Raw genomic sequence first — 72089 nt, 5'->3', positions numbered from 1 at the left:
CAGAGGACCCTACCCAGAAAAAAATTTTTTCCATCCCTACTGCCTTCTGAGGCTTTGCCTCCTTTATTCAAGTCCATAGATAGTCATAGATAGTCACAGGGCCTACTGCTCCCGGATGGAGCTGATAGAAGTCTTCTCAAAGACAATTTTCATTACAGAGCTCAAACATGACAAGCCCTCCCCTGCTGGATAAGTGAGTCCACTGTTTTCTTGCTAAATTGAGGTCTGTTGAAGGGAACCTGGAAAATGAAACTGGCAGAGGGATTGAGGAGATAGGGAGTGGAAAACAAATTTTTGACAGCTTTTTTCTTTAATTTTCAAATTTTCAGCTAAGCTGAATTTGATGAACTAAATGAACTACCTTTTCCTAAGATACATTGAGAAAGGTGAATAGTGAGGAGGACTTGTTTAATAATAAGATCTGATGTCTGTAACCTTTCATCTAATTTCAAAGGCTCATTAAACTGGTTAATCCTGTACCTAAACTACTGCAGTAGTCTGGATTTCAATTTTGGAGAAGGCCATAAGCATCTATCTTTCTTTTGTAAAGAGGTAGAAGTTCAACTTCCTGGAGCCTAATATCTATGAAGCAGTGGTCTTTTTGCTACCTATGGAAAACTACAAACACACACACACACACACACACACACACACACACACACGGCTGGAAGTTTTTCATAGTGGGCAGGAGGAAGATTCTATCTTCCCTAAATTCCTCAGTCTGCTATGTGTCTGAGTTGTCTCTTCTATAACAAGCAGAAATAAATCTGATGGTTGAATAATTAGGATGGTCTAACAGTAGAACTCAGCTACTTAGTTCCCTGGAAAAGAATAGTCTTTTTCTTTCCCTAACAATATCTGCATCTTCAGGTGGTTTTAGGAGAACCCTGCATATAATCAGGAGAAAAGAAGAAGGCAGGAGAGAAAAGGGGACAATTGTGAGACAGATTGTACAGCTGGTCACACTGGTACCCAGAAAGAAGATAAAGATTATCTTCATTTTCACAAATGATTTCTGAGACACTGCCCAGATGCAAGCCCTTCAGTTTTGAAGACACTCACTTATCACTCCTCATACAAAAAACAGGAAACACCTTCCACTCTCATTTGACTCTTTTCCCTGGTGTTAGTAGGAGGAGACCTCTAATCAGGGTCTCGGGACTCTGGAGAATGCCCATTGTTTCAAATGTCCTTGTACAGCCACAAGTGTATAAGAACATTTCTTCTTGCTGATTGAACTCAGTCTTCCAAGGACGATGAGGGAGACATAGGAACACACATACACACACACACACACACACACACACACACACGAGTGAAAGAGAGAGAGAGAGAGAGAGAGAGAGAGAGGGAGGGAGGGAGGGAGAGAGAGAGGGAGAGACTGGCTGGGTTGGACCAAGGCTAAGGCTGGGGTGGAGCTAGAACTGATGTTGTAACACCCAACAAAGTTGACTGGGACCACAGACTGGACCACAGTGAAAAAAATACTCCATTCGTTTTTCAGCTCTACTTTACTTCCCTTAATGCTTAAACCCTAGTCCCAAACGTTAAAATACTCTTGGTTATGGCAAAGAAGAACAAGAGAATAATGGTAAGACCTCCTTCCATTTGGGAAAAAATAGTTCTCCTCATTTCAGTTACATGGAAGAGAGATTCAAAAGAGAGAGAGAGAGAGAGAGAATAAAATGCATGTTCTGACTATAATCTCTGTATCAACTATCAATGAGACCAAATATACTGAAGAGGAAGAAAAACATCAGTAGAAATGGAGAAACCTCTTTCCTCCTGGTTGTACTCTGACTCTTCTTGCTTTAACAGTATATCTTTTCACTCTTATGTGGATCCTGAGAAACTTACCAGAAGACCATGGGTGAGGGGAAGGAAAAAAAAAGTTAGAGAGGGAGGGAGCCAAAACATAAGAGACTCTTAAAAACTGAGAACAAACTGAGGGTTGATGGGGGGTGGGAGGGAGGTGAGGGTGGGTGAGGTGTATTGAGGAGGGCTTCTTTTGGGATGAGCACTAGGTGTTGTATGGAAACCAATTTGACAATAAATTTCATATTAAAAAAAACACAGTACAGCGGAAGCGTGCTGGGCCCATAAAAAAACACAGTATATGAGAGAATGCCTCATCCATAAATTATACTGTGATTCCCTCTAGTGAACTGGGCCAATCAGTGGTTTGAAAGTGACTAGAAGTGGTAGTGTCCTTCTCTTTAGGGATGTGATATGAGGGGAAATTAAAGAGCCACACATGAGAGAAAATATTCTGGATATAACCATGACATGGTATTATGTAGAGGAAAACGGGAAAATTGAAGGGACAAGAACAGTGGAAAAAATGTGTCTGAATGTTCAGGATACAATTTAAAGTGGACAGAACACATACTGTTTCAAATATCACAGCCTCAAAAGCAGTGTGAAATAGTGGAAAAAGTACAGACTTTAGAGTGAAAAGGACTTCTGGTTCTGAATGTGTGCTAAACATATTCCATTTTACTTTGTCTGCTAATCATACACACACACACACACACACACACACACACAGAGCCTAGAAAAAAACACATAAGCCATTTGTAAAGGACTCTGAAAGGTACATAAAAGGACTGGTTAGTGGGCTTTGGAGTTGAGTAAGGACTAAGTGCCACTCCTGGTTGAAGCCTATGGGTAGGGTTATGACTTCTACTCCATCCCTGAATTAACTAGATGGTATTCTTCCCCCTGCCCAGTCAGAACCATGGACAGTGTAGGTTGGAGTCTTGTCATTTGGGTAACACACAAGTTGAGTAGATGAGAATGGCACTTCATGGACTTTAAACACTAAATTTGACATTCAAGTCTTAAAAAGGAACCAGGACATGAGTTCTGAACCTAAACAGGTTGACTATCTACTTGCTATGCACTGCATGTTTGTGCCAACCTCAAATTTGTATGTTGAAACCCTAACCCCTAATTTAGTGGTATTAGGAGATGGAGCCTTTGGAAGATTGGGATGAGATGAGGTCATGAGGGTGGAGTCCTTATGAATGGGATTAGCGCCTTAAAGAGTCAGGAGAGATCTTCTTCCTCTCTCTGTTCTCTGCCATGTCGAAGTTGGCAGTCTGCAACCTGGAAGAGGATTCCCATCAGAACCTGATCATGGTGGCACCCTGATCTCAGATGTCCAACCTCCAGAACTGTAAGATATATATTTCTGTTGTTTATAAGCACACCAGTTTATGATATTTAGTTATGGCAGCCTAAGCTAAGACCCTGCTAAAATAGATGATTAGATAGGAACTAGAGTCTTATAATATTAAAAACATCTGTGACCAGGTCGAAATTTTTCATTATGCCAAGAAACAGAAAAGATATAAACTTCTGAGAAATCAACAGACACCAATACCAAGATGACACAGATATTGGAATTGCCATACAAGGATTTAAAGACCACTAAAATAAAGATGTTCCAGTGAGCAATTACAAACACCCTTGAAACAATAACAATAAATCTCCACAAATAAATAGTAAACATAAATAAGAATCAAATGAAATTTTAGTTTCAAAAAATAAAATAACCTGAATAGAGTAAAAAAACTGGAATAGAGTTTGAGGGAATTGGAAACGTCTAAAATATCGCTCATGCACGTGGCTAGAATTTGGGTTGGGGAGACTCAAATGAGTGAAACCTGGGACTCTTTTGGCTTCTCCATGAGATGTCTCCAGCTTGACAGTTTCAGAGCAAATGTACTTTGTATGTGTAATCTCAGGACTCTAGAGCTGTTTGTCTCAAGGAAGACAGGTGAAAGCTGCCTTATCATTTATGATTTAGCCTCAGAAGTCATGCCACATACATCTGCTGTCTTCCCAGGCAAACTCAAATTCAAGGTGGGAGGGATTATAAACTCCTTTTCTGGAAAGGAATGTTGACAAAAATTTGTAATAGAAGCATATGAATTGGGATATAATGGGGTGATCACTTTGGAAAACACAATCTGCCACCATGTTCTTTGTCTAATATTGTAAATCATGGATTGGCAAACTACCGTTGACAGACCAGTCTGGCCCCCTGCCTGTTTTTGCAAGTAAAGCTTTATTGGAACACACTCAAGACTGTTTCTTTATATATTGTTTATTGCTGTTTTTGTGTTACAGTGGCAGAATTGAGTATTTGTGACAGATACTGTCTGGCCAAAACCTGAAATATTTATTTTCTGGGCCAAAAAAAGTTCACTGACCCCTATTGTAGACAATTTCAACATCCTCTTAGAATCTGCTACCTGCTTCTCAGTAATTTGCTCTTGATGTGGAAAGTATTTTCCTATAACTCCTCTAATGAGTGGCTCCTTCTCAGTGTGAGGTCTCAGATCCTATACGTCCTCCTAATAAAGGCCTTCTCTGTCTACCCAATCTAAACTAGTTCCCCACATTCATTCCCCATTATTCTATCCCACTGCATTTTATTTTATTCCTAATGTTTGTCACAACTGGAAATTACCGTGTTTACTCCCACTCCAATCTTTACTAGAGTACAAGTTTCATAATGGTGGGTCTCTTTTTTTGTTTGTTTTATTTGTTTGTTTTCAGAGCACTGATGGGACACTAGGCTCTCAATTAATACCAGTGGAATTTTAAAAAAATTGTCAGTTTTGCCCCCAAGAAACTGTGAGTAGTTTTAAAGCAGTATTATATTAATATTTATATCTTGAGTGCTCATCAAAGTACAAGGATCATAATGTGTGCAGTACAAATAGTTTCCAAGTACATGGTCAGATGACAGATCTCTAAAGTCTGCTTCACAGTAGATTCTAAAGAACATTGCAACAGTCTCTGGCTATCTTCTGTGAGCTTAACTTATCTCCTCATTTATGTCACAAGCTGTTTAAGGAGAAAGATTATCTACTCCTGGGTATTTAGAGTGACTTATTGGTATTTTAGAGTGCGCATTTATCCACTCACGTGTCACCATACACAAATGATGATTGCAGCAGGACGATGGCCAATGAACAGAACCCAACCACAATGAAAGAAGGAGTCCAAGTGAGAAATGAGGTAGGATAAGATCATAAATAATCTCCTAGAGGGGATGAGATCTCAGCAGGGTTTGGAAACACTCAAGGGTCTAGAGTATGAAACAAGAAATTCAGGAAGAAAGATCATGTTTGGAGGAATAGCATTTTATATTTCACACTTATTATGTTCCACAAACTAATTATGATATGTATTATCCTATTTTTTTTTCTCATATCAGTCGGATGAGAGAGGTAAGAACTATATCCTGACCTAAATAAGGAAATAAAATTTGAGAGAGAATTCCAGATCAGGTCAGTCTGACAATAAATAGTAATAACAACAATAATAATAGTTATATAACAATTACTATGTGCCAGACATTGTCCTGGGCAATTTCTGTATGTTATCTCACTCGGCCACAGAAGACACCCCTGTGAAGAGCTACTATTATTACCCCCAATTCTACAAATAAGGAAAATGAGGCACAGAGGTTAAGTAAATTACCCAAGTTCGTTCACGACGGGGCCAAGGTTCAAAGCCAAACAGTTTGGCTTCAGAGTCCATGTTTATAACTACCACTTACCTGCTCCCTGGGGCTCCCACATTTCTTCTTGACTTTCATTTTGCTCTTACCAATATCTCTATGGTCATAATTATCATTGTCAATATTTCCTTATGTGTCCAGTTTGTGTCAACTTGGTCAGGAGTGATACCAAGTGAGGACAGTTAAGTCTGGACAAGTTAGATGGGTTTATAACTTGAAGGGGCTCAAGTGCCATACCTGGAATTATTTTGATATTTATTCAAAGAAAATACTGAGCTAGCAAATAATTTTCAGTAGAGACCAGGGAACCCAGAAAATAAACTTTTGTTTTGTTGTTTAACTCTTCATGAGACTGGGGTTGGTATATCTGTGCAAGACCAGCCTAGATGTGTGGCTGGACTTTACAGCAGATGTAGGCTTCACCAAAGGGAAGATGATGGATCAGTTAGAGGAGACACAAAGCCTGGCTTTGAATCTTGGGCTCCATTAATTTGCTATCCATGTGATTTTAGAAAATTTGCTTAAACTTTCTATCCCCAGTTTAAAAACCTATTAAATGGAGCTAATATTGTTTTCTACCTCTGAGTGTGAGAAATAGATGACTACAAGTCAGACACATTTACCTTTAACTGAACCCATTGGCAAAACTGAAGTATCGTAAGAGATTCCCTGAACACAGTAGGAATATAAGTAAGTAAATTGAGTAAAGAGTTTGCATCCAGTATCCCACCTTGTATAAATCATATACATAGTAGTAATACACCCGGCACTTTTATATTAAGATGATCAGAATGAAAAATGGTTATTTGAAAAGGACGAAAAAAGTAATCTGGAAGGGAAGAGCCCTTAAAAAGATACAAATAATAAATCGTAATCAAAAAAGGACAAAGGGGAGCTTTTTTGTTATCTGTATTAAGTGAAAATTGGAAGAAAGACCTCCAGCTTCCAGAACCACATCCTTTTCTCATCCTCTGTGTTAGTGGAAAGGAACTCAACTGGCAGGGTAGTGATTCAGACTTCATAATTAGATGGTGAAGGATAATTAATCTTGGGCCCTGAATCAGCTCCCTGCCAGTATGCTTCCTTTCTCTGTTCCAGTTCTCCATAGCCCAGACTCCCACAGAATCACAAACCAAAAACCACTAATTTTAGCTTGGCTTAATTAATTTCCCCTCCAATGTCTCACCTATCGCCTTTGCTCTTTGTTAAGCTTCTATTGAATTTCCCCATAGATTATGTTTGTTTCCTCAGAGCCTGGAGGAAGGACAATAAATGTGCAATTCTTCACCCTTTGCAACAATCTTCAAGGGCATGGTAGAAAGCCCTTCCCCCTTTCCATTTTTGCAAAAACCCTGCATGAAATTGACATTATGCACATGTACACAGTTTATAAAGGACTGCCAAGAACAAAGCCCAAAGGGATGGATATGCTTTTATTTTAAGTTCTATTTTGGGTAAACAAGGTTGAACATGCTTCAGTGGTTCTCACTGTCACCAATGACACCCAAATTATTCTTGGTCAAGTCCTTGCCAGCCTCCATGTGCATCATGTAAAGGAGATAGAAATAAGATTTGGAGATTTGGACTCTGAATGGATAAGAGTTGAGAATGACCCAAGTTTCTGCTTTTGTGCCAGGATAAATAATGTAGGCATTCTCTGAGAAGGGCAGCATTGACAGAGAAGCTAGCTGGAGGAGAAAATATTAATGGGCTGTTTTGAAATGTTGGGTGTCAGTTGTCTTTGGGACTTTAATAACCTTAACCCCAATTTCCTTTCTTCACAAAGCAAACAAACAAAAATAAACACCTTAAAAGAGGTATTTATACCCATTATCTCAGGTTAGGGTTCACAGCAGGAGACCATGAGAGGGAGCTTTGTGTGAAAGTGTCCTACTAGGAAGTGTTCATCCTTCTTCCCAGAAAGGCTGATTTCCACAGAAGGTAATTCTGGCTCAGTCCCCCACAGAGCCACAGAGACTGTACAAGTCACAACTCACAATATCCAAAATGGGGGGGAGGGCAGGGTTTATGGGTGAGCGATGAAGCCTCGTGTTCCCTCATTTGCATTATTATTACTTTATCTGCTTCGGATGCTCTCCTCTTAGGTTTCTAAAAGTCTAGCTCCTTATGATGCAGGTCTCTACTCAAATTTTCACATGGAATCCTTCCCTAACTACCTAATATAAATTCTTTGACCATCACTGCAATTACCATCACTACCTCCCCCACCTACCCTCATCACCATGACAATTGCTATCTCCATTGCCTCTACTGACACCAACATCACCTCCGATGAGACTACCACCCCCACCACCACCATGATCACCACCATCTCCTTCACTGCCACCAAAACCTTCAACATTGCCACCACCAGCCCCCTGCCACTGCCCTCTACCTAATTTTGCTCCCAGCACCTTGCATGACTCAATGTTATATTAGATACCACTGTTTAAAGCTGTATATCTCTCTTCTCTTAGATACAAAATCCTTGACAACAAGGACTAATTTGATGTTGTATCACCAGTCTTGAGCATCCTTGCCACATGCTAGGAATGAATAGATGGGTTGCCTGCTAAAAGACTCCCTAATGAGGAACTGGAGAGAGATGGAATAATTATGGAGGAGCAACCTGGAGGAAATGAAAAGGAAATTGAAGTAGAAGCCCAGGAAGGGAGTGAAATTACCCAGGGAAAGGGAAACCTCTTATTTTGATGCTGAAAATGAGGTGTGGGTAGGATTTCACACCTGAAGGCTCCATTTTCTGTGGGAGGTACTTCACATTTTTGCCTGTCTTAGCTTAATTAAGCTTATTAAACATAGTCTAGAGAATTTCTACATTTTGTAATGGTTTTATTTTAAAACCTTATTTTATGAGCTTGTCAATTAATCAAGTGTGCTTCATTTCATATCATGTCTGATACTAAATGTCTTTATGCCATTTTTATGTGTTTGAAAGTAGACTCAGGGAGGGTATGCAATCTCTGATGGCATCCTGGGCTTGCCAGTGTCCCGGTCCAACCAGCTGCAGAAAGCCTTCCCAGAAGGCAGGGGAAGAAAAGAAACTCCTCTCAATGCTTCACATCCTGACATTGGCATCAACACAGCCATTTACTGCTTATCACATTTGATCCCACAGAAGAAACATGGTTTAGAGGAAAGAATTTTAGATGCTCTCCTGGAGGAGACCCTCCTGGTGGCCAAGTGGTCTCAGGCCAATGATTCCTTGTTTCTGAGTCTTAGTTCCTTTGGATCTAGGTGCCAAGTGGAGTAAGTGGCCTCCATGGCTCCTTCCATCTGTGGGGTCCTTGCAACTCTATAAGTAACCAACCTTGCATTGTCACAGAGTTTTTACAAAAGAGGAAGCTGAGGCTCAGGGACCTGAGGCAACTTTTCCCAAGCCATACTGCCCTTGAGCAACAGAGTCAAACATAAAGTGCAGATCTGTCCAGTTCCAAAGCCGGGCTCTTGCCCTTCCCGTCATACTGCTTTCACCGGGGTTTGGAGCAAAGGCCCCACAGGCTGGTGTGCTGCTGACAGTACAACAGCCCAGGGCTCTGAGTTCCAGGTAGGGCTGCGGTGGAGGTGGTCAGCTGTGCTCCCGGGCTGGACCTCTGCACTAATCGACTCAACCCTCACTCCTCCACTCTCCAGCTTCTTTATTCCAAGATACACCATGCCCCCATCCCAGTCCCTGGTGCCAGCGCTGATGTAAAAACTGTCAATCTGGCCAGCCAAGGAGAGAGAGGCAGAAAAAGGGGCAATAAGGAAAAGGAAATGATTAAATGAAACCATGCCAGATTAGACTCAAGGCCCTTGCGAACCAACTGTGAATGTCTTTGCTTGGCTTGGGGAGCAGTGCAGCCAGTGAGGGAGGGCCTGGCCTTGGTGTCTGAGCATACCTGGCTTCACTCCAGCCTGCTGCTTTGTGTGTGATTGGGCAGGGCAGTTCTCTCTGAGCCTCCTTCCTCACTATAAATGGGGGAAACAATACCCACCTCACATAATTGTAATATGAATCACAAAAGAAAAGCTTGCACAATGTGTGACACCCAGTAGGTGTTTGATAAATGATAGTCATTCTTATTTTCTACTGAACTGAGCAATAGAGGGCTCTCTGAAGTGGCAGGGTGTGAGGAGCTCTTTGCTGTCCTGAGAAGAGGGATGTCTTCAGACAGACGGTAGCACCTTCCTGGGGCACAATACCCCTCCCTGACATCTGCCATCCTGGCCCAACATGGTACCATGCCACAACCCAGGCAGGTAATGATGTTGCCATGGTGATGGAGTTGCGTGCCCAGTCCAGCTCTGGTCATCCAGGACACGCAGGATTCAGGTCAACAGCTCTTTGTCTGGAGTGGAAATAAAGCTGCTAATGATGAGAGAGAGTAGGATAATCAGCCTCAGAACTATCACTTACTCTGTGTGTGTGTGTGTGTGTGTGTGTGTGTGTGGAAGCAATTCACTTGACTTCAGCAGATCTTGATTTCTACATTTGTAAAAGGGAAATGCTAAAACCGTATTCAAAGGATTGTTTTAAAGATTGAATGAGGTTATGCACATGAAATCCCCAAGAATGGTACCTGGAACATAGGAGGTCCTTATTGAATGTCAAGACTTTTCCTCCTTTCCTATTATTTTTAATGAGCTAGGAAGGAAGAGGGAAGAAGGGGGACAAGGAGGAAGAGGATGGGAAAGAAGTATGAGGAAGCAGAAGGAAAGAGAAGGATGAGGGAGGGGAAGAAAACAAAAAAAGAATGATAACCGTAACTGCAGCAAAAACAAATGCATTCTGTGTGCCTGCCTAGACCTGTATGCTGTTGCTCTGGCAGAGCAGACATAGTCCACATAGTGGACAATCTCCACTATATATTTTGTTTCTCATTGCTTCTGTAACCAACTATCACAAAGGCAGTGGCTTAAAACAACAAAAATGTATTATCTCGTGGTTCTGGACGTCAGAAGTCTAAAATGATTGAACACGGCAGTATTCCTTCTGCAGACTCTGGGAGAGAATCCATTTTTTGCCTTTTTGGCTTTTGGAGGCCACCCTCCTTCCTTGGATCTAGCCCCTACACCACCTCACTCCCACAGCATCACTCTAGTTCCTGGCCTCTTTGCCGTATCCATTTCTCTGACTCTCTGGGCTCCCTTTTAACTTAGAAAGGTCCTGGTGAATACACTGAGTCCACCTGGATAATCCAGGATAATCTTCTATCTCAAAATCATTAGCTTAATCTCATTTGCAGAGTCTCTTTGGCCAGAGAAGATAATATGTTCACATGTTCTGGGAATTAGGATGTAGATATATTTTGGGGGGAGAGCAGGGAGGGAGTATTATTCTACCTACCTCATCTATACAGGCTAGAAGGTATATATCATCATTCTCATTTCAAAGGTTAAAAAAATAATAAAAAATATGACGTGGAAAATTTGAGAAATTCTCCAAAGATCACACACTTGTGAGTGAAACAGCAAAAATTCAAACCACCCTCCATTTGACACTCTGCAACATATGTTTTTTCTGTAGAATATTAAGATATTCATTTAGTGTTTTCTCTAAATCAAAGGAGGTTGTTTTGAATTATCTTTGAGGTTTACCTTGTGTCTGATATTCTGTGTTCAAGAAAAAAAGCAAAGGCTGAGTTCTCGGCAGTCTCTACCATTGAGGATTTCTCTTCTTTGGCTCTAAACTAAAGGAGAAATGTGAGAGAATCCTGGGATATTCTGCAGAATGGAAGAAAAGAATGGGAACTGAGCAGAAGATAGAACAAAAGCAGAACAAGATCTGCTCCTATATATACTACTTTGGAATTATAAACACAAAATGCACTTAAGATCCTGAAATACTCCCCGATTGGGCTTTTCTCCTGGCAGCCCCACCATCAGAATGAATGACAAACACATTGGTGTTTTGCTAATTGCACCAAACAGGAGGTAACTAGTCTTGAGAAATCCCATAATGAAGTAATTAGCTACTCCATCAGTAAACGGAAATAATAATTGCAGATTGTTAAAGGTGAAAATAAACTTTCCGATTATAGATGGGGGACCTTCAGCCCAGAAATGTATGCCACCTGACACAGCTGTAAGGGACAGAGATAGAACAAACATCCAGGTCTCCCAGCTGCTGATGTAGGATACTTTCTAAAGGACCATCAGTCCCCAGAAGTTTGAACATGACAAGGTGATTTCCCTATAAACTGAAGCACCAGATATGGAATGATGTATTGCATATACATGACAGACTTTGCCCCAGGTAAAAGATAGATTGCTGAAAGGTCAAGTCCACGTGCAGAGTCCTTGGGTCACATACACCTATTTGCACACCATCTGTGAAGGATCGGGTTTTTTTTTTCCTTTTTTTTTAATTATAAAAATAATGGGTCATGACTAAAGATCATTTGAAACATTTTTTTTAAGTAAAAATTAAAAAAAATCATCCTTCATGAATTCCACATGTGAATCACCATTAATATTATGAAGAATTTCCTTCCAATTTTTTTCTCTATATCTACATAATAATTCTTTGGAGAAACCAATCCCTCCCTTTATATATCAAAAATAAAATATCAGGGGAGGAGCAAAGATGGTGGAACAGCATGGAACTTTTTTGTGTGTCTCGTGTCCATGAAATATAGCCAGACCAACACTAAACCATCCTGCACACCTAGAAAACTGATCTGAGGATTAACACAACAATCTGCACAACCTGAACCACAGAATTCAACAGGTACGCAGTGCAGAGAGATGAACTGGGAGAGAGAGAAGCCGAGGAGGTCAGGGAGCTGCTTTTGTGTGTGGAGAGAGGATGGAGACAGGGGCGGGGTGGGGGGTAATGTGGGAAAAACACCCCTCCCAAGGGCAGCTGGAGAGAAAGTGGAAAAGTGGAAACAGTGGCATCAGGGACTGAACTAAAAAGGGAGAAAGGAGAGGGTTTAAATTCCATTAAGACTATAAACAGCGGGAGGGAAGAGTCTAAAACTCCACAGCTTGATACGTGGCGGTGCTCTGGTGGGAAAGGGAAATCCCCAAGAGCAGAGTCGAGTCCAGGGTTTTTCAGGCCACATAGGGAGAGGCAGTTCCCCTTCTGGGAGGACACCTGGTAGAGGCTCTGTGGGTCCCCACAGGCAAGGCCCCAGTGGACCGGGGAGAACAACCACATTTGCCGGTGCTGGAACAAGGTCGCTGGAGGTAAAGCCTGGTGCCAGATGCATGCTGTGATTTCCCATAATCCCTAAAACTCTGCTGCTACACTATCTTGTGAACTTTTTCTGGGGCGGGCAGGCACCTGGCCGCAATCTCTGGGCTTCGGCAGCAGGGCAGTCCTGCAAACGTTCCTGGGTACCGCTGGCACCCGGCCATTGCTCGGTGAGACCCTCCCACAGAGGGGCAGAATGGGTCAAAGCCGCAGTCCCTCAGAAGTAAGGCATCAGGCAAAACAGCCACATCTGAGATAAAACTCAGGAGGCAGATGCTGCCTGGGGCTCGGTCACAGACTGTGTAAAAGCAGGAAGTGGACGGGAGCTAAAGACAAAGGACGGGTGCATGATTGCTGATCAGAAGATCAGAGTTCGGGGGCACCTGGGTGGCGCAGTCGGTTAAGCGTCCGACTTCAGCCAGGTCACGATCTCGCGGTCCGTGAGTTCGAGCCCCGCGTCAGGCTCTGGGCTGATGGCTCGGAGCCTGGAGCCTGTTTCCGATTCTGTGTCTCCCTCTCTCTCTGCCCCTCCCCCGTTCATGCTCTGTCTCTCTCTGTCCCAAAAATAAATAAAAAACGTTGAAAAAAAAAATTAAAAAAAAAAAAAAGAAGATCAGAGTTCGGATCCTAGAGAATGGGTAGCTGGGTGACGCCATTTGCACCACTCCTGTGCATGCGCGTCCACACCTACAAGCACCACAACACTCCACCCTAGTAGGCTAGCAGCGCCATCTAGTGAAGAACAGAGCCCTTACACTAAGCCCCGCCCAACTGGGCCAACCACGATATTCAGGAACACAAGTCTCTCGGCCTGCTTAGTTTATGGACTATAAAGTGCTTCATAGTTTGACTTCTAGGGGAAAACGAAGTAATTTCAGTCCTATTTCAATCTGTTCACTGTTTCATCTATTCAATTTTCTTTCATTCTTTATTTTTTTTCTTTTTTCTTTTTCATTTCTTTTCTTTCTTGATTACAGAAAGAAAAAAATCATTTTTATTTCCAATTTTTATTCAAAATATTTTTCTTTAATTTCTTTCTACTATATATTTTACTTTTGTGTAAATTTTTTCACATTATATTTCACTTCTATCATTGATTTTAGTCTGTCAGTGTATTCATTTTTTCAAATTTTCAAACATTTTCCTTTTTTTCTTTCCCCTTTTTTCTCTAATATTTCAAGCTCCTTTCAACAACCAGACCAAAACACACCTAGGATCTAGCATCAATTATTCAATTTTTTTGTGCATATGTGTTTGTTTTTAATTTTAATACTTTTTAATTTTAATTTGTTAACCTCATTAATTCCTTTTCTCAATTCAAAATGATGAAACAAAGGAATTCACCCCAAAAGAAACAACAGGAAGAAACAACAGCCAGGGATTTAACCAACACAGATACAAACAAGACGTCTGAACCAGAATTTAGAACCACGATAATAAGAATACTAGCTGGAGTTGAAAATAGATTAGAATCCCTTTCTGTAGAGATAAAAGAAGTAAAAGCTGCTCAGGATATAATAAAAAATATTCTATAATGGAGCTGCAATCTCGAATGGATGCCATGGTGGCAAGAATGGATGAGGCAGAACAGAGAATCAGTGATATACAGGACAAATTTATGGAGAATAAATAAGCAGAAAAAAAAAGGGAGATTAAGGTAAAAGAGCATGATTTAAGAATTAGAGAAATCAGTGATTCATTAAAAAGGAACAACATCAGAATCATAAGGATCCCAGAAGAGGAAGAGAGAAAAATAGGGGTAGAAGCGTTATGTGAGCAAATCATAGCAGAAAACTTTCCTAATCTGGAGAAGACACAGGCATCAAAATCCAGGAAGCACAGAGGACTCCCATTACATTCAACAAAAACCGACCATCAACAAGGCATATCATGTTCAAATTCACAAAACACTCGGGCAAGGAGAGAATCATGAAAGCAGCAAGGGGAAAAAAAAAGTCCTTAACCTACAAGGGAAGACAGATCAAGTTTGCAGTAGACATATCCACAGAAACTTGGCAGGATAGAAAGGAGTAGCAGAATATATTCAATGTGCTAAATCAGAAACTATGCAGCCAAAAATTATTTATCCAGCAAGGCTGTCATTCAAAATAGAAGGAGAGATAAAAAAAATTCCCAGACAAACAAAAATTAAAGGAGTTTGTGACCACTAAACCAGCGTTAAAAGAAAATTTAAGGCAGATTTTCTGAGGGGAGAAAAGATGAAAAAAAAACCAGATAAATAAAGACCAAAAGCAACTAGAATTGGCCAGAGAATACCACCAGAAACTCCAATTCTACAAGCAACATAATGGCAAAACATTCATATCTTTCAGTACTGAATCTAAACATCAATGGACTCAATGCCCTAATCAAAAGACATAGGGTAACAGGATGGATAAGAAAACAAGATCCATCTATATGCTATTTACAAGAGACCCACTTTAGACCTAAAGACACCTTGAGATTGAAAATAAGGGGATGGAGAACCATCATGCTAATGGTCAACAAAAGCAAGCCAGAGTAGCCATACTTATATCAGACAATCTAGACTTTAAAGACTGTATCAAGGGATGCAGAAGGGCATTATATCATAATCAAGGGGTCTATAGACCAAGAAGACCTAACAATTGTAAACATTTATGTGCCAAATGTGAAAGCACCCAAATATGTAAATCAATTAATCACAAACATAAAGAAACTCATTGATAGTCATACCATAATAGTAGGGGACTTCAACATCCCCACTCACAGCAATGGACAGATCATCTAAAAAGAAAATCAACAAGGAATCAATGGCTTTGAATGACACACTGGACCACATGGACTTAACAGATACATTGAGAACACTTCATCCTAAAGCAGCAGAATTCACATTCTTCTCCAGTGCACTTGGAACGTTCTCCAGAACAGGTCACATTCTGGGACACAAATCAGCCTTCAACAAGCACAAAAAGATCAAGATCATACCATGCATAGTTTTAGATCACAATGCTATGAAACTTGAAATCAACCACAAGAAAAAATTTGGAAAGATAACAAATATTTGGAGACTAAAAAACATCCTACTGAAGAATGAATGGGTAAACAAGAAGTTAAAGAGGAAACTGAAAAGTACATGGAAGCCAATGAAAATGATAACACCACAGCCCAAAACCTCAGAGACGCAGCAAAGGCAGTCAGAAGAGGAAAGTATATAGCAATCCAGGCCTTCCTAAAGAAGGAGGAAAGACCTCAGATACACAACCTAACCTTATGCCTTAAGGATCTGGAAAAAGAACAGCAAATAAAACCCAAAACCAGCAGAAGACAGACAATAATAAAGATTAGAGCAGAAATTAATGCTATTAAAACCAAAAGAACAGTAGAACACATCAATGAAACCAGAAGCTGGTTCCTTGAAAGAATTAACAATATTGATAAACCACTAGCCAGTTTGATCAAGAAGAAAAAGGAAAGGACCCAAATAAATGAAATCAAGATTGAAAGAGGAGAGATCACAACCAACCAACACAACAGAAATAAAAACAATAATAAGATAATTTTATGAGCAATTACATGCCAATAAAATGGGTAATCTGGAAGAAACGGACAAGTTCCTAGAAACATATACACTACCAAAACTGAAACAGGAAGAGATAGAAAATTTGAACAGACCCATAACCAGTAAGGAAATTGAACTAGTAATCAAAACTCTGCCACAAAACAAGAGTCCGGGGCCAGATGGCTTTCCAGGGGAATTCTACCAAACATTTAAAGAAGAGTTAACACCTTTTCTCTTGAAACTGTTCCAAAAAATAGAAATGGAAGGAAAACTTCCAAAGTCTTTCTATGAAGCCAGCATTACCTTGATTGCAAAACCAGACAGAGACCCCACTAAAAAGGAGAACTATAGACCAATTTCCCTGATGAGCATGGATGCAAAAATCCTCAACAAGATATTAGCCAACTGGATCTAGCAATACATTAAAAAAATTATTCACCACGACCAAGTGGGATTTATAGCTGAGATGCAGGGCGGTTCAATATCCACAAAACAATTAACGTGATTCATCACACCAATAAAAGAAAGGACAAGAACCATATGATCCTCTCAATAGATACAGAGAAAGCATTTGACAAAATACAGCATCTTTTCTTGGTAAAAACCTTCAAGAAAGTAGGGATAGAAGGATCATACCTCAAGATCATAAAAGCCATATATGAAAGACCCAATGCTAACATCATCCTCAATGGGTAAAACTGACAGTTTTCCCTCTAAGGTCAGGAACAAGACAAGGATGTCTACTCCCACCACTGTTATTCAACATAGTATTGGAAGTCTTAGCCTCTGCAGTCAGACAACACAAAGAAATAAAAGGCATCCACATCAGCCAGGAGGAGGTCAAACTTTCATTCTTCGCAGATGACATGATACATTATATAGAAAACCCAAAATATTCCACCAAAAAACTGCCAGAACTGATTAATGAATTCAGCAAAGTTGCAGAATATAAAATCAATGCACAGAAATTGGTTGCATTCCTATACACCAAAAATGAAGCGACAGAAAAATCAAGGAATCAATCCCATTTACAATTGCACCAAAAAACATAAAATACCTAAGAATAAATCTAACCAAAGAGATGAAAAATCTTTGGAAACTATAAAATCTTATGAAAGAAACTGAATAAGACAGAAAAAAATGGAAAAAGATTCCATACTCCTGGATAGGAAGAACAAATATCGTTAAAATGTCAATACTACCCAAACAATCTACATAGTCAATGCAATCCCTATCAAAATAACACCAGCATTCTTCACAGAGCTAGACCAAATAATCCTAAAATTTGTATGGAACCAGAAAAGACCCCAAATAGCCAAAGCAACCTTGAAAAAGAAAACCAAAGCAGGAGGCATCACAATCCCAGACTTCAAGCTATACTACAAAGCTGTAATCATCAAGACAGTATGGTACTGGCACAAAAACAGACACTCAGATCATTGGAATAGAATAGAGAACCCATAAATGGATCCACAAACATATGGCCAACTAATCTTTGACAAAGCAGGAAAGAATATCCAATGGAATAAAGACAGTCTCTTCAGCAAGTGGTGCTGGGAAAAGGGGACGGCGACATGCAGAAGAATGAACCTGGACCACTTTCTTACACCAGACACAAAAATAAACTCAAAATGGATGAAAGACTTCAATGTAAGACAGGAAGGCATCAAAATCCTCGAGGAAAAAGCAAGCAAAATCCTCTTTGATCTTGCCCGCAGCAACTTCTTACTCAACATGTCTCCCGAGGCAAGGGAAACAAATCAAAAATGAACTATTGGGACTTCATCAAAATAAAAAGCTTCTGCACAGCAAAGGAAACAATCAGCAAAACTAAAAGGCAACCGATAGAATGGGAGAAGATATTTGCAAATGACATATCAAGTAAAGGGTTAGTATCGAAAATCTATAAAGAACTTATCAAATTCAACACCCAAAAAACAAATAATCCAGTGAAGAAATGGTCAAAAGTCATGAATAGACACTTCTCCAAAGAAGACATCCAGATGGCCAATTGACACATGAATAAATGCTCAACATCACTCATCAGAGAAATACAAGGCAAAACTACCAAGAGATACCACCTTACACACCTGTCAGAATAGCTAACATTAACAATTCAGGCAATAACAGATGTTGGCAAGGATGTGGAGAAAGAGGATCTCTTTTGCATTGCTGGTGGGAATGCAAGGTAATGCAGCCACTCTGGAAAACAGTATGGAGTTTTTCAAAAAAATTAAAAATAGAACTACCCTATGACCCAGCAATTGCACTACTAGGTATTTATCCAAGGGATACAGGTGTGCAGTTTCAAAGGGACACATGCATTTTCAATAATAGTAAGTATGGAAAGAGCCCAAATGTCCATCGATGTATGAATGGATAAAGAAGATGTGGTATATATGTATACAATGGAGTATTACTCAGCAATCAAAAAGAATGAAATCTTGCCATTTGCAACTATGTGGATGGAACTAGAGGATATTATGCTAAGCGAAATTAGTCAGAGAAAGACAAATATCATACGACTTCACTCATATGAGGACTTTAGGACACAGAACACATGAATGTGAGGGAAGGGAAGCAAAAATAATATAAAAAGAGAGAGGGGGACAAAACACAAGAGACTCTTAAATATGGAGAACAAACAGAGGGTTACTGGAGGGGTTGTGGGAGGAGGGATGAGCTAAATGGGTAAAAGGCATTAAGGAATCTACTCCTGAAGTCATTGTCGCACTCTATGCTAACTAATTTGGATGTAAATTTAAAAAAATAAAATTTTAAAAATGTAAAAATAATAACAATAAAATAAAAATAAAATATCACTGTTGTCCAGTAGACCTCATTGTTCCACTACTCTCCAAATGATCTTTCCCAGGCCACAGTGATATGTTCAAGCATCGCCATGTTAATGAAGACTAGCCAAGAGAAGTCCTCTCTGGGACTTTTTCTAAAGTTTCCAGCAAGGGTGTCTCTACTCTGAAACATGAGGTCTCTGTATCAGGTTGGCCACGGACTCTTGTTTTCGTGTGGGGGAAAGTCTACCCCAAAATAAAATGAAGCTAAACAAACAGAGCTAAGAGAGAGAAGGAAATGGAGAAAAAAAGAGAGAGTGATAGAGACAGAAACCTGAAAGCATCATTCCATGTGGGTGCCTCAGCCTAAATTTTCTTAACAATAGCTCTGCCCAGTAGATTTCCTAGTTTTTCATGAACCAATAAATGCTCTTTCTGATTAAGTTTGATTGTCCTTCACTCACAATTGAAAGAAAACTGAACGATACTAGAATTGGTTGGTGTGTACAAGTGGCAGATGCTAAAACATGCAACTGGCTGGTTGAGGTGGGGTGTGAAGCAGTGAGTGGGTGACAGTCCCCCAACTCCGAAGCAGAGTTCAACATCCTGCGCTAATGTAGACTCTATGTAGTCACTTCATGATATTTACATACAATTTGGTGTCCTGCTTTTTTCACTTAGCACAGTTAGAGTGATAATGACAATAGTTGTAATTATTGAACATTGAGCATTGTGTATTATGCACTTTCTAGGCCTATCTCAATTTATTGCTCAGCCCTTTCTATTGGGCAAGTGTTATTATGTTCAGCATTTGTAGGCCTAAATGAAGTTAAGAAACATACTGCAGTTCAGACAGCTAAAAGGATTCAAGCCCTATTGCATGACCCAGAATAAGAGTTCTTAACTATTGTTTATTTATATTTTTAAATTTTGTAACCCTGTGTCTATGGGTTGCTTCTTTCTTGTAAACATTTTTAACAAGAATATCATATTCAATTGATAACATGCAATAATCTTTTCCCCTTTTTGTAAAGTACATAACAATACATGGGTCATTGTTTCTGAGACAAGTTTTAAATCTTGGTGACAAAAATGTTGATCTCCCCAGGGAAAGTAGATTGGCTAGAAGTCTTCACAAGGGATTCATCCCCATCCTCCTTCCTACCAGGCCCCAGTACCTCAAACCATTTCTTTTTATCACCACTCCCTTTGTCCTCAACAGAGAATAAGATAGGTTGTAACAGCATAAGAGGCATTCTACAGCTTGAGGTAAGGAAAGGAGGCTACTTCTTCAACAAAGATGTGTTGACCTTACTCTGTATGACTGGAATTATAACAGTGAACTAGAATAGAAATCCTTGTCCTCATAAAGCTTGCACTCTGCTTAGGGAAGACTGGCCAAACAAGCAATGAATCAACTGAACACACAACGTGAAAGATGCTAGCTGGTAAGTGCTATGAGAAAAATGAGACATGGAAAAGGAGCTGGGAAAGGTTGCAAGTGAACTGAGTCACTGGGGGAGTCCTTCAGTGTGGAGGTGACATTTAAGCAATAACTTGAAGGCTGTGAAGGGCCAAGTAATGTCGATGTATAGGGGAGCATTCCAGGAGTGTATTAAAGCCAACACAAAGGCTCTGAGATAGTAGAATGTCTCATGTGTTTGAGGAAGAGCCAGGACCCCAGTGGCGTAGAGGATAATATTAGGAGATGAGGGCAGAGAGGGCACAGGGTCAAGGGCAGAAACTATGGGGCACTGCATGCCATATAAGTACTTTGTTGTTAGCTCTCAATGGGATGAAAGACCATTTGAGCAAAGGAGTGAGATATCTAACCTAGACTTTAATAGGATCCCTTTGGTCTGTGTATGAGGAAGGGAGGAGGGGAGGAAGTTAGATATGAGGAGACTAAGACAGATGATAATGGCTTGCACTAGAGTTGTATGTGTGCATGTGTTGAGAAGTGATCAAGCCATGGACAAGTTGAACATAGAGCAGAAAAGATTTGATAATAGGGTAGATGTAGGGTGGGGGAATGAGGATGGCCACTGCGATACAAACACCTCCCAAAAGCATCTTTGTTTATACTAGGATTGTTGGAAATTTGAAGTGGACCATGGCCATGGCCTTCATCTTACCTGGAAGAAGGAGGTGGGTCGCTGAAGATGGTCCATGCCACACCCCTGCTGCAGTCATTTAATGGAAAGGAAGGTCATTTTGAAAATATCCCTAGTAACTGGCTTTTCTGATACATAATTGGTCATATTGGAACATTGTAAGGTTATTGGTCATTAAAAATGTGCCTTTCTTAGAGTGCTCCAAGTGAGTTTTACTTTTCTGCTAGTCCATTTCTTTTTTTTTTTTTTGAATTTTATTTATTTATTGTGTGTGTGTGTGTGAGAGAGAGAGAGAGAGAGAGAGAGAGAGAGAGAGAGAGAACCCCAAGTAGGCTCCATGCCCAGCACAGAACCTGATGTGGGGCTGAATCTCATGAACTGTGAGATTATGACCTGAACTGAAATCAAGAGTCAGATGGTTAACCAACTGAGCCACCCAGGCGCCCCTCTACTTCTCCATTTCTAAATCAGGTTTTGCCAAGTTGTTCTGTTCTGTGTAATTTATGGAAATAACTTAAATGTCAAGGAGTTGTTTAGAGGACTGACAAATTGTGGAAGATAACATGAGAGTATTTATATTAAATATTGTTATAGTAAAATAATATATAGAGAAATATCTGGGAAGATCTTAGTTGCACATGGCAGTTTTAACAGTAGGTGTTGAAGTGGGGGAGATTATGAATGTTCTTTTTGATTTTACTTTAAGGAGTTTCATTACTTTTTAATAAGAAAAAATAAGAGAAATGTAATAAAAGATGCAATAATAAGAGTATTAAAATAATTCTATTGCAGGTTATTTGGGGTGTTTCAACTAATCTCTTGCTATTGGGCATTAAATTCTTTCACTTTATTATTTTTAATGAATATAGAATCAATCACTGGCTAAAAATATTTTAGAATTGAAAAAGAAATAGAGTAGAAAAATACTCAAAATTCTAGGGGAAGAAAAGGACAAATTTATTAGGAAAGCATTAATATTGTTAACATATTCCATAGAACATGAAAATTACCAATATAGCACTTGGAAAGTAAAAGACTGGGGTTTTAATTTCAACCAAATCTTCATGTTGACCAAACTGTAATGATACTCATTTTGCTTTTAATAAACTTGTCATCTGTTACCTATACAAAAGAGAAACAAAAAACAAAAAAAAAACAAAAAAACAAAACATGAAGGCATGCACAGCCTCATGGAGAAGCCAACAGGTGCTGTGGTCAGATCCCTAAGTTTTAACCAGACACAACATGTTGTTTCCCTATCAACTTTGGAAAGTGTATGATAAATGCATATATGCATGTATGTTTTTTCATCTGAACAGTGCTAATGCTAAGTTTCTCCCTCTTGAGATTATTATTGTGAAAAACAATAATAATGCACCAAAAGTTGCTCTTCATGCTATTTGTCATAAGGTTAGTTCTCAATAAATGGTGACTGCTTTGTCCTTTCAGATTACTCTTGAACATCTTGAAATTCCCATCTGTCAATCTTCTAGCTTCCAACCTAGCTTGTTACTGTTGCCTACTGAGATACTGGGTCCCTGTAGGGGACGTCTTATGTGCTGAACACAGCTTTTCGTGTGTTTGCTGTGTTATAAGGGAATGAAGCAGAGTTGGAGCCAGGGAAGGCCTATTTCCTCACCACACCAGACCCAATGGAGTATTCTGCAATGCTCCCAGGGAGGCACTGCAAACTCTTTGCCCAAAAAACACTGTAAGTAGGGTTGCCATATATGCAGCACATGGCACATTGTGTTATAATTGACTGTAATGTTTCTACACTTGGTCTGTTTTCCCAACTAGATTGACAGCTCTTGAAACAGGGACTATGGCTTATATGTGCTTTCTTCTTAGTTTCTGGGACAGAGTCTCTTACACAGAGATGCTTATTAAATGATGGATGAATGGGTAAATGGATATATCAATAAAGATACATAAAATCAGGCTTTCTTGGGTGAGTGAGTGAGTGAGTGTGTGTGTGTTTATTCCCTGGTTTATTTGTTTTTGTTTTTGTTTTTTTATGTAAAGCCAAGAACAAGTCCCAGCAATAGAGTAAAAATAGTCACCTTGATATCTTTCCAGTTCTATAAATGGGGCAAATTTAGCTTTCTCTCAGCAGTTACCAATAGTAATAAAAAGGCATAGAATTGATTTCCCAATTCTCTGACATAATACATCAGTTAATATTGTGTTCACTAGAGGGGAATATAGTCTATTTAAAACTCTAAAAATGTATTTAACTTTTTCTTAAGTGATGAGGGTTTTAATATTACTAGTGGGAAGGAAGAAGGCAGAGAACAAAGAAAGAAGGAAGGCTTAGTAAATGCTTAGTAAGGAAAAATCCCTGAGCTCAGAAATATGCCTTTATTGATGCTTATCTTCACCTTTTCTCTTTCAAGTACACATGCACATTTTATGAGGGTCAACCTTACTTGTTTTTGGCCCACCATTTTCAACTGACTAGCCCTCGAACCCCTTCCCTTTGCCAAGCAGATGACCTCACATCCTATCTCGTGAAGACGATGTAAGTAACAAAAACAAATCAACAAACAAAAACCTAGAAACTAACTCTTTTCATCTGCCCACTCTTCTCCCTTTCTCTAACAGTGGAATTGGTGCCTCTTCTTCCATCTGAAGTCCAATATCATTACATTCAACCTTCTTAGGGGTTGAGATCATCAATTATTCCTCCTTTTCTCTAACATACTTTCCAATCTCCTCTTCTACTTGTACCCCACCCCCCATTGAGAGGGAAACATTTCAAGTTTGCCCAATTGAATTACAAGCTGTCCATTGTTCTTTATCCTCTTCCAGGTACCATTCTCTCTACATCTTCATATCCAAAGTCGTAAAATACTTGTCTACTTCCACTGAGAAGATATTTTCTGTCTTACTTTACTGATCATTTAGCAATCCATATATCTATCTGTATACACCTATATCTTCAGCCCAAGATATCCCCATAGGAGCACATCTGTGAAATCGTTGCACTTCTTTCCAGTGAAGTGACCCCAGATGAGGTCACTTCCAAAACAGCTCCTCACAGGTCCACTTGCTTTCACAGTGTTCCCTCTGACTAACTGTCTATAATGTAACTAGATTTACAAATCTTATCATGTCTCTGTTACTTACATCATCCAGGGACTTCCAGTTACTCTTTGGAAAAAGTCTATAACCATAATTACACGTGGTTAGTGGGAATGAGTGGGGGTTGGGGGTTCTTGACCAGGAAAGTAGCAATTTTACCCAGATTTATATTTAGTATTGGATGTGGGTCATACTTGCTAATATCTTTGCTAGAGAGTGCCTATTGTTGAATGTTAATAATCCCCATTTTCATCATGTAATCCGCAATAGACTTTAAAAATAACACACACATACTCATACACAAATATATTGATGTATTTCTCCTTTTCCTTCAAAAGGGCCCATAGCCATCTGTCTGCTTCACCCTCACCTTCTCATTTCCCTGTACCCCCCAGCTTGAAGCAAACTATTTTTTGTTCTTGATCCTTCCACAGCCTTTCATCTATCAGAAACTTTACATTTTTCCCTGAGTTTTCTCCCTTCAAAAGACCTTGTACATACTCAGTTTTATCAGATCTCCGCATTTTAGCTCCCAGACTTAATTCAACTGAAACTTCCCCACTTTGCTACAGAACACATGGAATGGAAACCCATTTTCTTTCTTATTTATCTCCCAATCTAGCATAAGAGATGAGAATCTCAGAAAAATGAATAAATGACGTAAATAAAAGAATGAATGGATGGGTGGATGCATGGAAAGATGGGTGGGCAGAAAAACAATAGACAAATAAAAAAACAGATAAAATGAATGGATCTATTTCTTGGAAATCCCTCTAAATTGCGGTGGGGATGAGGGTAAATATTCCTGGTCTCATCTCATTGGTTGGTAAATTAAATTTCAAAGATGTTATTACATGTACAAGTGATCCAACAACACGAATCAAAATGAGAGAAAGAATCTATTCTTCTAAATTCATATAAGGAATCTGTGTTCCAGACTGAGATGTACGGTTTTGGCCTGACGACACCACTGGCAGATACCCCTGAGTAAACACAAACTTTTCTCACCCCAAATCCTATATATCCTCATACTTCTCCAAAGCACAGTGCTCTGGAAACTCTCTTCTGGGAATTGCCCATGAGTGGACATCTAGTCCTCATAGATCACCTCTCCACTGTGTCAGAATTGGGGCTTGACACCCTGTAAGATCATTCCAGAATTGAAGATTCTGTAATCTATTATAGGCCCTGAAAAGGACAATGGGAGAAATAAATCTCAGGGAGGTATCAGCCCCAATCAGGAAAACAGAAGCCACACTAGGTATTTCACCAGGAAAAAAAAAAAGGCGGTAGGAATTAGTGAAATAAGTGCTTAGGTAACAAAGCAGAAACATAGTTTGTAGGTTCCCAGCTCCAAAATTAAAAGGAAATGTACAGAAAGATGGATTTGGTGTTGGGATACTAAGAAATGATAGCTTAATATGAGATAAATACAGTAATCTTGCTTTCTAAAAACTTTGACCCTTGTCAAGGGTTATATAGAAAAGAACAAAATATTCTTTAATAATACCAAGATCTTGTAGAAGAGCAGCTGGATAAGCAAAATGCAAATGGGAGATCTGGAAAGAAAAATTAATTTTATATCTTTGGAATGGCTTTGGTAGCCAGTAGAAAGAGACCCAAGTGGAAGATACCAGATTTAGGCAAATTAAAATGTTCATATGACATAAGCTATGTGTGTACATAAAAAACTAATTTACATAAAAGAGAGTAGAAAGAATCTTATTCTTTCCCCAGTGAGGCAAAGCAGGCTTAACTCACTAGCAGGACATAAAGACTGTCAGTTAAGAGCCTGGCCTCTGGAGCCAGAAAACTCAAGTGTTAAATGCTGAGACTGACTACCTCTGTGACTTGCAGAATGTTCTGGACTCCCCTGGCTTGCATTTTCTAATCATTAAAATGAAGACATAAGACTACCTTCCTCCTAGTATAAGTCAAATAAGATAATTTTGAGAAGTAAGTAAAATCTGCTTGTAAAGTGTATTACAAACACATTTGGCACATAGTAAGTATCCAATGCATGATAGCCATCATCACTGTGTCTCTCTCAGCCCCCCTACCTTCAGCAGGCCCTTCCCATATTTTCTCAAAAATTCAGAAGGTGACAGGTTAGGACACTTTTGTAGAAGACAATTTGCATGGGAAATTTTTAGAACTGAGGTTCTTGTTCATTCTTGTTCTCTGCCTATACATTTGAAAGTCCCAACTTACCCCAACCCTTCTCATTAGACAAAGTTAGTCCAGATTCTTTTGACTAACTCTGAACTGTGTTTACACCCAAGGCCCAAGAAATCACCATCCTTGTCCCCAGCCGGTCCAAAAGTTTCAGTCATTCCCTGCTTTTCCCATGTGACTTCTTCTCACCTCCAAACCAAGCTCATATTAAACCACCTGAATTCATCAAACAACACATTAGTTAAACACAAATTAGAACAAAACAGAAGAGACTTATTTCCTTCATGAACGTAAAACAGTCTTCAGTTTAGAAGGGTACTACCATCAACATTTCTGTGTTTTCTCCATTGGTGAGCAGTATGAATCTTCCCTTTCTCTACTTGAATTTGAATCACTTTATTTTCTTCATGAGAGGGCTGAGAGTGGAGCAAATGAGCAATTTAGATAAAATGACTTTTGGCATTTGTGTCAAAAATGGACAAAAATTAACATTTGTCATTAAAATAAACAATGAGAATATGTGATGAAAAGCTCTGTGAAACCAGATCCAACTATAGAATCTGATCAGAAAAAAATATTTTTTCTTTTTTTTTCTTTCTTTTTTTTTGTTTAACAAAACTGAAGCAAAACAAAGCAAAATATGCATTTGGCCCATCTGTTCCTGGTCATTGGAAATAGTGCGGGGCTTACTCAAATTCAATTTGGTGACACAATCACACATTGGACAAAAGCAATCTAATTTTGTCTCCAGAATCAAGTAAGAGTTTGCCACACTAGATTCTTTCCACAAATTGCATTACTATTTTCCCTTATTTTAACTAATTACTCAAAAGTGTCCTTTTGAGGATGAACATTCTATAATGGGTACTTACAGTTGGTTAAATGGTAGACACATAAAATGTTTTCTGTTTTTAGGTTTTGTTGTGTTGTTATTTTTGTTGTTTGAGTTCTGATGACTCTTCTAACATAGACTCAGATTTGAATAACCACAAGTGAAGCCATAAATGGGAAGTATAAATTATATCTCCAGATATGGGGAGCATTTCTCATCACACACCAACATTCTCCTGCCTCTTAATCTAAAAACTACAAAGACGGTTCATGGTTTCAAAGTAAGCTTTTCCATGCTTGGAAATCATATGAACATGATATGATAATAATTTTTAAAAGATTTGCACTGGAAAAGATGATGAGGTGACAATTACTTGGGGATAAAATGTAAATGCCATGTCTTTTTCTAAGGTTAAGATTTTCTCAATTGTTTTTCCTGCAATTTATCCCAGTCCTGTATCTTAAATCCCATATGCAGGATGTTTTTCAGTTCACAGTGCACTCCTACTGTGATTTCATCATTTGGGTTTTATAATATCTGAGGAAGAAATTACTATTATTCCTTTCTTATGGGTGAGGAAACTGAGGCCTAGAAATTGAGCAATTTCTGGACCGAGGTCATACAGCTAGCAAGAAGCAGAGCTTGGATTGGAGTCCAAGGTGGCCTGGCACCAAAACTTATGCCTTTTCTAAAAGTCCTCACTCTCATAGGTCCCTACTCTTTGTCTCCTTGTTAACCTCACGAGCCCTCCTGGAGAATCTGCAATGAAAGGGAAAGGCTTCCTACTTTCATTTCCTGTTGGCTTGAAGGACAGAGACCCATTCTCATTACTGTCTACTCTGCAGAGCCGACAAAAGGTCTGGCATCCATTGGCATACCTCTGACTGAGCAACTGAGTTCTCTATTTAACATACATTCATTGAGTCTTGTTGGAAGGGAACCAGGAAACAGAGATGCAGAATTATAGTCTAGTCCTGAGCCCCAGTGGAGAAAGCAAAGGGGAAAGGGGAAGAGGAAGGGATGGAGAATGGGGGGGGGGGGGTGGGCAGAGAACCCATGTGTCCCCAGTCATGACATATGGTGCCCATGAACCCCACTCAGGTTTTGGTTGACCTTGGAGAAGACTTTATGGGACCAGGATGAGAAGAGCCGGCCTAAAACAAAAGGTCATCAGGAGCAGAGTAGCTGGTGCAGAATACCCCTGGATATCAGCAGGAGAAACAGTTAGAGGCAGAGGAAACACAGGTTCTTAAAAATAACTTGTTCTACTCTCACACTGTGAAATTTTATATCTTTAGAGATAGAGATAGGCAAAAGTGCCAGAGGTGAGGGCGGTGGGGAGATTGGTAAAAATGGGTGAAGGAGGGTGAAAGAAACAGGCTTTCAGGCATGAAATGAATAAGTCATGAGAATAAGAGGTACAGTGTAAGGAATGCAGTCAATGATGTCATAGCATTGTATGGTGACAGATGGCAGCTACACTTGTGTGAGCACGGCGTAGTATATAAACTTGCCCAATTACTGTGTTCTACACCTGAAACTAATGTAACATGTGTCAACTATACTTGAATTTATATATATATATAAACATATACATAAATATTTATACATATGTAAATATATGTAAATATTTATACATATGTAAATATAAATATAAATATTTATGCACACACACCAGAATTTGCTGAGTTAATAATCTGGGGCAGGCATTGAGTTAGATATCTTCCTATCCTGCTTTATTTATTTATTTATTTATTCATTTATTTAGAGAGTGGGGGAGGGGCAGAGAGAGAGGGGGAGAAAGAGACAATCCCAAGAGGGCTCTGCTGTCAGTGTGAATCCCAATGTCGGGCTCAAACTCACCAACCGTGAGATCATGACCTGAGCCTCAATCAAGAGTTGGACACTTAACCGACCGAGCCACCCAGGGGCCCCATATACTGCCCCATTTAATCCTCACAACAACCCTATGAAATAATTATTCTGATTTCCCCTTTTACAGATGAGTAGAATAATGCTCAGAGAGGTAAATAACTTGTCCAAAGTCACAAAACAGGAAGCTTTCTCAGCATAAATGTCCTCCTCTATAAACCAGGGTTTATAACAGCCCCCTCTTGAGGTTGATGGCAAAATGAAAAGAAAAAATGTATATAGAAAAGAGTCCAGCATACAACAAATAACAGGTCTTGAGTCTGTTACTGAAAGCAGAGGAACAGATGCAGTTTGGATGCAGGTGGCTAAAATCCCAGGTTTTATAGACAAATACAAGTGTTTAAATACGTGCTTGAAGATGGCATTTTCAGCTGTGCGGGTTGTCTTCACTCTGTAAGTTGCTCCTGCTTCCTTGTCTCTACCTGTTAATACCAGCAATAGAATGTACCTCCCAGAGCTACTGGGAGAGTCAACTGGGGCTGCGTATTTGGTAGGTAGAACTCTACCAGGGCCTCATGATCTCTCCCCTCTGGTGTCATATCCTGTGCAATCCCTTCCCCTTGAGCGTGGGTGGGACCTCTCACTTGCTTCTGCCCAATAGAATATGTCAAAAGTGAGAGGCTGTCACTCCCATGATAAAGTTCTATTACATAAGACTTTGTTTTAGCACAGCAACAAACAGCCCTGTTGTGAACTACCTGGGGAGAGGGTTTGTGGGGGGTACATATGAGGGAACTATGGGTGGCATCTAGATTCTGAACATGGCCTTCAGTCCACAGCCAGTAATAATTGTGACCTTCAGTCATAAAGCCACAGTGAAATCATCCGAATGAGCTTGCGAGCAGATTCTTCCCCAACTGAGCCTCCAGTTGAGAACACAGCCCACCTGACACCTTGCCTGCAGTCCTGTGAGTCCCTGACCTACTCAGACTCCTGAAGCATAGAAACTAACAGATAATAAATGTGTTGCTTTAAGCTGATAAGTTGTGGTGATTTTTTATGCAGCAATAAACAATTAATGCATGCATATAAAGCATTTGACACAGAGCCCTGTTTGTGTTAGCTGTTATCTTCTCTATATATCAATCAATAAACAAATGTTTACAAATATTTGTATTTATGCATAATATATCCCTGCAAAATGATCTGAGTGTAGCTATTGGCTTCGTGCCTTCTATACAGTTAAGGAAAAAAGTATTTTTAGAATTTTAGTAGTTAACTTCTCCTGGATAAGGTATAAAGTTAAAGAATCATTCTTCAAGCCCTTTGCAGCTATCCTGTAACCAGGTCTCAGAGAGGCTGTGGGTGTATAAGATTCAACTACACCTGAAATATTAAGGGCCTCCAAAAAAAGAAGGACTCTGTGGAGTGAGTGGGTGAGAACAGACTTTATATAATAAGCCATGTCACTTCTTTTTAGCTTTTCATCATATTATTAAATTAAATGACAATTTTTGGCAGATTGGGTAATAGTAGCAAACATTCAGTTTAACAGCCATGATACAATGTGCACATGCTTTTAAAAGTCAATCTTACAGCCGGTTGGAAGTCAGCCTGAGATGAATTCATAAACACATCTTTTATAACCTGGTTCATTAGCTGTTAAAGGATGAGGCTGGATTTATCTAGAAGTTATTTAATGAGTCAAAATAGAATACTTTCAGAGTGAAGACTACTCCTTCTCTAACGCTGTCAATGTTTGGGGGCTTCTCCCTTAGACCCCAAATGTCATCAGAAAAGCTGATGTCATGATGCTGAGCCCATCAACAGAAGCCCTGAATGGCAGGGGCACCTGGGTGGCTCAGTCGGTTGAGTGTCTTGGCTTCCACTCAGGTCATGATCTTACAGTTCTTGGGTTCGAGCCCTGTGTCAGGCTCTGTGCTAATAGCTCGGAGTCTGCTTGGGATTCTCTTTCTCCCCTTCTCTCTGCCCCTCCTCCACTCATGCTTTGTCTCTCTCAAAATAAATAAATAAACAACAACAACAAAAAGAAGCACTGAATGGCAAACTAAAAGGAATTCTGTCTTTCCATGCACAGAGCTCTCCTTGGATACAACACCGAGGAAGAACTCTATTTACATAGCCTTCCCATAGCCAGATTTGCCTTTGTTTTTTTTTTCTCATTATATCAACCCCAAGAAGCAGAAACTACTTTTTAATGAACTACCATCTATTTTTTCAACAAATAAATTGAGTACCTCCAATAAGCCAGAAAAAAATAAACAGAGAAATCTAAAGAAGTTGAGACATTCAACTGAGGATACATGCTTGGAAAGCAGAAGGGTTAAGATTTGGAATCATGGCTCAGCTCTGTTGGGCTACTCTGGACATGCCCTTAGGACACAGCAACAGTTACTTGTTTCTGTCATAGTGACGTAAGATACAACTTTAAAGGAAGTGAGATTCAATATGAGTTAGCCCCACAAGACAAATGATGCCTTGTTGTCCTGAAGGGTTTGGCCTAGGACTGTAATCATCACTGGGGAGATACAGAGGTTAATGTCCCCAGACAGTGTAGCAGGAAGGCACCAGACCCTTTACTGTCACAATGTTCAGACTGATGAGTCAATCATGTTGGAACTTTTGTTTGTAATTATATCAATCTATTATAACCTGTGCTCTGAGGTACGCTTTCCAAATATACCTTCTTTTTATTTGTTTTTGAGAGTGCAAGTGGGGGGGGAGCAGAAAGAGGAGGGAACAGAGGATCTGAAGCAGGCTCTGAACGGACAGCAGAGAGCCTGATGTGGGGCTTGACCTCAGGAACCACGAGATCGTGACTTGAGCCGAAGTCGGACGCTCAACTGACTGAGCCACCCAGGTGCCCCCAAATAAACCTTCTTAGAAGGCTATTGGGATGAATGATAGCAACAAAAATCCCATACCACTTATTTAAAGGTCTTTACCATATCCTACTCTCAGTGTTTGTAACCAGCTACATAAATTATTTATGCATTCATTTAACAAATGATTATAGAGCACATCCTATACGGTGGCAGAGTCAGGATGGAATTCATTTCCACTAAAAAAGGATAATCTTAATTATTTCCCCTTGCATCTCTCACCTCTTGCCCTCAGTCTTTGCTATGAATTGTGTCTAGCTTCTGCTGCAGTACCCTAACAAAACCATTCTGCTATTTCCAGATTTTGTACAGAGATTAGCATGCATGGTTACACTGGCCAGCTGAATAGGCTTGAAGAAGAAGCACAAAAGTAGGGATTCCTGAACCCATGGCATGTAAGGAGGGCTGTATAGACAGGTGACTAGGAGGATCCCCTCTGTAGCCAGATTACATGGATTTGAAACGGGTGCTGCTCAATAGCTGTGCACAGTCCTAGGTGAGCTATTTCACCTGTCAGTTACCTAGCTTTATCTGTAAAGGAGAATAATAATAATAACAGTAAGTATTTCATAGGACTATTGGAAGGATAATAAGAGCTAACATAAGTAAAGAGCATAAAACAGTAATTGACATTTGGTTAGCACTCAAGAAGTGTTAGTTATTTTTATTAAAAAGAACATTAAATATTTCCATCTGAACTCTAAATCCTTCTATATAGCACGTGATTTAGCTTTCCCTAGTACATTTAAAAAAAAACTATCTTATAAAACCCTCCATACCTTTTGGGGGAGTAATTCTAAAGTTGTTACCATGAACATGGATTATTGTTTTATTATTACGGTAAGAAGAAATGTTAGAAATGTTATTTTAGATATGTTATTTCTAAAACTATGATTTAAAACATGCATCGGTTCTCTTATCCTGACACCTTCTCCTCTTCGGCATCATAGTTCAGATTTGCCGATTCTTTTGTATGTTCCAGGCCCTTGCTAACCACCCTCCCTTTTCACTCTGGTTACTTTTTTCTGGCTCTTGAGCCAGACTACCTGGGTTTGTGCTCTGGTTCTTCTACCTTCTCTCTATGGGAACTTGGAAATGTACTTAACTCTCTGTGCCTCAGTATTTCCATCAATCAACTGGGGGAGAATGTTTGGCTCACCCCTTAGTGTTGTTGGACCAGAATAACACTTTGCATATATAAGTTCCCAATAAATTCTAGCTGCTATTATCATTCTGAGATCTCAGGACAATTTTTATTTCTTTATTTATTTTACTTTATTTATTTTGAGAGAGACAGAACGAGCAAAGGAGCAGGGGAGAGGCAGAGAGAGAGGGAGAAAGAATCCCAAGCAGCCTCCACACCATCAGCACGGAGCCTGACACAGGGCTGAAACTCACGAACTGTGAGATGGTGACCTGAGCCTAGATCACGAGGCAGACACTTACTGGACTGAGCCACGCCATCGCCCCTCAGGACAATTTCTGATCCTGTGGCTGTTCAGTTGGGACTTGCTGAATTTATGTTCTATGAGCAGCAGAAGAAAGACTCAGCAAGAAAAGTGTGGGGTGGCTTGTGAAAACTGCACAAAGTTCCGTGAGGCCAGAGCACACGTTGCTCTAGCCAGGGAAGCCAAAACTCTCCCCCAGATGTCAGAGCACTCCTGCCCCCAGGCATAACCCGAAAGCCAGGCCTCCCCAGTTCGCTTGGCAACTAAGGCCAATAAGCTGCCTTAATTCGGAAAATTCCACTCACGTTCCCGGTCTCTGGCTCTCCACACGTCCCCAGGGGCTTTTATGCCAGCCTTGAATCTCCAACGTTGAACAGGAAGAAAGGAGGGAATGGAAAAACAAAGAAAAAGGTAGAGGAAAGGTCGGAAATTTAAACTGAATTGTTTGGTAATGGAAAGTCCCTTTCAAGTCCCTTTAATTCTTTATTTGGATTCCATTGAGTGTGTGCCAAGAGGGAAAAAGGAAAGGTTAAATCCTTCTATCAGATCTGGCAAAGGAGCTCAGTCAAGCAGCTTAAGAGACGGATTAGCTCGCCTGCAATGCAGAAGTGTTAATACACAGGATGCCAGCAGGCCCCACAGACCCCTCCACATGGCCTTGGCATCCACCCGCCCTGGGAGGGGGCCTGCGGAGGAAATTGGCCCACAAGGCAATAGTTAGATCCCCAAGGAAGTGCAAAATGGTCCCTCTGCCCAGGGGTGGACTGAGGCCTTAGGTAAATTCACCCTTTGAGAATGTGATAAAGCTTCCCATCCTCCTCCCCGAGAAATACTTACATCTCAGAGATTTTGCCAAAAACCTCAGGGGATTCAAGGATTTCATGTGTCCCACCCACAGACCTTGCCCTCCTGCCTTAAAACTTTGAGATTTTTTTTTTTTTTTTTTTTTTTTTTTTGCTTGGAGTCTTACTGCTTTTCACATGCTTCTTCCTGGCAGACTTCCCTAAAGTCAGACCTTTTTTTTTTTTTTTTTTTGTAAGATCAGATCCAAAATCAAAATGTGCTTGTCTGTGGCCTGATATGTCTGTGCTTAATTCAACAAGCAGACGAATTTAGTGAAAAATACAAAAACTCGGTCCTTGGAGTAAATGCTGGACTCTGCTTTTGGTTCCAGCAGGCCACACTGGGTGACCCTGGGAAAGTCACTATGAATCAAATGGAGATTTACTAGTCACCTGCCAACCTCCTCTGATATTTGCTAGGTCGCATATCTTGTATGGCAAACTGATTTTCCAGGGATAAAAAGGACCATGTGAATAAGATAGGTCGGTGATCAGCTACAACATGACATACTCTGGAGATGCTAAGATAAGGGGACATAGCCCTTCCTTCCCCAAAGGAGCTTTCGTGGAATAAGGAGATACTCCAAGAAATCAGTGACCACAGCTCACTGCAATGAAGTATTCCCATAAAGGCTTTATGAGGACTCATGGGGGAAGGATCCATCCCCTCTGAGGAGATCAAGAGAGGCTTCCTGAGGGAGAGAAACATCAGAGCTGAATCTCCAAGGTGGTAAGAGTACCCCACTGGGGAAAGGAAAGATAGAATATTTCAGTCATAAGAATCCCCAAGTTCAAAATCAAAAAGGACAGGTGTGACAATAATTGTTGTGTCTTTCACATCACATGGGCCCAAGCTCATACTGTGTGGCTGAGAGTCTTGGATTAAAACACAAATACTTAGAGGGCAGTTCAGGGCCCAGGAATGGGATTAGAAGGGACAGATTTTTCCCTCCCCCGACTTTCAGAAAGGCAGAGGTTGGCTGTTGAGAATGTTCCTTTTCTCTGCCTCCATGACCCCCCACACCAATGTCTCCAGCTTCTGTGACTCTTTTGAGTAGATATACTACAAAAGTCCATACTTCCCTTCATGTTTTAGATTCTTTTGCCTTCTTTTGGGCTCTTTCCCCCAATTTCAGATCGGAGGAAGTGCTTATTTCTTTGGGTTCTTTGGGAGCCTATCCCTAAGTGGGGGACCCAGGATGGACATTAAGAGAGACAGCTGAGTTCTCTGGGCAAAAGATGCTGGGTTGGGTTTCAGCCTGAATAACATTCTCTGAAGTGCGTGCGTGAGTGTAAATGTATAAAAACATGTGGGATTTGGAAAAGCCAAGACAGCCCCTGCCTAGCACTTTTCCCATGAAGTTTTAAGCTTGTGTGTGTTATAAAGGAAATGTAATCCACATATTTCTGATGTACTTAGGTTGAAAACGCCCAAATGCTCCATAATAATTTCTGCCATCCAAGTTCTTAGAGCTTGGAGTTTCAGTCAAGTTTTCCCCTTAGAAACAAGAAACTTCAGGTTTTTCCAAGAGTAGAAAGAGCGTGTAAACAGGCACACAAAACTTCAGTTTTTTGTTTGATGCAAGAAAAAAAAAATCCCCTAGAATAAGTCCTGCTTTTGAAGCCCTCAGCTGCCCTTTCCGTGTGGCGTTTATACTCACCTTATTCTTCACAGGGTGACCTCACACATTCGGTTGCCCTAGTCCTGGCTCATGCCCTTTGCTCTGGCCTTATAATCTACAGTGCCCACTTCTTCCCCCCAAATATCCTGGTTTGAGGAATGAATGGTCCGGTTGCCCTGTACAGGGCATGGCTTTGACATCCCATCATTCTCTCCATGCTTTCCCTTTGTTAGAGTCCAGACAGAACCACAATGCAAACCATATATGTGGTTTAAAATTTTCCAGGAACCACATCAGAAAGAATAAAAACAAGCAAAATCAATATAAATAGTATACTTTGTCTGACCTAATATAACTAAGCTTTTATAATTTGAAAATGTAATGAGTATAATATTCATGGGAGATTTTACATTGCTCCACTCATACTAAGTCTTCAAAACTTACTTACAGTGCATCTCAAAAGAGACTAGCTCTATTTCAAGTGTTCAACAGCCACATGTGGCATTGTCTACATACTAGACCATGCACTTCTCCATTGGGAGCAGACAGGCACAGAGCCCCTTCCAAGTGGTAGCTTACAATTCTGCCTGTAAAAACTTAATATAAGAAAGAACATGCTATAGTTCCCACTGTTGAAGTCTAAAGGCAATAATTGAGATTTATTGTTACCTTCATCCATAACCCATTCTAATTTTCTCATGAAATTGCAACTCAGTTCAATTAATGGACTCTCAGTCTTTGAAATAACTTACATTTTTAAACTGAATGAGATACCACAATTTCCTATTGTAGGAAGGAAGGAAGGAAGGAAGGAAGGAAGGAAGGAAGGAAGGAAAGAGGGAGGGATGGAGGGACGGAGTGAAGGAAGGAAGGAAGGAAGGAAGGAGGGAAGGAAGGAAGGAAGGAAGGAAAGGAGGGAGGAAGGAAAGGAGGAAAGGAAGGAGGGAAGGAAGGAAAGAAGGAAAGGAAGAAAAGAGGGAGGGAGGGAAGGAAGGAAGGAAGGAGGGAGGGAGGGAAGGAGGGAGGGAGGGAGGGAGGGAAGTAAGGAAGGAAGGAAGGAAGGAAGGAATGAGGGAGGGAAGGAAGGAAGGAAGGAGGGAGAGAGGGAAGGAAGGAAGGAAGGAAGGAAGGAAGGAAGGAGGAAGGAGGGAGGGAAAGAAGGAAGGAAGGAAGGAAGGAAGGAAGGAAGGAAGGAGGGAGGGAGGGAAGGAAGGAAAGGAGGGAGGAAGGAAGGGAGGGAAGGAAGGAAGGAAAGGAGGGAGGAAGGAAGGGAGGAAAGGAAGGAGGGAAGGAAGGAAGGAAAGAAGGAAAGGAAGAAAAGAGGGAGGGAGGGAAGGAGGACAGATGGATGGAAGGAAGGAAGAAAAGGAAGAAAGGAAGGAAGGATGGAAAGAAAGAAGGAAGGGAGTAATTATTCGTCCATGTGGCCTCTTGCAACAACACAATCATTTAACCATTGAGTCTGTTGCACATTGTCCTGTGGGGCAAGGTATTCTGAGTGCCACTCTGACTTTGATGCGCATATGGTCATGATGTCCACCTTGCTTCAGTAGTTAAGTGCTGCCACCTTGCCTTTGCTATTCCAGAAACCCATCATTTTATTTGATACTAGAGAACCCAGGCCTGTGACAATATCTCTTGTGTTCAACAGTGGCCTAAAGAGATCAGACAATGTTCAGCTTCTCAAAGTTCTCTCCCTTACTAAAACATGTCTTAGTGAGGAGAATGTCCTTAATTATTTGAAATGTAGTCTCACACTAAATTCTCTTAAACATTATATGTATTTAAAATACTAAATATGCTTAGAGCTCTTAACACACACACACAAATAAGAAACTCAATTTTCCTCAGAACTTCTATAATTTTATTTACTTATTTGTTTGTATTTTTGTTTTGGGGGGGACAGAGAGAGAGAGAGAGAGAGAGAGAGAGAGAATCTTAAACAGGGTCCATGCCTAACCCAGAGCTCAATGTGGGGCTCAATCTCATCACCATGAGACCATGACCTGACCCGAAATCAAGAGTTCGACGCTTAACCGAGTGAGCCACCCAGGTGCCCCAGCACTTCCGATTTGTAAACTGAGATGTTCTCAGTCTCATACACGGTGTACAATGGGAGCTTCATAACTTAGAGAAGGGCCAGTCTCAAGGTCCTTGTCCTCGACACAATGCCACTCTCCGATCTACTTTACCTAAGTCATCAGGCTAAGCTTATGATTACATTTTGCATTTATTAAGATAATAAAATGCATTTTTCTGCTAATTCTGTAGACCTTTGAACTTGGTGGGCCCCTACATTCTTTTCATGGTAGCCGACATCTTGCTGAAATAAGATGATGGAAGTTTGGATCTCCCTTGTGATGTTACCTATTTACTTAAAACATCAAAGGCCATTCCCTGACATCTGCCACTAGAAATGACAGATTTTCTCCACAACTGCCATATTTGATTAATAGTGAAGCCAGTTCTCATTTTAGTGTCACTTTCTCATCAAAGCACATTCCTCCGTGGTGATGTTCATTACACACACGTGTGTACACACACATACACATTCTATTACTAATTTATATGGGCTCTTGTGAATTCTTATAAAATATACATCTTACATGATTTTTTCCTTCCTCTCCTCCTCTATTCTTTCCTTTCTTCCTTCTAAGTATGTACCACTGAGATTGGCATATGATAAACACCCAATAAGTACTTCTTGGCTAACTGATGTAGTGGACAAATTCAAAACGGAAGCAAGATTTTTTGAATCCCTTAAGAAAAGTCACAGCTGAACATTTCAACACCAAAAGAGCAGCTTTGAAACTCTATTTGTCATTACCACCCCGACCCAACAGCATCACACCATTTATAAAATCTGGAAAACTCTAACATAAAACTGATTCTGTTACATGGTTAATGGGACAAAAATTACGGTGACTGTGAAAACTTTAACACAGAGCCCCAAGATTTGAGGATAATTAAAATCACAGCTTGAATGCTTAGGAATAACTATTTGAATTTAATTTACTATTGTGAGCAATACCAGGGATGATTACTCTCCCCCCAGCATTTTCCGCTTTGATATAATTTCTGTTTTGTGAGTTAAATTGACTTAACTGTCCATATTTTGCAATTCAAAGTACAAATTAACTTTATGTGTGTGTTTTTTTTCTAATAAAAGCAACATTCAACACAATTGTAAATGTTCTCTTGTTTTGCTTCTGTCAAACACTTTGGATTTGAGTTTTATTTTAAGAAATGTGTGTGTCAGCATTAGCAAACCCAGAGTGTTTCTAGAATACGAGCCTTAATTGTCAAGTGATTTCTATCATAACGTTGGGTTTCCTCTTAGACTCCTTGTCCTTTTTAATCTGAGAAGGCAGTGTGGAATAATCAAAAGAACATTGGGTCCATAGAAACTGTCTGTGGGACATGTGGTAAGATGTTTTAATCTAAGTCTCTCCAAAATAATAATAGTAATAATAACAATAATAATAAATAAGTCTTAAATGATTACTCTGTGCCAGGCACTGTTCTAAGTACTTTTGAAATATCTCACTTAAAAATGTTTTCATCTCCCCATTTTGGAAATAAGATAAAATGAGGCTTAAAAGTGTCAAATAATGTGCTTAAAATCACAGTTAGTAGAGAGTAAAATCTTGATCCCAACTGATTCAGCAGAATTCCAGCTCCACTGCTACTCCTACTCATTAGACGCTGCAAACTGGAAATAGTAGCACTATCAGGACATAGCCTAGGAATGCTGATTCATGGACCCCAACCTTGAATGGAATGCAATGCTGACAGTGAATCTTTGTAGTCCAGACTTGTCCTAAACTCGTTCTCTTTCTGACCTGAGAGAGAATCACCCAAAACCAGAATGTCGGCTCCCTTTCAGTGGCCCAAACTCCCACAATCCTTCAAACTTAATGCTGTGCCAGCCACTTGGAGTGGTCTGCTTGCCAGGCTCTCTATTGGAAACTTTGCAGGCTCTGGGTCCCAGCTCAGCCCTATGTGTCCAAGTCTAATTCACTCCGCATACGGTTCAAAGAATCAGGGGGGTACATTGCAACCAGACAGCATGACTGGACCTGGAGACAAGGGCTCCAAAAGTTCAACAACCTGTAACGCTCAGGGAAGAACAGGGGCCCTTCTTGCCTGGGCATAGAGACAATACATTTTATTAGTCAGATGTCTAATCATGTAGAGGAGGTCCATCTGAGAAAGAGCGATGGAAAGTCTCGGCAGCGTTCACATTCCCAGATTGCCCCCATGCCCTTATACACAGCATGAAACACCTTTGTATCCTCCCACTAATTAAGCTCATCTATTTTTGCTTAAGCAAATCAAAGACCTTTCTCTTGAAACCAAAATAATTTTCGAGAATGCACCAGTGAATAAAGTCATGCTGGTGATTTATCCCGGGTTTGGCTTCAATGCAAAACTTCAGAGGGCTGAACTAATCAAAGCAAGAGTGTGAGATCATGAGTTAGGGCAGAGAGGACAGGTTCCTTGTCTGTCTGCCACCTTTTAAAGGCATGACTGCTAGCAAATTCTTCCACTTTTTTTGCTCAGTTTACTCACTCTGTTTAAAATCACAAACATACACACCAGCCCTCCCTATCTTTCTTCCTCACTTTATTTTCCCCCTAGTACTTTTCATTTCAAATATACTGAATAATTTACTTATTAATTTTGTTCACTGTCTTCCCTGCTTAAGTGCAAACTCCACATAGATGCAGCTAGATTTTCCTGGTCCAGAATTTAATCCAATACATAAGAATTCAAAACATATTTGTGGCAGTTGTTGGATGTATTATGTGAGTTGATTAGACCATACCAGGTGTTACCCTCTTGAGATCCTATGGACACTGCAAGTTCAAAAAGACTGCATTAGGAAAGCCTTAGACTAATTTGAATATTGCGAAAAACATAATGGAGATGATACATTCCAACCATCATGACACTCCTCTGGCTAACATATCTGCCATCTTGTTAAAGAAGAGACTTGAATGCTGCTTAAAATTGCTATTTTTTTATTGGTTTTCACTATTTTCATGAATTATCTTTATCTCTTGTTTAGTAAAAACGATGATGCCATTTGTATGACCAAAAGGGTAGTTTTTTGAATGAGTGAAATAAGGACACAAACGAAGAAAAAAGCTATAAAAGAATTCTTTGGTGTGTGACATTTCTCAAGTTAATTGACATTTCCAAACCATATTCTACTGACTTAAAAAATGGTAATAACATAATATATAGCACATAAGTAGCCTAATGTGTGCTCAGTGTTAGATCTTTCTTCCCTTTACAGCATAGAAAGTTCTTCTCTAGCCCTGGATCAAGGATTCTGTGTTGCCCCAATTATGCAAGTGTGAGGCTACGCTTAAGTACAATATTAGTCTAGAATTTACAAAATGTTATATTTTCAACATAATTCTTCAATTAAAGACTTCAATGAAAATCTACTAGAATTGATAAATGAATTTAAAGTCACAGGTTACAAAATTAATATATAAAAATCTGTTGCATTTCTGTACACTAATAATGAAGTATCAGAAGGAGAAATTAAGAAAACAATACCCCTCTAAAAATTAAAAATAGAAATACCATGTAATCCAATAAATCCACTATTGGATATTTACCCTGGGGAAACAAAAACACTAACTTGAGAAGATATATATAATGAAATATTACACAGCCATAAAAAGGATAAGATCATACCATTTGAGACAGGATGAATGGACCTAGAGGGTACTTTGCTATGTGAAATAAGTCAGACTGAGAAATACAAATATCATATAATTACAGTCATAAACAGACTCTAAAAATTAATAAACAAACAAAAAGCAAAATTGGAAATATAAATAGAGAATAAACTGATGGTTTCCACAGAAGGGAGTGAGATATTGGGCAAAAGGGGTGAAGGGGAGAGAGAGACACAGATTTCCAGTTATGGAACTAGCAAGTCATGGGAATAAAAACTGAAGCATAGCAATAGTCAATGATATTGTAATAGCAACGTAATGGGACAGATGGTAGCTATATTTGTGGTGAACATAGCATAATGTATAATCTTATCACATCATTAAGTGGTACATTGAAACTTATGTAACACTCTGTGTTAACTATACACAAATTAAAAACAAAAAAAAAAAGATTTGAGCGTTTAGCTAAGTGAGTTGGATCTATCAGAATAACTTCTGACTTATGAAAGATTTTTTTGACTGAACTTAGTTTTTCTTTGGTGTAATTCTGTTTTAATGTTTTTGAAAAAAACAATCCCATTTCTTTTTGAATCAAAAAAAATGAAATACTAGGAATAAACTTAACTAAGGGGTTGAAAGACCTGTACTCCATAACCTAGAAAACATTGGTAAAGAAAATTGAAAATAACACAAATTAAAAGATATTCCATGCTCATGAACTGGGAGAGCCAATATTGTTATCATCTCCATACCACCAAAAGCAATCTACCGATTTAATATAATCCCTATCAAAATACCAAAGGCATTTTCACAGAACTAGAAAAATAATTCTGAAGTTTTTATGGAACCACAAAATATCCTGAATAGCTAAAACCAAAAGAAAAAAAAAAAAAACTGGAGATATCACAATCCCAAATTTCAAGATACACTACAAAGCTGTATTAATCAAAACAGTATAGCACTGGTACAAAAATAGACACATATATCAATGAAACAAAACAGAGAGACTAGAAATAAACCAGCACTTTTCTGGTCAATTAATCTGCAACAAAGGAACCAAGAATATAAAATGAGAAAAAGACAGTCTCTCAGTCTCTCAGCACAAATAGTGTTGGGAAAACTGGACAGCTACATGTAAAAGAATGAAACTAGACCACTTTCTCACATCACACCCAAAAATAAACTCAAATGGGTTAAAGAACTAAATGTGAGACCTGAAGTCATAAAATTACTAGAAGAAAACATAAGCAGCAATTTCTTTGACATCAGCCACAAAAATAATTTTCTATATATGTCTCCTCTGGCAAAGGAAACAGAACCAAAATTAACCAATTGGGACTACACAAAATAAAAAGCTTTTGTACAGTGAAGGACACCATCAACAAAACAAAAAGGCAACCTACTGAAGGAGAGAAGATATTTGCAAATGATACATTCAATAAGAGACTGATATCCAAAATATATAAAGAACTCCTATTACTCAACACCAAAACAAAACAAATCATCCAATTAAAAATGGGAAGAGGACATAAATAGACGTTTTTCCAAAGAAGAGATACAGATGGCCAGCAGGCACATGAAAGATGCTCAACATCACTAATCATTAGGGAAACACAAATCAAAACAATGAGATATCACCTCACACCTATCAAAATGGCTAAAATCAAAAACACAAGAAATAGTGTGGGTGAGGATGTGGAGAAAAAGAATGCTTGTGCACTGTGAGTGGGAATGCAAACTTGTGCAGCCATTGTGGAAAATATCAGGGAGTTTCCTCAAAAAATGTAAAAATAGGACTACCAAATGATCCAGTTATTCCACCACTGAATATTACCCAGAGGAAATGAAAACACTCATTCTGAAAGATATATGCACCCCTATGTGTATTTATTGCAGCATTATTTACAATAGTTAAGATATGGATGCAACCCAAGTGTCCATCATTAGATGAATGGATAAAGAAGTGATATACATGTACATGTATTTGTTTTGTATTTGTTTTACTTTGAGTGACTTATTTCACCTAGCCTTATACCCTCTACATCCATCCATGGTGTTGCAAATGGCAAGATTTTATTCTTTTTATAGCTGAGTAATATTCCATTATATGTGTGTGTGTATAATGTATATATATACACACTGTATGTCAATTATACTTGAAAAAAACTATATAGATATGTATATATATACATATATACGTATACACACACACACACACACACACACACACACACATATAATGGAATATATATAATGTATATATTGTTTTTCCTTTGACTGACTTATTTCACCGGTGAAATAAGTCAGTCAAAGGAAAAACAATACAAAAAGATTTCACTCATATGTGGAATTTAAGAAACAAAACAAATGAACAAAGGAAAAAGAGACAAAGGGAAAAAAAGACTTAAATACAGAGAAAAAAAACTGGTGGTTGTTAGAGGGGAGGTGGGGAGGGGGGTAGGTGAAATAGGGGAAGGGGATTAAGAGTACACTTACTGTGATGAGCAGTGTGTAATGTATAACATTGTTGAATCATCATTTTGCACACCTGAAACTAATATAACACTGTTTGTCAACTATACATAAAAATAATAAAAACTAAAAAGAAAAAGTTTCAACAGCATGTAAGATTCAGTAAATTCCTACTAAATTAGCATGCCCTTAACCCTCACAATAACTCTTCAAAATAGGCTGAGAAGATGGGAGCTCAGAAAAGCCCCATGGAGTTCGGTGACAAGTAATATAGGTGAGAATAAAGCTTACCTCTCTGGTTCTCAGAAAAAAACCAAAAAACCAAAACCAAAACCAAAACAGAAAAACAAAAAAACCAATGAGAGATTTTAATTTGGCGGTTTGTGATTACAAAACGAAGAGTAGATACAGGCAGAAGAATCGTATAGGGTCTTAGACGAAACAGGGAAAAAGGACATTGGAAGAAAGAGTGACAGGGAAGGTGGGTTACCAAGACTAATTTTTGCCTGTGCTGAGGACCCCGTTTATTGCCATTAGCATCTGAGGAGTACAAGAAAAATGCATATTACTTTTTTTCCCATTGGTTGCTAAATGACACCATGGAGGAGGTCAGAAGAGCCAAATACAAAATTGTTAGCTTTTAAAGTTCTCAACATTTCTCATGCTTCTTGAAGGCAGGGACCTTTTCATGGTTACCTTTGTCTAGAACCACGGAGGCTATGCGCTGGGTCTTAGACATAATAATAATAACTTAGGAGCAATTATTTTATGCCCAGATGTTACCTTGAAGCTTTACACATATTACTTGTTTAATTTTACCTTTCCAAAATTCCACATTTTGTATAGTATTATTAGTCACACTTTTGAGATGAAGAAACTGAGACTCAGAAAGGTTAAGAGATATTATTAATCAAAGATAGGCTGGAGCTCAGCGCCTGCAGAGGCAGAGGATGGAGTTCTTTGCTGCAGAAGCCGCCCCCAGAAGCCTCCCCCTCTTTATTATCAGCAGCCCAACTTAAGGCTCCCTGGCAGCTGTGATACAGCCTGTCTTTCTAGAGCACCCTCCTTCTCCAAGCAGTTTTCATATAGAGAAAAACAACAAAGTAATATTACTTTACAAATAAATTCTCCAAATATAGCAGCTTTCAGATTAAAGATGAGCAGTGATCATATACCTTCTGAAGCTAGATCAGCGCACCAGGAGCTCTAAGAACATATCAGAAGGATTCAGTGTCTTATCTTTCAGGCCCAGTCATATTCACAGTGGAAAGAACAGTAGACTCTTCTGCTCAAAAGACCAGATTTTCAGTTTGCTACCGATGGCCTCTCATGAGCATATCAGTGGATCTCTGTCAAGAATGTTTGCTTAACGCCAGTGGCCTTGAACCCTTGTTAGCAAGAAGACAAGCTTCAAGGTCCACCCAAAGTAGGGAGTCTGATAGGAGAGTCCCCTCATTTATAAAGTTGGGCTCTAACCTTAATTTAAGGATGAACACAAAATAATTCCACCCCCCAACCTCTCTCCAGTACCAACCTCTCTAGTATAACACTAGGGAAAGGGGAAAACATTCTTTGAACTGTTCCTTGAAAGGAACATTTCTTTCTTTCTTTCTTTCTTTCTTTCTTTCTTTCTTTCTTTCTCTTTCTTTCTTTCTTTCCTTCTTTCCTTCTCTTTCTTTCTTTCTTTCTTTCCCTTCTTTCTCTTTCTTTCTTTCTTTTCTTGCTTTCTTTTATTTTAGAGAGAAAGAGCATGAGTGGGGGAGAGGGGCAGAGGGGGAGAGACAAACAGGAGAGAGAGAGAATCTTAAGCAACCCCCATGCCCAGCATAGAGCATGACATGGGGCTCAGTCCCACAACCCTTGGGATCATCACCCAAGCTGAAATCAAGAGTTGGATGCTCAACCAACTGAGCCACCCAAGCACCCTGTCCTTGAAAGTTCTTTACCACAAGTTGGTCCCTAATCATATTTGCAACCCCAAATCTCAGTAACTATGTGGCCTGAACACCGCTAACTGAAAATTTGGTTTAAAGTATTCCCAGAGCAGCAGAACAAATCTTGCCTGGGGCAATCCAGCTTCAAATCAGCCCTCAAATAATTCTTCAGATCAGAAATAAGAAATCAAAGCTTACTATCACCTCTTTCAATCATTGTTTGTCAGAAATCTTAGCAGAACAGAAACAAGAAAAATAAACAGATGTCATGAGCTTATAAAAATAAAATAACAAAACTCTTATGATTTGTGGATGAAATGATTCACTGCACAGAAAAACTGAAACTGACAGGTTATTTAACACCACAGATATATTATCAGGTATTCTTTTTTTAAATTTTTTAAATGTTTATTTATTTTTGAGCCTGAGAGAGACAGAGTGTGAGCAGGGGAGGGGCAGAGAGAGAGAGGAAGACACAGAATCTGAAGCAGGCTCCAGGCTCCGAGCTGTCAGCACAGAGCCCGATGTGGGGCTCAAACTCACGAACCATGAAATCATGACCTGAGTCAAAGTTGGATGCTTAACCGACTGAGCTATCCAGGCACCCCTATCAGGGAATCTTGATACAAATTAATAGCAAAGAATGAATATATTTTTGGATGTCTTGCTGCCTTGATTAAGCCTCTGACTCTTCATTATGACTCAGGTCATGATCTCACAGTTCGTGAGATCTAAACCCATGTGGGGCTCTGCGCTGACAGCACAGAACCTGGTTGGAATTCTCTCTCTCCCTCTCTTTCTGTCCCTTCCCTGCCCCTCTCAAAATAAATAAGCATTATATATATATATATATATATATATATATATATACACACACACACACGTGTGTGTATATATATTTAATATATATATTAACATGTTTTTAATATATATTTTTACATATATATTTTTTAAAGGAAATAATTTATAATGGCATAAATTATCAAGCACATAGGTATAAATATAACAGAGAGAGGAAAGAGCTTTATGGAAAATCTTACAAAATTTTATTGAAAAACATTAACGAATAAAATTAAAGACATGCTTACATCATGTTCATGGACAGTAAGACTGAATGTCATTTCTTAACTGATCTATAAATACATAAAGTCAATGTAATTCTAAGAAAATGCCAACAGGTTATTTTTTAAGAAACTTGACAAATTGACTCAATCATGTTATATGGTGCAACAAGGGCCAAGGAACTGTCCTGAGGAAAAGAAATCATGGGATTTGGCTTTCAAAATACCAAGCTTCAGTATTATCTGATGGTAATTAAAGCAGCCTGGGGTTGGTGTGCACATGGATAAGTAAGTACATGAGAAGAAAAGAAAAGCCTAGAAGCGGGCCCCCGCATGTACAGAAATCTGATTTATGACAGGGCCAGCATGAGATATCAATGGCACAAGATGAACTAGTCAATAAATGATCCCGGAACAACTGGTTATGGACAAGAATGAAATTTGACTCCTATTTCACACCATATATAAAATCAATTCCAGGTGGATTAAATATATAAATGTTAAAAATAAAACTATAAAACTTTTAGGAGAACACCAGAATATCTTTATGACTTTTGGATAGAGCAGGATTTCTAAACAAGAAATAGAAAGGACAAATCATGAACAAATGATGATGTACTCAGCAATATTAAGAACAGCTGCCCGTCCAAAGGCATAATATGAAAACTGAAATGACAAACCACAAAGTAAAAGAAGATGTTTGGGCATATGTAATGACAAAATTAGTATTCAGACAGTAAACATAATTTACATAATCAATAAATTAAAGACAAACAACTCAATAGGCAAAAAATGTACAAAGACTCCAATAAGCACTTTATGAAAGCAGAAACTCCAATGACCAGTAAACATTTTTAAATGTTCTCAATTTACTAGCAATCAAAGAAATGCAAACTAAAACCCCAAGAATTTACCATTTTTCATCCAATAGATTGGTAAAAATTAAAGAATAACAATATAAAGGATTGGCAAGGATTGGAGGCAACTATTAACCCTTATATACTGTAGGTAGGATTGTAAATGGTTATAGTTACTTTATAAAACAAGACAATAGTATCATATAGTAATGTCAAACGTGCTCCAGTCCTATAACCCATGTCTCATTCCCAAATATCTTTCCTTTAGATAATCCTGCCCACACACACCAAGAATTTATATAATAATGTTGATAGGGGCATGATATAATAAAAAAGCTTAAAAGGAAGCAACTGTGATGCCCATTAGGAGTAAAATGGATAAGTGAATTCTGTCATATCCATACACTAGTATACTCTACAGTACTGATGGGAATAAATTAAAACTACATGAACAACATGGATAGATCTCAGAATACCATGTTTTGTTTTATTTTTTATTTTTAAATTTTAATTTACTTTGCTTACTTATTAGAATTCAAGTTAGTCAATATACAATGTGGTCTTGGCTTGAGGAGTAGAACCCAGTGATTCATCACTTACACACAACAGCCAGTGCTCATCCCAACAAGCACGTTCCTTAATGTCCATCACCCATTCAGTCCATCCCCCGACCCACCTCCCCTCCAGCAACCCTCAGTTTGTTCTCTGTATGTAAGAGTCTCTTATGGTTTGCCTCCCTCTGTTTTTATCTTATTTTTCCTTCCCTTGCTAAGCAAACAAAAGCAAATAACAGGATCAATGGCAATGTTATTCCATATACATAGTAAATGTATAGTAAAACCTTGGTTTGTGAGCATAATCCATCAATTCATTCCAGACACATGCTTGTAATCCAAAGCACTTGTGTATTTAAACGAGTTTCCCCGTAAGAAATAATGGAAGGAAACCCAGATGATTTGTTCCACAACCCAAAAATATTCATATAAAAATGATTACAATATTGTAATATAATACAAAATAATAAAGAAAATACAAGAAATAAAGAAAAATAAACAGAGGGAGGAGCCAAGATGGCAGAACAGCATGGAAGCTTTTTGTGTGTCTCACGTCCATGAAATAGAGCCAGGCCAACACTAAACCATCCTACACACCTAGAAAACTGATTGGAGGATTAACACAACAAGCTGCACAACCTGAACCACAGAATTCAGCAGGTACGCGGCGCGGAGAGCTGAACTTGGGGAGCAAGAAGCCGAGAAAGGTAAGGAACCGCTTTTGCGGGCGGAGAGAGGACGGAGACTGGGGAGGAGGGGAGAATACGGGAAAAGCACCCCTCCCCAAAAGCAGCTGGAGAGAAAGTGGAAAATTGGAAACAGCCGCAGGGACGAAACTAAGAAGGGAGAAAGGAGAGGGTTTAAATTCCATTAAGACTGTAAACGAGGGACGCGCAGAGGCTGCAACTCCGCAGCTCCATACCTGGCGGTGCTCTGGTGGGAAGGGCGAATCCCCAGGAGCAGAGTGGGGTCCGGGAGGTTCTCGGGCCACACGGGGAAAAGCGGTTCCACTGCTGGAAGGACATTTGGTAGAGACTGTTGAAGCCACCTGGTCCCAGCAGACCCCAGAAAACGGCCACTTTCTCTGATGCTGGAACAAGGTCATTAAGGGTGAAGCTTGGTGCCAGATGTGAGTTGTGATTTTCCATAATCCCTGAAACGCTGCTGCTACACTGTCTCGCGAATATTTTCTGGGACGGGACAGCACCTGGCCGCAGTCTAGGGGCACCGGCAGCAGCAAGGTCCAGCGGGCATGCCTGGGTGCAGCCAATATTCGGCCACTGCTCATTCGGCCATTGCTGGTGAGACCCTCCCGCAGAGGGGCGGAGCGGGTCAAAGCTGCAGTCCTTCGGAAGTAAGGGGCCGGGGAAAACAGCCACACCTGAGACAAAACTCGGGAGAGAGGTACTGCCTGGGGCCTGGTCACGGAGAATGGAAAAGCGGGGAGTGGTCGAGAGCTGAAGACAGAGGATGGGTGCTCGATTGGTGATCTGGGAGAACAGACTAGGTGGCTAGGTGGCGCCATTTTTACTGCGCATGCACATAGGCACCTACAAGCGCCGCAACACTCCACCCCAGTAGGCTAGCAGCGCCATCTACTGGACAGCGGAGCCATTACACTGAGCACCCCCCCCCCCCCCCCCCAACTGGGCCAACTTCTCTCCTCAAGAACACAAGTCTCACTGCGGGCTTAGCAGGTTCAATTTTCTTTCTTTCTTTTTTTTTTCTTTTTCCTTTTTCTCTTTTACAATTCTTTTCTTTTTCTTGAATACAGAAAGAGAAAAAAATTCATTTTTATTTTCAATTTTTATTAAAAATATTTTTTTATTACTATATTTTTTACTTTTGTGTAATTTTTTTTTTCAAATCCTACTTCTGTCATTTTATTTCAGTATACTTCAGTGTACTCACCTTTTCAAATTTTCAAAAAATTTCCTTTTTTTTCTTTCTTTTTATTTTTTCTCCTTTTTGTTTTTCTTTTTCTTAAATGCAAAAAGAGAAAAACTTCATTTCTACTTTCAATTTATATTAAAAGTATTTTTATTTAATTTTCATTACTATATTTTTTCTGTTATGAAAATTTTTTCAAATTCTATTTTACTTCCATTATTTTATTTTGGTCTACTACAGTGTATTCACTTTTTCAAATTTTCAAATGCTTTTTTTCTTTTTTTTTTCTTTTTTTAATCTTTTTTTCTCTTTTTCATTTCCTTTCTTTTTTCTTAAATACAGAAAATGAAAAAAATTATATTTATTTTTGATTATTATTAAAAATATTTTTCTTTAATTTTTTCTACTATATTCTTTACTTTTTAAATATTTTTTCAAATTCTATTTTACTCCCGTCATCTCATTTTAGTCTACTTCCGTGTATTCATTTTTTCAAATTCTCAAATGCTTTCCTTTTTTTCTCTCCCCCCCCTTTTTTTCTCTAATCTGTCAAACCACGTTCAACACCCAGACCAAAACACACCTAGGATCTAGCATCATCTATTCGATTTTGGTGTGTGTTGTGTTTTTAATTTTTAATTTTAATATTTTTTTATTTTAATTTTTTTAATTTCAATTTTTCTACTTCATTAATTCCTTTTCTCCCTTCAAAATGAAAAAATGAAGGCTTTCACCCCAAAAGAAAGAGAATGAAGAAATGACAGCCAGTGATTTAACCAACACAGATACTAGCAAGATGTATGAACCAGAATTTAGAATCACGATAATAAGAATACTAGCTGGAGTCAAAAATAGATTAGAATCCCTTTCTTCAGAGATAAAAGAAGTAAAAAATAGCCAGAATGAAATCAAAAATACTATAACTGAGCTCCAATCATGGATGGATGCAGTGGTGGCAAGGATGGAAGAGGCAGAACAGAGAATCAGCGATATAGAGGACAAACTTACAGAGAATAAAGAAGCAGAAAAAAAAGAGGGAGATTAAGGCAAAAGAGCACAGTTTAAGATTTAGAGAAATCAGTGACTCATTAAAAAGGAGCAACATCTAATAAAAAAAAAATTTAAAAATAAAAAAAAAAAAAAAAAAAAGGGGCGCCTGGGTGGCTCAGTCGGTTAAGCGTCCGACTTCGGCTCAGGTCACGATCTCGCGGTCTGTGAGTTCGAGCCCCGCGTCGGGCTCTGGGCTGATGTCTCAGAGCCTGGAGCCTGCTTCCGATTCTGTGTCTCCCTCTCTCTCTGCCCCTCCCCCGTTCATGCTCTGTCTCTCTCTGTCTCAAAAATAAATAAACGTTAAAAAAAAAAAATTAAAAAAAAAAAAAAAAAGCAACATCAGAATCATAGGGGTCCCAGAGGAGGAAGAGAGAGAAATAGGGGTAGAAGGGTTATATGACCAAATCATAGCAGAAAACTTTGCTAATCTGGGGAAAGACACAGACATCAAAATCTAGAAAGCACAGAGGACCCCCATTATATCCAACAAAAACTGACCATCAACAAGGCATATCATAATCGAATTCACAAAATACTCACACAAGGAGAGACTCATGAAAGCAGCAAGGGAAAAAAAAGTCCCTAACATACAAGGGAAGACAGATCAGGTTTGCAGCAGACCTATCTACAGAAACTTGGCAGGCCAGAAGGGAGTGGCAGGATATATTCAGTGTGCTGAATCAGAAAAATATGCAGCCAAGAATTCTTTATCCAGCAAGGCTGTCATTCAAAATAGAAGGAGAGATAAAAAGTCTCCCAGACAAAAATTAAAGGAGTTTGTGACCACTAAACCAGCCCTAAAAGAAATTTTAAGGGGGACTTTCTGAGGGGAGAAAAGATGAAAATATATATACAAAATTAAATACCAAAAGCAACAAAAGATTAGAAAGGACCAGAGAACATCACCAGAAACTCCAACTCTACAAGCATCATAATTGCAATAAATTCATATCTTTCAGTACTCACTCTAAACATCAATGGAATCAATGCTCCAATCAAAAGACATAGGGTAACAGAATGGATAAGAAAACAAGATCCATTTATACGCTGTTTACAAGAGACCGACTTTAGACCTAAAGACACCTTCAGATTGAAAAAAAAGGGGATGAAGAACCATCTATCATGCTAATGGTCAACAAAAGCAAGCCAGAGTAGCCATACTTATATCAGACAATCTAGACTTTAAAGACTGTATCAAGGGATGCAGAAGGGCATTATATCATAATCAAGGGGTCTATAGACCAAGAAGACCTAACAATTGTAAACATTTATGTGCCAAATGTGAAAGCATCCAAATATATAAATCAATTAATCACAAACATAAAGAAACTCATTGATAGTCATACCATAATAGTAGGAGGCTTCAACACCCCCCACTCACAGCAATGGACAGATCATCTAAAAAGAAAATCAAGGAATCAATGGCTTTGAATGACACACTGGACCACATGGACTTAACAGATACATTGAGAACATTTCATCCTAAAGCAGCAGAATTCACATTCTTCTCCAGTGCACTTGGAATGTTCTCCAGAACAGGTCACATTCTGGGACACAAATCAGCCTTCAACAAGCACAAAAAGATCAAGATCATACCGTGCATAGTTTTAGACCACAATGCTATGAAACTTGAAATCAACCACAAGAAAAAATTTGGAAAGATAACAAATATTTGGAGACTAAAAAACATCCTACTGAAGAATGAATGGGTAAACAAGAAGTTAAAGAGGAAACTGAAAAGTACATGGAAGCCAATTTTCATGATAACACCACAGCCCAAAACCTCAGAGACGCAGCAAAGGCAGTCAGAAGAGGAAAGTATATAGCAATCCAGGCCTTCCTAAAGAAGGAAGAAAGATCTCAGATACACAACCTAACCTTATGCCTTAAGGATCTGGAAAAAGAACAGCAAATAAAACCCAAAACCAGCAGAAGACAGACAATAATAAAGATTAGAGCAGAAATTAATGCTATTGAAACCAAAAGAACAGAACAGATCAATGAAACCAGAAGCTGGTTCCTTGAAAGAATTAACAATATTGATAAAACACTAGCCAGTTTGATCAAGAAGAAAAAGGAAAGGACCCAAATAAATAAAATCAAGATTGAAAGAGGAGAGATCACAACCAACCAACACAACAGAAATAAAAACAATAATGAGAATTTTATGAGCAATTATATCCAATAAAATGGGTAATCTGGAAGAAATGGACAAATTCCTAGAAACATATACACTACCAAAACTGAAACAGGAAGAGATAAGAAATTTGAACAGACCCGTAACCAGTAAGGAAATCGAACTAATAATCAAAACTCTGCCACAAAACAAGAGTCCAGGGCCAGATGGCTTTCCAGGGGAATTCTACCAAACATTTAAGGAAGAGTTAACACCTTTTCTCTTGAAACTGTTCCAAAAAATAGAAATGGAAGGAAAACTTCCAAACTCTTTCTATGAAGCCAGCATTACCTTGATTGCAAAACCAGACAGAGACCCCACTAAAAAGGAGAACTATAGACAAATTTCTCTGATGAACATGGATGCAAAGATCCTCAACAAGATATTAGCCAACTGGGTCTAGCAATACATTAAAAAAATTATTCACCACGACCAAGTGGGATTTATTGTTGGGATGCAGGGCTGGTTCAATATCCACAAAACAATTAATGTGATTCATCACACCAATAAAAGAAAGGACAAGAACCATATGATCCTCTCAATAGATGCAGAGAAAGCATTTGACAAAATACAGTATCCTTTCTTGATAAAAACCCTCAAGAAAGTAGGGATAGAAGGATCATACCTCGAGATCATAAAAGCCATGTATGAAAGACCCAATGTTAATATCATCCTCAATGGGGAAAAACTGAGAGCTTTCCCCCTAAGGTCAGGAACAAGACAGGGATGTCGACTCTCACCACTGTTATTCAACATAGTATTGGAAGTCTTAGCCTCTGCAGTAAGACAACACAAAGAAATAAAAGGCATCCAAATCGGCCAGGAGGAGGCCAAACTTTCACTCTTCCCAGATGACATGATACTCTATATGGAAAACCCAAAAGATTCCACCAAAAACCTGCTAGAACTGATCCGTGAATTCAGCAAAGTTGCAGTATATAAAATCAATGCACAGAGACAGGTTGCATTCCTATACACCAACAATGAAGCGACAGAAAGAGAAATCAAGGAATTGATCCCATTTACAGTTGCACAAAAAACCATAAAATACCTAGGAATAAATCTAACCAAAGAGGTAAAAAATCTATACACTGAAAACTATAGAAAGCTTATGAAAGAAATTGAAGAAGACACAAAAAAATGGAAAAAGATTCCATGCTCCTGGAAAGGAATAACAAATATTGTTAAAATGTCAATACTACCCAAAGTAATCTACATAGTCAATGCAATCCCTATCAAAATAGCACCAGCATTCTTCACAGAGCTAGACCAAATAATCCTAAAATTTGTAGGGAACCAGAAAAGACCCCAAATAGCCAAAGCAATCTTGAAAAAGAAAACCAAAGCAGGAGGCATCACAATCCCAGACTTCAAGCTATACTACAAAGTTGTAATCATCAAGACAGTATGGTACTGGCACAAAAACAGACACTCAGATCAATGGAACAGAATAGAGAACCCAGAAATGGACCCACAAATGTACGGCCAACAAATCTTTGACAAAGCAGAAAAGAATATCCAATGGAATAAAGACAGTCTCTTCAGCAAGTGGTGCTGGGAAAACTGGACAGCGGCATGCAGAAGAATGAACCTGGACCACTTTCTTACACCAGACACAAAAATAAACTCAAAATGGATGAAAGACTTCAATGTAAGACAGGAAGGCATCAAAATCCTCGAGGAAAAAGCAGGCAAAAAACCTCTTTGATCTTGCCCGCAGCCACTTCCTACCCAACACATCTCCGGAGGCACGGGAAACAAAAGCAAAAATGAACTCCTGGGACCTCATCAATATAAAAAGCTTCTGCACAGCAAAGGAAACAACCAGCAAAACTAAAAGGCAACAGACAGAATGGGAAAAGATATTTGCAAATGACATATCAGATAAAGTGTTAGTATCCAAAATCTATAAAGAACTTATCAAACTTATCAAACACCCAGTAAACAAATAATCCAGTGAAGAAATGGTCAAAAGTCATGAATAGACACTTCTCCAAGGAAGACATCCGGATGGCCAACCGACACATGAAAAAATGCTCAACATCTCTCATCATTAGGGAAATACAAATCAAAACCCAATGAGCTACCACCTTACACCTGTCAGAATGGCTAACATTAACAACTCAAGCAAAAACAGATGTTGGCAAGAAGGTGGAGAAAGAGGATCTCTTTTGCATTGTTGGTGGGAATGCAAGCTGGTGCAGCCACTCTGGAAAACAGTATGGAAGTTCCTCAAAAAACTAAAAATAGAACTACCCTACGACCCAGCAATTGCACTACTAGGCATTTATCCACAGGATGCAGGTGCTCTGTTTCGAAGGGATGCATGCACCCCCATGTTTACAGCAGCACTATCAACAATAGCCAAAATATGGAAAGAGCCCAAATGTGCATCGATGGATGAATGGATAAAGAAGATGTGGTATATATATATATATATATATATATATATATATATATATATATATATATATACACACATATATACACACACACACAACGGAGTATTACTTGGCAATCAAAAAGAATGAAATCTTGCCATTTGCAACTATGTGGATGGAACTGGAGGGTATTATGCAAAGTGAAATTAGTCACAGAAAGACAAAAATCATATGATTCCACTCATATGATGACTTTAAGAGACAAAACAGATGAACATAAGGGAAACAAAACAAAAATAATATAAAAACAGGGAGGGGGACAAAACAGGAGAGACTCATAAATATGGAGAACAGAGGGTTACTGGTGGCATTGTGGGAGGGGGGATTGGCTAAATGGGTAAGGGGCATTAAGGAATCTACTCCTGAAATCATTGTTGCGCTATATGCTAATTGGGATGTAAATTTTTAAAAATAAAAAATAAAATTAAAAAAAAGGAAAATAAACAAACCTGCACTTACCTTTGAAAACCTTTGTGGCTGGTGTGAGGGAGACAAGAGAGAAGAGGGTTATTGTGCAGGACGACTTTCACTATCACTAACGGAATCACTGCTGTCTAGTGGTTAATGGAATCTTTTTCTTTTCGTGCAACTTTAACAAGGAGTCTATCCATTGACCTAGAATGAATCAAAGCATCCCTAAGCTTACTTTTATATGGAAAAGCAAAGGACTGTCAATAGGTGCTTTGAAGTGACCAAAAAAAAAAAAAATACATCAGTGCCAGTTGTGGGCACCCTCCAATGTTCTGAAAAATTACTGATTTGTGCCAAACACCATGGCCTGAGACTGAGCATCCAAAGAGGAGATGATAACCCATAATCCAGCAGCGAGAGGCAGAGAGAGAGAGAGAGAAAGACAGAGAGAGAGGTAAGGAGGCAGAGAGAGAAAAGAGCTCAGTTGTGATCATGTGACATTTGGCATTATGTACTACTTGTATTGAAAGACATCGCTCGTTTATCAAGTTAAAATTTAGGAGAAATGTTTGCTCATCTTGCAGAACCCTTGCAGAATAAGTTGTATGCAATCCAAGAAAAAATTCTATTGTTAAAAAAGACAAACACAAATGGTATAATGGTAAAGACAGAAAGGGTAGGTTCTACACAAAATTCAGGTTTGCAGTTTCCTCTGAAAGGAGAACAGGTATGTGATGAGGGGATACATATGGTGGGTTTCAAAAGCATTAGGTGATGGTATGTAGGCATCTTTATTGTTATTTTATATAATGTGTGTATTTTTAAAATTAATTTATTCAAATTTAATATAAACATTAAAAAGAAATTGAATGTGCAAATGACTTAATTGTATACCATCTTGCATTGGAAATCATTCACTTATTTTTCCTTTTATGAAGTATTGTAGCTAATGATATTCATAACTAATACTTAATAAACCCTTACTACATGTGAGGCACTGAATACTTTATATTTATTATGTCACTTAATTTTCTCAGACCTTTTAATCTTTAGGTCAGTAATGTAGATAAGTAGACTAAAGCACAAAGGGGTTAAGTATAGTCCCAAGGTTTCATAAATACTGAAGTGGCCCATGTTGGCTTCCCTGAGTTCACCATGCGCTAGTTTTCAGTATCCTATGCAATTTCTAGCTGCTGCATACATATTCAGTAGTCAATGGACTAGCAGTATGGTACCTATTGCTAAGAAAGTTGGGTAGTCTGACCCAATGATCTTCTGAAATGACCTTTAAGAGTATGACTCCTCCAAGTAGAGACTGATAACTAGTGAAATTCAATAGGAAAGATGTCAACCATCTTGGGCACTATAAATAAGTCAATTCATAGAGTGAATCCAAAACAATACAGAAATGCATGGGTTTGTTTTCTAATAGGATTCTTGAAAAAACACCCAAGCCTGCTGATCAAAGGAAGAATCAGAGGGAACCCCCAAGTATGGAGTAGTCCTTCCAGGTGATATTCTGTTTCTTTGAGCTCCCTCGTTTTATTTTCACATCCATTCTGCCATGGGAGTATTTTATTTTCTTTTATAGATGAGAAAACTGACACTTAGGCATACTTTCTGCCTCACCCATAGGGTGCCCCCTTAGCAATGAAGAGATGTGCATTAGAATTCAGGCCTGTCTGTCTCCACAGCATCTTTCCTCTGCAAGATCATATCAAGAAGGAAATACTTGGGGCATCTGGGTGGCTCAGTCAGTTAAGTGTCCGACTCTTGATTTCGACTCAGGTTGATATCAGGGTCATGAGATCAAGCCTGTGTCAAGCTCTGCACTGAACACAGAGCCTGCCTAAGATTCTCTCTCTCCTTCTCTTTCTGCCCCTCCCCTACTTGTGCATGCAGATGTACTCTCTCTCTCTCTCTCTCTCTTAAAAAATATATAGAAGGATGGGAGCCTGATTAAGTGTTCGACTTTGGCTCAGGTCATGATCTCATGGTTCATGAGCCTGAGGCCTGCATCGGGCCCTGTGCTGACAGCTCAGAGCCTGGAGCCTGCTTCAGATTCTGTGTCTCCCTCTCTCTCTACCCCTCCCCTGCTTGCGCTCTGTGGCTCTCTCTCCCAAAAAAATAAACGTTACAATTTTTTTTAATTAACAAAAAAGAAGGAAACACTATCAAGCCACTGCTATGTGTCAGTGTGTCCAATGGGTACAAAGTGGATTATCCCGGGACATCCCATGCCATCAGCTTTGGTGTCAAATGATATATTCGGGTTTGAATACAGAATTTACATGAACCACGATCTTTATAATTCTCATCTGGAAAATTGTAATAATTAACAGTTATAATAATAATAACAACAACCTTACAAAATTGTCATAGTGATTACAAAAACTATTACATATAAAATGTTTGACATCTAGTAGACGTTTATAGGGGTTTATGCTCTTACTCATTCTGCTGTTCTCTGGGTAGGAAATTGGTCAACTGGGCTTGGATTTTCCACCAAATAGCTGAGAGGGCTTGATGAATTCATTCCCCTCCTCTAGGGATTCGTCATCAGCCCTAGGTGGTAGACCAGATGACGTTAGGAAGATCAATCCCCAAGAGCCTCAGTGGACTAATAAAGTTTCAAACATGAGATGGCAGAGAGGGGAGAAAATGAATCCCAATCTATTCTCTTCTGATACAGCAGGAAACCTAACCCTCACCACCCACCTCGCTGGGATCTGGGAAGGATTAATGAGACATAATGCTCAGTGCTCTGCCGGGAGCTTTACTGCCTTACAGAGGGAAAAATCCCATTGTTGCCAGCAAACAAGACTGACAATTTGATGAGGTGTGAATATTTTTAGTGTAACAGTATGTAAACACGGCTTTTTTCATCTAAGTCATCACTCTGTGCACACACCCTTATGCATTTTTATGAGGCCATTTCTCCATGGCTGTAAATATTCTTTGCTTGCCCTTTTCTGGGAGCTTGAAGAATGTGCTGACCAGGGGCCCCCGCTGAACCTCTGAGCTGATTCCTAAGGCTCACCACATTCTCTGAGAGAAATGTTAATAGGCATATTCACATTTCATGCCAATGTGTATGCCTTCCCTCTGGCCAATACAAAGTGCATCGTGCAAGGTCAGGCACAAAAGGAGGCCTCTGTTGGAGAAGGTTCAACCATCCTACAGTGATGAATATGGGGCAGCAATCCGATCGCCAAGATACAAATGTGGAAAAAAGGCACGATGCCTGATTCCAAATTGTGTCCCTGCCACATTGCTTAATACAGCAGAAAAGCACCAACTCTTCAAACCAATACCTTTTCAATAAGCAATCACACATTCACTCGTGTGCATGAAATTCATTCATTTCCGTGTTACCAGGCAGTAAGTGGCAGATGCTATGCCACTTACTAGGATGTGAAAGTGAATATGAGCCAGCTCCAGGCTTCACAGCGATCATATTTTAGTAAAGGACTTGACAAATAAACAAAGACAGCTCAGAAAGAAGCGCTTAGTGCATAGGTTCTCTTCCATGCCTTCCCTTGGGTCATCTCACCCCTAGTGGCATCTTCTTCTACAATATCTTGGAAAGAAGTAGTTTGTCTCCTGTCTTCCTCAAAGGGGTACCCTTGGCAACTGTTTCCCACCTGATATTTTCTCCCCAATTCTCACGCTGTGGCTAGTTACATCTCAGGCTCTAGGTCCATGGCTGTCTGTACTGTTGATGGGTTCAGGCACTGGGTGAATGAAGGGCAGGTCAGCTTTTGCCTCAACACCATATTCCCTACAGTACCACTGCACAAAGCCATATGCACCTATCTAATGTCACTGAAGGGTAGCATGCATGGAAATAAAAATACAAAACTTGATACTAAAAGCAGCAAATCCAGCCACGTCCACCCCCAAAACACCCCGAAACCAACCACTTCTCCTCACTGCCAATGAAATCGCCCTAATCCCAGCAATTCACAATTGCTTTTAATTTGACTAATTCAATAGACTCCTGATTTCTCAGATTCTACTCTTTGTCTTCCTGCCCCCAAAATCTATTCCCCCTTAACGGTCAGAACAACTTTTAAAAATGTAAATTAGAACAATAAATTATGTATTGCATAAACTTGCCAATATTTCTATGACACTTAAGGGTCACAATCTTCACTGTGGTCTTCAAGATCTGGCTCCTGCTGTCCTCTTCCAATCTCTCCCTGACTTCCCCCCACCCTTTACTCTTTAGATCCAAGCCACACGTTGTTTCCTATTGCTTGAAGATGCTCAGCTTATTATCCTGCACCCCATGGGGTGCTCCATAACAGTATCCACTTATATTTCTTGCATAGCTGTCATTAAGACCTGATTGCATCTTGTATATTTCTTTTTTTTTTTTTTTTTTTTTTGTATTTACTATATGGTATGTCTTGCCCCACCATGTTTCTAAGTCTATCAGGAAATGCATTCTGCTGCCTACATTCTCTGTATCTCTAGCACAGAATACCTAACAAAAATCAGTGACTCAATTAATAAGTGAATATCCTTGGGGCACCTGAGTGGCCCTGTTGGTTGAGTGTCTGATTCTTAGTTTCAGATCAGGTCATGAAATCTGAGTTCAAGCTCCACATCAGGCTCTGTTATGACAGTGCAGTCAGCCTGGGGTCTCTCTCTCTCTCTCTCTCTGTCTCTCTCTCTGTCTCTCTCTCTCTCCCTCCTCCTCTTCTCTCTCAAAATAAATGAATACATTTTAAAAATAAGTGAATATCCTTATAATGCAAAGGAAAACTATAAGCAAAGTTGAAGTGTTAATATTTCTCAGACTACTCACCAAATTGTGGTTCAGAATACCATATTCTTTAAGCCTTCAGTGCCAATTCCTGACCCTTACCCACAAGGGTTGGTCTGTACATAGAATTTATGCCCTGCTAAGTGCCTGATCTTTTACTCTACCCCCAGGAGCTCTAGGACACACAAGCATCACACAGCAGTACATTTTCCAAAGTCTGAATTCTTGTGTCCAAAGTTGCAGCAAGATACTCCAAGATGAGCTCTGGCCTTCAACATTTATCATAATAGTTCAGCGCCCTCAAATTCTCTTTTCCTGAGTGAGGTACAGAAAAGTCCCCCTCATTCTTCATAATCATCAAATGAAAGACACTAATTAGACCAAGGAAATAAATACACATTTTCTAGGGATAAGCATTAATTTCCAAACATAATGCTATCTGAATTCATCTTAAGTAAGGGGGACATTTTCCTAACAGGAGTGACATCTGCATAATTGGTATTGCCCATTAGTTAGAGCACCTTCCAATGTTATGGAGAGCAATGGCCACTTGCCTTCAGACAATGTCCTGGGTCCTTTGTGATTTATGAGAATAAGGCTCCCTATAGAACCATCTGTTCCCCTTGACCACCTCTTAATTACCAATAAGCAAGTAGAATTTTTGAAGCTATTTTAATTTTTTTTTTTTATTTCTTGCTCCTTGATCCAGAGCATTTCTTTGGTAGACTGTTTTCCTGTTGTCTCAGAACACAGAAGGCTATGTAAGAATCTATATATCTGCAGAAGTTGGTGGAAGGGGGCTGGGCTATTGACCCTATTTTGTTTGAACTATTTTTCTTTTTTTTTTTTTTAATGCCGCCTACAAGAAAACCACTTTATTTATTTATTTATTTATTTATTTATTTATTATTAATTAATTATTTAATTAATTACTTTTTAAAAGATGATTTATTGTCAAGTTGGCTAACATACAGAGTACACAGTGCGCTCTTGGTTTTGGGTGTAGATTTCTGTGATTCATCGCTTACATATAACACCCAGTGCTCATCCCATTTTTTCTATATTTGACTTAAAATTATATTGTTTTCATGATATTTTAAAAATATTTAGCCCAATGTTCATTAAAAACATATATTATGAAAAAGAAGAAGGAGGATGGGGTGCCTGGGTCGCTCAGTTGGTTAAGCATCTAACTCCAACTCAGGTCATAATTTCACAGTTTGTGGGTTCGAGCCCCACAATGGGTTTCATGCTGACAGTGTGGAGACTGCTTGGGATTCTCTCTCTCTGTGCCCCTACCCTACTCATGCTTTCTTTATCTCTGAAAGAAAGAAAGAAAGAAAGAAAGAAAGAAAGAAAGAAAGAAAGAAAGAAAGAAAAGAAGGGAGGGAGGGAGGGAGGGAGGGAGGGAGGGAGGAAGAAGAGGGGAAAGAATCTGTTGTCCAAGATAGAGAGAAAGACTATTTTCCCAGGAAGGAGTTGTTCTTCTAAGTACAGATGACAGGGGTAAACCCTGAGTGTTTTGACAACTTGGAGGGGAGGCCATTGGCACAGCTCAGGAGTGACAGCTGGGTGTGGCAGAAATTGGAGTAGAAGGTTAGAGAAGGATTCCCAGGCAGGCGGTAGTGGTCCAGCCCTAAATAGTGAGTAGTTTGTAGGCATGGAAGAAAGAAGAGAATTTCATATAGAATCTTGCATGGGCAAAATCCTGAAGGCAAGTGAGAGCATGACACATGCTGAGAATCAGGGACTTCACGCAGCCAACGTACAGGGAGGCAGAAGCAATGACAACAGATGTGTCAGGAGAAGTGAGAAAAGCTCCTCTCATGACTAACCCAGTGACTACTAATAAGGCTGAATACTTCTGTGAAAGCCAAAGCATAAGAGTGAAAGGCTTTTAAGCAGAGGAGAGTGGAGTTTGGATTTCAAGATTTCATTTTGGCACTAGAGCTTGCTAAGACAACACCTGCCCCTCCTCTGCTGGTGGGTGTCATGCCAAGCCCTGTTCTCTGCCTTGTTGCCCTATACCTGAGCACTGACTCATCACCAGGTACTAGGATTTCTAAGAACATCAACCACAAGCCATTACCTGAGAAACAGGTTTGTGTTCATCACCATGGAAGAGACCTAATTGAAGTTCACAGTAATTAAAATAAGCAAATGTTACTTATATAATGGATTATTAATTAGACTGCTTGTATTTCCGAATGTCTTGTTGAAAAAGACCTTGATATTTAGAGGGGATTTTCAATGTCAGAGGTGTCTTTCTTGTGCCTTATGCGAGACTGTTGATCCTTATCCAAAACAAATTGAGGTCTGCTGGCTAATATTTATGCAATACACCTGACATTTTCATTCCTAAGGTTATTAATCAGTGGCTGTATACCAATCCAGGTTCATGTAAAAAAAAAAAAAAGCCTAACATATTATCCACATGTATTTTTCAAGCCTTCTAAGTATTGTGTGTGTGTTTAACCAGTATCCTTCTGCATAATGTTCCCAGCAAGCCAAGTAAAGAAAAGATTGGTGCTTTTTGTTGTGCTAATCTGTCTACACTCACCACACAATTAAAATATAGCTTTATCGTACAAATGGGAAAAAGAGTGATACACAGTAATTACAATATCAGGTGCTGAACTTCAGAGGCCCTGCCTGTTAGAAGAATAAGCATTAAGCCAGGGATCAAAGGCCTCCATTTTCACCAAAGCTTTCCTCCTGGGTTATTTTGTTACCTTGAATAAACTCCTTAGCAAAATGGGCAGCACGAATGGGGTCATCGAGGGAAGCTCCCCATCACGGTTGAGAGCAGATGTCCTAATGAGGAAAAAGTGCTTGTCATCACCACCATTACGCTACTGGATTTTTTAAGATGATTATTGGAGGCCAATTTTTTATAGTGTTTTCATTTGCCATAAGCAGGAATTCAGGGTTTGTTTCATTTTGCCTTTGACAGGAAAGAACACTGTATTGGGAGCCAGACAGAATGAGGCCCACACTCACCAGCTGTGTGTCCCCAGCAAAGTTAAGTAATCTCTTGTAGCCTCTATTTTCTCCTGAGCATGATATCCTCTACCCCGAAGAACTGTTATACTGATGAAAGACACCTCTGCACAGGGCTTGGCGTGTGCTAATGCTTAGTCTCTGTGTCCTATGGAAAAGCTCTACTGCAATTTGCCACTGGAACAAGCTAGTTGCCTTCAAGAAAGGCAACAGAATCAGGAAAGATGAGCAATACCTCTCTCTGGAGGCCTTCCCGGACCCTCCATCTGTCCTCTTAAGTGTTGCCTCTGGACACTGAGCTTCCCTTAGTATAAGGCTAGTCATATCATGTTGTAGTCTACTGTTTATCAGGTCATCTCCTCAACTGGACTAATAGTGCTCTAAGCAACTGTAAAATAGCTGTATTTTTGTCACCATTGTCCCCTCAGGACCTTACACATTGTCTAACATGTTTATAATAGTATTGCCTGAAGATAACATAAAAGAAAAGCACTAAAATTCCTATGATGGCAAATTGCTGAGCAAGAGACTCAGTGGGTTGTGAAAACACACTTCCCAGGCCCTCACCAGGCAACCCCTCTCAGGAGCAACCATTGCTTACGACAGCTCACTTTCATGACTTGGGAGCCGTTGATTCACTGGGAGTGTCTCTTTGATTTCTCTTTCTTTTAGTAGATAAGCCGACCTACATTTTCATCCCATTTGATGGTTACTGTTAGCCACCTGGAATTCAGTCAAGGCCTAATACTTAAATAAAAAGTGAATTAGAACTGGGGGTACCTGTTAAGCGTAGTCAGTTAAGCATCCAACTTTGATGTCAGCTCATGTCATGATATCGAGGTCATGAGATCGAGCCATGTATTGGGCTCCACACTGAATGTAGAGCTTACTTGGGATATTCTCTCTCCCTCTCTTTTTGTCCCTCCCAATCTCACTCTCTCTCTGACTCTCACTCTCTCTCTCTAAATAAACTTAAAAAATATATTAGAACTAAAAATAATTCAAATAAACCATCCACTCCACAAAAAAAGAAACCTTTCCCTACGTGATAACCATAGACTTCTGCCATCATCTCTCCCTACTTCCTTCTGTCAGAATGGCTAAAATTAACAACTCGGGAAACAACAGATATTGGCGAGGATGCAGAGAAAGGGGAACACTTTGGCACTGCTGGTGGGAATGCAAACTGGTGCAACCACTCTGGAAAACATTATGGAGGTTCTTCAAAAAATTAAAAATAGAACTACCCTACGACCCAGCAATTGCACTACTAGGTATTTATCTGAGGGATACAGGTGTGCTGATTCAAAGGGACACATGCACCCCATCGTTTATAGCAGCGCTATCATCAATAGCCAAATTAAGCAAAGAGCACAAACGTCCATCGACTGATGAATGGATAAAGAAGATGTGGTATATATACACAACGAAATACTACTTGACAATGAAAAAGAATGAAATCTTGCCATTTGCACCAACATGGATGGAACTAGAGGGTATTATGCTAAGTGAAATAAGTCAGTCAGAGAAAGACAAATATAATATGATTTCACTCATGTGTGGAATTTAAGAAACTCAACAGATGAACATAGGGGAAGGAAAGGAAAATAAGATAAAAAGAGAGAGGGAGGCAAACCATAAGAGACTCTTAAATACAGAGAACAAACTGAGGGCTACTGGAAGGGGGGTGAGTGGGGGGACGGGTTAAATGGGTGATGGACATTAAAGAGGGCACTTTTTCGAATGAGCACTGGGGGTCATACGTAAGAGATGAATCACAAGGTTCCACTACTGAAGCCAAGCCTGCACTGTATGTTAACTAACCTGAATTTAAATTTAAATAAATAAATAAATAAATAAATAAATAAATAAATAAATGTAAGTAAGTAAGTAAATAAGTAAGTTCATGGACTACTAGGTGCTAGAGATACAATGGACCCAGCTGTGGGCGTAGCCTGACTAGAGATTACACGACCCAAATAATCATACAAGTGTATCATTGCCCATGTTGATAAGTGCTGTAAAAGAAAAGTATTGAGTACTATGAAAGCATGTAACAAGGTAATCTAGTCTCTTCTCTGAGGTCAGGGACATTTGTTTCTGTGAAAGTATTGCTTAAACCTCAGTAAGTACAAACATCATTTGTATGTGCATGCCTGGGTGTAGGTTGATATGACAGAAGGAGGCTAACATTCCTAGGAAAGGATAATCGTAAAAAAAAAAGAAAGAAAGAAAGGATAATCATATGTATTCATAACCCCCTGGCATAAGAAAGGATGTTTCTTGAACACTTAAAAAATCACGCCATATTCAACAAACATTTAGTGAGCACTTATTGTGGGCTAGGACTTTCAGGCAATAAGAAGAAGGCAAAAAATAAATACAAAGTCTCTGATTGATGAACAAAATAATAGGCATATAACAGTCATAGGCAATTGAGATAGAACAGTCATGGAAAGTAACACCAAATTTGTTTGAATTAATGTGTGCTCACCACATGCCAGATAGTGCTATAAGCATATTACGCCAGGGCATTATTTTATTTTCATAATAATTCTATGAAATAAATTCAATTTTTAATCCCAGCATTATAGATGAGAACACCAAGATTTAGAGACATTAAAGATATTGTCCAAGTTGGTAAATGTACATGATGAATGTAAGAGGCAATCATAGAAATATTTGAGTTATAAGCTATTGTCAGAAGCATGGAACATACATTCTTCCAATGAATATTGATAATAGATACTGTGCCAAGCATATTGGTTCTTAACATTACCCTCAAGAAGCTCACCTATATTCTAGTGGGAGAGACACACATAAACCAAGATATACATTTGTTAATTATTTCCATCAGTTAAGTATAATTTAAATACAACAAAAATATACCAATATTAAATTTAAAATTAAATAGGTTTAGGCAAATAAATATAGTCATGTGACTACCATGACCCTCATGATTTAGAACATTTCCATTGTTCCAGAAAGCAACCTCGTGTCTCTTTTGAGTCAATTACCTACTTTACCCCCACGGCTCCTAGCAACCAGTAACCGAATTTCTGTCACTATAGTTTTGCTTTCTTTTTTTTTGTTTTGTTACTTCATTTAAACAGAATAGTACAATGTATAGGCTTTTGTGTCTAGCTTCTTTTGTTTAGCATAATGTCTTGAGGTTTCTCACGCTGTTGCGTTTATCACTAATATCTTCCTTTTCATTGCTGAGTCTTATCCCATTGAGTAAATGCACCATAATCCGTTTCTCCATTCGCTAGTTACTGGACACTTGGGTTGTGTCCAGTTTTTAAGTTATGAATAAAGCTAAAATGAACAGACAAATATTTGTATGAACACATGTTTTCATTTCTCGGGTAGGCATCTAGGAGTGAAAGTGTTGGTTGCATAATTAGAGTATATTTAACTACCCAAGAAATTGCCCAGGTGTTTGTCAAAGTGGTTATTCAGTTTCACATTCTTGCTAGTGCTCTCCCTCTGGGCCTTTCATCCATCACCAAATCCTTCCCCACATCCTCAACCTCTTCTACATGCCGGTCACCTTGTTCCACCAATGTATACTATAGGACGAAAGGGAGAGGTAGAAAATTCTGTTCATCCCATTGCTCTTTCCAGACCATTTGTCCTCACTTGGCCCCCAGAAACTCCAGTTCCTCCTGAAGTAAAATCTTCCCAACAACCCTGGTTTCTGCAACATACCCACATTGCTCTCACTAACGCCCTCTGTATCACTGCTCCTATTCCACCAGAGGTGTTAGCACCTGCATCCCTGTCCTCCTTACCAGTATTCCTTTCGCCATACATATTCTACTCAACAAATATTTATAGAGGGCCCATTTTGTGTCAGGGACAGTTCTAGCTATTGGGGATAGAGCATTGGACAAAAAAAAAAAAAAAAAAAAAAAGAAAAGGTAAAAATCCCAGCCTACATTGAGCATGCCTTCTACTTAGGAGATATATACAGATATATACATACATGCACATGAGTACAAATACTACACTTTCCTCCATACTTTTAATACGTATATTCTATGTTCTATATTCTTCTAATATGTGCCCTTATTTTCATATATATGAAACACCTTAGATGCCTTGGCCCATATCTGTACAGAACGTTAATGGCGCCACCCATTGTTTGCTCATGAAGTTCACTTTCTCCTCCTCCTCCTCCTGCCATTACACTCCACATTGCAAAGCCCTGGTCCTGTTAAATCCCAATTCCCCACTACTCTGTTACTACCCCTGAATATCGCTGGTGAAAAAGTCACAACTGACGATCACAAATATTCAATATCCACTCAGCCTTGCTTGAAACCCTAATTTATGTCCTTGATGACTTGGCTTGCTCACTCTTTGGGATGACCATTTTCTAACTTCTCAGATGGTTTCAAGTGTTAATTATTCCTTTCCCCTCTTCTCAGTTGATGGTCAGGTTTCTTACAAAACAGAAACAGATGTGAACCTCCTCATCTCTGTAACCTTAAATCTATCACCCTGCTCATATCTGTACCTATTTTTACTTGTCTCCAGTTAAAGAAGATGAACATCTCTGTTCCTTCTGGAAACCAGTTCTCTAAGCTGTATTCTTTCTCTTCTCATCTGGTAAGGAATTTTATTCTCATAATTGTGTTTTTCCCATCTGAATTGTTATTCCCTCATCTACCAGACTATTCCCAATAGCATGGGAGCATACCATAATAAAACTCATCCTAAAAAAGTGCCCACTATGGGACACCTGGGTGGCTCAGTCAGTTAAGCATCCAAACTCTTGGTTTCAGCTCAGGTCATAATCTTGTGGTTCATGAGTTCAAGCCTTGTGTCAGGCTCTGTGCTGGCAGTGCAGAGCCTGCTTGGGATTCTCTCTCTCTCCCCTCTCTCTCTGCCCTCTCTTGCTCATGTTCTCTCTCTCTCTCTCTCTCTTAAAATAAATAAATAAACTTTAAAAAATTCCTACTTACCCTGTAATGGTGAGAGTGTGCATCCTTGTCTTGTTCCTGACCATAGGGGAAAGGCACTCAGTTTTTCCCTGTTGAGGATGATATTAACTGTGGGTCTTTCATCCATGGCCTTTATGATGTTGAGGTACATTCCACCTATCCCTACTCTGTTGAGGGTTTTTATCAAGAATGGATGTTGTATTTTTTCAAATGCTTTTTTTGCATCTATTGACAACATAGTTTTTATCCTTTCTTTTATTAATGTAGGGTATCACATTGATTGATTTGCAAATATTGAACCAGTCCTGCAGCCCACTTGATCATGGTGAATAATTATTTTAATGTACTGTTGACTTCAATTTGCTAGTATTTTGTTGAGAATTTTTGCATCCAGTTTCTTCAAAGATACTGGCCTGTAATTCCCCTTTTTATTGGGTGGGGTCCTTGTCTGGTTTTAGAATCAAGGTAATGCTGGCTTCATAGAATCAGTTTGGAAGCTTTCCTTCCATTTCTATTTTTTGAAACAGTTTGAGAAGAATAGGTATTAACTCTTCTTTAAATGTCCGGTAGAATTCCCCTGGGAAGCCATCTGACCCAGGACTCTTGTTTGCTGGGAGATTTTTTATTACTAATTCAATTTTGTTGCTGGTTATGGGTCTGTTTTCTATTTCTTCTTGTTTCAATTTTGGTAGTTTGTGAGTTTCTAGGAATTTGTCCATTTCTTCCAGAGTGCCCAGTAGGTTGGCATATAATTTTCCATAGTATTCTTTTATAATCATTTTCATTTCTGTGGTGTGGGTTGGAATCTCTCCTCTTTCATTCGTAATTTTATCTATTTGGGTCCTTTCTCTTTTCTTTATCATAAGTCCAGCTAGGGGGTAATCAATTGTGTTCATTCTTTCAAAGAACCAGCTCTTGGTTTCATTGATCTGTTCCACTGAGATTTTTGTTTGTTTGTTTGTTTGTTTGTTTCTATATTATTTATTTCTGCTCTAATCTTTATTATTTCCCTTCTTTTGTTAACATTAGGCTTTATTTTCTCTTCCTTTTCTAACTCCTTTAGGTGCAAGATTGTGTATTTGGGACCTTTCTTACTTCTTGAAATAGGCCTGAATCACAGCATACTTTCCTCTTAGGACTGCCTTTGCTGTATCCCAAAGTGTTTGGACTGTCGTGTTTTCTTTTTCATTTGCTTCCATGTATTTTTTTTTTAATTTCCTTTTTAATTTCATGGTTAACACATTCATTCTTCAATAGGATGTTCTTTACCTTCCATTTATTTAAGGACTTTCCAAATTTTTTCTTGTGGTTGACTTCAAGTTTCATAGTGTGATCTGAAAATATGTTGAGGGCTTATTTGTGACCCAATATGTGATCTATTCTGGAGAATGTTCCATGTGCACTCAAGTAGAATGTGTATTCTCCTGCTTTAGGATGAAATGTTCTGAATATATCTGTTAACTCCATCTGGTCCAGTGCGTCATTAAAAACCATTGTTTCCTTATTGATATTCTGCTTAGATGACCTTTCCATTGCTATAAGTGGGATGTTAAAGTCCCTTACTATTATTGTATTATTATCAATGGGTTTCTTTATATGTGTTATTAATTGATTTATATATTTGGGTGCTTCAAGTTGGGGGCATAAATATTTACAGTTGTTAGATCTTCTTGATGGATAGACCCCTTAATTGTGATATAATGCCCTTTTTCATCTCTTATTACAGTCTTTGTTTTGATATCTAGTTTGTCTGATATAAATATTTCTACTCTGGCTTTCTTTTGGCCTCCATTAGCATGATAGATTGTTTCCTATCCCCAAGCTTTCAATATGCTTGTGTTTTCAGGTCTAAAATGAGTCTTTTGTTGGCAGCATATAGATTGGATCTTGTGTTTTTATCCATTCTGATACCCTATGTCTTCTGATTGAAGCATTTAGTCCATTTACATTCAGAGTGATTATTGAAAGATATGAATTTACAGCCATGATGTTACCTGTAGAGTTGGTGTTTCTGGTGATGTCCTTTGTAGTCTTTGCTGCTTTGTTTTTTTTCCCCCTCCGCTCAAAGAGTCCCCCTGAAAGTTTCTTGCAGGGCTGGTTTCGTGGTCACAGACTCCTTTAGTTTTTGCTTGTCTGGGAAACTTTTATCTCCCCTTCTATTCTGAATGGTAGCCTTGATGGATAAATTCTTGGCTGCATATTTTTTCCCATCAGCACATTGACTATTTCCTGAAATTCCCTTCTGGCATGCCAAGCTTCAGTGGTAGGGTATGCTGATAACCTGATGTGTCTACCCTTGTAAGTTAAGGACCTTTTGTCCCTAGTTGCTTTCAAATTCTCTTTCCCTTTGTATTTTGCAAGTTTCACTATGATACATTGTGGTGTTGGCCTGTTCTGTTGATTTTGAGGGGAGTCCCACTTACCCTACATTTCCATCTACCCACTTCCCTATTTCTTTGCTTCTCTTTAAAATACAGCTCCTTGAGAGTTTGCTTTGAGTGATTCCAGTTTTTTACTGTCGTTCTCCCTTCAACACATTTTGTTAGAAACTTCCCCACCAAACCATAGAAACCACTCTTGAAAATCATTATTAACAATATCCATCTTGCCTAATTCAATGGCCAGTTTTCTGCCTGATGTTCCTCAATATCCACAGCATTTGACACAGTTGGTTTTCCCTCCCTCTTTAAAACACTTCCTTCCTTTGGTCTTCAGAGCACCACCCTTTCCTACTTTTTCCTCCTACCTTGAGATGATGACACCTTCTCAGTCTCTTTTTCAGGATCTACCTTGAAGTACCTCAGGCCTCCTCTCTCTCCACTGGCCCCCTTGGTGATCCCATCCTGCCCCAGATACCACCTATACACT

This window comes from Panthera leo, chromosome B1 (genome assembly GCF_018350215.1).
Source record: "Panthera leo isolate Ple1 chromosome B1, P.leo_Ple1_pat1.1, whole genome shotgun sequence".
Taxonomy (NCBI): Eukaryota; Metazoa; Chordata; class Mammalia; order Carnivora; family Felidae; genus Panthera; species Panthera leo.
Note: the sequence above shows the minus strand (reverse complement) of the source record.